We start from the raw sequence: 72,089 nt of genomic DNA, 5'->3' as shown, positions 1-72,089 counted from the left end.
GGACAGCGCCCACCGCTCCTCAAAAGCATCAAGGGAGTCGGTGGACGCCGCCCAGAGGAACTCCGCACAGATACGTGAACGGACTGAGGATGGGAAAACAGCCCCACAGTCACAGGAAACTCCATCGGCCAACCTCCTCTCTCTGGTTTTATAGATCGCCGTTTTAGCCAGGGTCAGGAGATTAACTAGGAGATCCCACGACTTTGTGAGGCCATGGATGGGGAGTGCATAAATAAAAAGGTCAGGGGAAAAATGCAACCAAAAACGTAATAAAAGATTTGCGAGGAGCCGGAACAGGGGCTGCAGCCTGGCACACTCCAAATATATGTGTGCCAGGGTTTCCCTCACTCCGCAAAAGGGACAAGTATCTGGGATGGGGTTGAACCGCGCCAAGTGCGTGCCCGTGCTCACAGCTCCATGAAGGAGCCACCAACTGATGTCCCTGATGGGCCTTGGAACCAAGGTGGAATATCGGCTGGGCCACGAGGGCTGCTCACCCTCCAAAGGTGGCAGAAGGTCTCGCCACTTTTTGTCGGGGCGGGACACTAGGGTGAGGGCGTGAAGGGTGTGGAGCGCGAGCATGTATAGATGTTTCCTTGGCGCGGTTTGGAAGCATACCGGCTGCAGTTCATGCAGCCAGCTCGCAGTAAATGGGTGAGGGGGTCGATTGGGTCTGCGGGGCAGGGGTCCAATTAAAAGGTCCGGCGGGCCTGGGGTAGAGGATGGGCGGGGCGTGCCCTCGAGCAGGACCCAATCAAGGTAAGTTCTAGCAGCGGGCGGCAAAGCGGCCTTCACCTCCTGAAGAACGCGCTGGGGGGTACGAGGTCTGAACAGCCCCATGCACCGAGCGAGTGTCAGGGGATCCAGCCAATCTCCCCAGTTGTAGTCCAGGAGGTCTCCGACTCTCATGACTTCTGCCAGGATCAAGCTCTGGGACACCGAGAGGGACTCCGCCACCTGCACACGGAGCTGGGAGTTGTGTAGCAGGGGCTCCGCAAGGAGATCTGCCCCCTCGGTGGCCGCCATGGACCTGGTCATTAAAAACCGTTTCCAAGTCCGGAGGAGGTCCAGGTAGAAGACCAGCAGCCCGGAGAGATCTCGCGGAAGACCTCCCGGACAGAGATAATAGAGCTGCCGGTCATATCGGAGCCCTCGGATGCAGCGCAGGATGGCGTGCGCCAGTATGCTCCATGCCGAACTGCCTGCACTATAAAGGTGCCTCTGTAGGGCCTGGAGGCGGAAGACGCAGACCTGAGTGTACAGACACTTCAGGCCCTGTCCTCCTTCCTTCAGGGGTAGATGAAGAGTGCATTCCTGACCAAAAGAACCCCAGAATCGATGTCCGGAGGTTGGTCAGGAAACCCGGGACTGGGACCAGGGTGTTGAACCGGTACCAGAGCTTGGACAGGACAGGTTGATTAAGCACCAGTGCTCTCCCATGAAGGGAGAGACATTGGAGTAGTCCTCTCCATTTCCGGAGCCGCTCTATCACCCCGCCCTCTAAATTTTCACAGTTCACCGGCAGAGAGGGATGCATGGCAGAAAGGTAAACGCCAAGGTAGAGCAGCAGACCCGCGCTCCACCGGATGGTCTGAAGCGCGGGTGGGAGGGAGCTCGCCTGCCACCCGTCTCCTACCGTCAAACCAGAGCTCTTGACCCAGTTGACCCGGGCAGAGGAGGCTGCCGAATAGATGGTCTGGCAAGCCTCCACCTGTGCCAAGTCGCCTGAGTCCTGGACCACGAGGAGCACGTCATCAGCATACGCCGACAGGACCAGCTGCAGCTCCGGCTCCCACAGCACCAACCCTGTCAACCTCCTGCGGAGGAGGCAGAGGAAAGGCTCAATCGCCGGAGTGTCTAGCTGGCCCGAGAGGGACCACTCTATGTGCAGGGACCCCTGCCGTACTCCTTGCCCGAAGCTGACCAGTTCGGTTAGGGTCCAGTTGAGCTTAACCAGGCACTCTGCGGAGGCGTACAGCACCTGGAGAAAAGCCACAAACTGGGGTCCGAAGCCAAATGCTCGCAGAGTGTTCAGGAGGTATCCGTGGTCCACCCTATCGAACGCTTTCTCCTGATCTAGGGACAGGAGGGCGAATGACAGACCGTCTATATGCCCGAGTTCCAAAAGGTCCCGAACCAGAAATAGGTTATCAAAGATACTGTGGTCCGGGACAGTGTAGGTCTGGTCTGGGTGGACCAGCACAGACCCTAGCCACAGCGAGACTGCTTTCGCTACGATTTTGTAGTCCGTGCTGAGGAGCGAGACGGGACGCCAATTTCGTAAATTGCGGAGGTCCCCCTTCTTCGGCAGTAAGGCGAGCACCCTGCTCTGCAGAGACTCAGCCCAGATGGTGACTAGGTCTAGGCCGAGGATGTCCCAAAACACGCGGTAGAACTCCACGGTCAGCCCGTCCATGCCTGGAGACTTATTAGTGGGCATACGATGGAGGGCTTCCGAGAACTCGGCCAGAGTGAGAGGCAACTCTAGCTGGTCTCGGTCGCTCACGCTGACCGTAGGGAGCTCCTCCCAGAGCACTCTGCAAGCGCCAGGGTCGGTCGGATCCAGGGAGAAAAGACTTGTGTAGAAGGCTTGGGCCCTCCCGCACATCTCCACCGGTGCTGTGAGGGGGGTGCCGTCTTCTGCCAGGAGGCAGGTGACGTGTTTCTTGGCCCCCCTCATTTTCTCCAGGGCGTAGAAGAAGCGGGAGCCGTGATCCATCTCCCGAAGGAGGCAGATGCGGGATCGAACAAAGGCACCCCGGGCCCGATAGTCCTCGAGGGCCCAGAGCTCCTCCCACTTCTCCCGGCATGCTCCGCAGAGGAGCGGGTCCTTGGGGCTGGTGGCTAGATGCCTTTCCAGCTCTAAGACCTCCTGTTCCAACTGCTCTATCACTGCATTTCTCCGTCGGCTGGTGCCCCGGGTGTAGTTGCTGCAGAAAAGCCTGGCGCGCACCTTCCCCAGGTCCCACCATCACCGCACCGAGGGAAAGGCATGCCGCTGCCCTCGCAAGGCCAGCCAGAATTCCCAGAAGGACATCACGAAGCCCTCATCCTCCAACAGGCTGTTGTTAAAATGCCAATAGGCCGGCCCCGGCCTCTCCGCACAGAGGGAGGCTGTCACGGTGGCTAGATGATGGTCAGAAAATGGGGCCAGCCGAATGCTGGAGGAGTGGGCTCATGAGAGATGGAAGTGTGATAAATAAATGCAGTCCAACTGGGAGTGGCTCGACCGATGGGCTTCCACGCGGACAAAGGTGAACGTGGAAGTGTCTTCCGGGTGGTGGTTGCGCCAGATGTCCACTAGGGAGTGGTGTTCGACTATCTCCCAGAGGGTGTCCGCAGCGGCTGGGCTCTGCTCGGTCCCCGAGCGGTCCTGTTCCTCGAGGGTGGTATTAAAGTTCCCTCCCAGGACCAGGCACTCATGAGAATCTAAGGTGCCGAGGAAGGTGGACACCCGGTGGTAGAATTGCAGCCGCTCCGGGCCCGATTTCGGGGCATAGATGTTAAAGAGGTTAACCACAACCCCCTCCATACGGACCCGGAGATGCAGCAGGTGACCCGGCATGGCCTCGGCAACCCTTAGCACCTCGGGCCATAGGTCGGGGGAGAACAGGGTCGCCACTCCAGCCTGTCAAACCATGGTATGGCTAAAGTAGACCCTGTCCCCCCACTCCAGCCGTCAACTGTCTTTGGCGGTCGGATCCGTATGGGTCTCCTGCAGGACAACCACAGAGTACCCTCCCTCCCGAAGGAAGGAGAGCACCTGGGACCTGCGGAGAGCCATCCTACAACCCCGGGTGTTCAGTGTTGCGATGGTGAGAGGTGACATGGGGAGGGTCGGGGGGGTCCTCACTGGCAGGGACGCTTGCATCTCCCAGCGGGCCGCGCAGCAGTCCGTGACCCATCCCGTAGGTGAGTAATTGTTCATGGAAGACACGGACCTGCCAGTAGGCCACGGCATCCTGCTTCCCTGTCCCTTTACCTTCCCCCATGAGGGCCCTTGTGGCCCAGAGGATTTGAGAAAAGTCCCCCCATCGCTGGAGAGCAAGTTGTACCTTGTTGTGGGAGCCACGGACATCCTCTAAAAACTTCCACAGCTCTCGGGGGGGGGGGTTTCCTGGTTGTTCCCCGGCAGGGCCGTTGGTGCAGCCCTGTGGTCCACTAAAACAGAAAAGCAGGGTGCGGACCCCCGACGGGGTGCCTGACAGGCTGGAACTTCTAGGCCCTCCTCAAGCTCTAGGGCGATAGGGGGCTGTGGAGGGAAAATAGCAGCTCCTAATGGATCAGGACAGGAGAACACGAAGGCTCCCTGGAGGTCATCAGTTGGGAAAGGGAAGGAGACAGCCCTGGGGGCGGCAATGACATTGCAGGAGGTAAACTGGATAGGGGCAGGGGTAGGGGCAGAGGCGAGGTTCTGGGTGGTGGCGCCTCCCAATCAGGCTCAAGGGTTAAGGGGGTGGGGAGGGAGCTCTCAGTGACACTGGGCGCACGCTCTGTGGTGGATTTAGCAGCCACAGCATCAGGAGGTGGATTTGTCATAAATATAAAGGGAAGGGTAAACCCCTTTGAAATCCCTCCTGGCCAGGGGAAAGCTCCTCTCACCTGTAAAAGGTTAAGAAGCTAAAGGTAACCTCGCTGGCACCTGACCAAAATGACCAATGAGGAGACAAGATACTTTCAAAAGCTGGGAGGAGGGAGAGAAACAAAGGGTTTGTGTGTCTGTCTGTAGTCGTCTTGGCCGGGGACAGAACAGGAATGGAGTCTTAGAACTTTTAGTAAGTAATCTAGCTAGGTATGTGTTAGATTATGATTTCTTTAAATGGCTGAGAAAAGAATTGTGCTGAATAGAATAACTATTTCTGTCTGTGTATCTTTTCTGTAACTTAAGGTTTTGCCTAGAGGGGTTCTCTATGTTTTTGAATCTAATTACCCTGTAAGATATATACCATCCTGATTTTACAGGGGGGATTTCTTTATTTCTATTTACTTCTATTTTTTATTAAAAGTCTTCTTGTAAAACACTGAATGCTTTTTCATTGTTCTCAGATCCAAGGGTTTGGGTTTGTGGTCACCTATGCAAATTGGTGAGGCTTTTTATCCAACATTTCCCAGGAAAGGGGGAGTGCAAGTGTTGGGAGGATTGTTCATTGTTCTTAAGATCCAAGGGTCTGGGTCTGTAGTCACCTAGACAAATTGGTGAGGCTTTTTACCAAACCTTGTCCAGGAAGTGGGGTGCAAGGTTTTGGGAAGTATTTTGGGGGGACAGACGTGTCCAAACAGCTCTTCCCCAGTAACCAGTAATTGTTTGGTGGTGGTAGCGGCCATTCCAAGGATAACGGGTGTAATATTTTGTACCTTGGGGAAGTTTTGACCTAAGCTGCTAAAGATAAGCTTAGGAGGTTTTTCATGCAGGTCCCCACATCTGTACCCTAGAGTTCAGAGTGGGGGAGGAACCTTGACATGGTGGCACAGTGGTGGGATTAACCTGAAATCATTTTGAGATCCAGTTGAGATTTTTTGAACTAGAAATACAGATTTTAAAAAGGAATTTTTAGGAAGTCCAGAAGGCAGCTTTGAAACTGAAAGCAGCTTGGTTTCTCTCTGCTTTGTGGCCAAGCAGAGACAAAAGGGGATTATCTTGTGAATTGCAGATTTTCTTTGCCTGGAGGCAGGGTACTTAACTCCTGCAGGGAAATTCACAGTCTTCCAACCCAGAGGTTTTTTTTTTTTTTTTCTTTTCTTCCTAAAAGTAAATAGGGGGTGTGTGCTCTACCCATTTGCCTGGAGACAAAAGTGGCAGGGTTTTTTTTTTAGGATTTTGATTTTTTTTTTTTTTTGTTTTACAAGGAGCACAGGTTTGAAAAGAAATTTTTTTCTTCTTTGGGCTGGGTAAGCAGGTTTCCAAGTAGTTGGAGGTTTTTTGCTTTAATTTGGGCCCAGAGCAGAGACAAGGGAATTGTCTTTTTCTGTAGGCTGACAATCACTATCAGAGAATAGGTATTCTATTCCAGCACAGCAAAATTTTACAGCCAAGTTTTGTTTGTTTATTTCTAAACCTCGGGTGTAAAGTTAGTTAAAAACAGAGAGGTTAGAATGGCCAAATCCTCAGCTCGACTACAGCTGGAATTAGCCAAATTTCAGGCTGAGGAAAAACAAAGGGAACATGAAAGACAGATAGAACTCATGCAGCTGAAGAAGGAACAAGAAAGGGAGGCAGAACAACACCAAGAGGCTGCCCACAAGAGGGAAATGGAGGCAAGGAAGCATGTGGAGGAGGAGAGGGAAAAAGAGAGGAAGCATGTGGAGGAGGAGAAGGAAAAAGAGAGGAAGCATGTGGAGGAGATGGAGAGGATAAAGGCCCAGCAGAATATACCAACAAACCCTAGCGATCCTTCTCCAGGTACCACTTCCCATCCCAGAAAGTTCCCCACCTACAAGGCAGGTGATGATACTGAGGCCTTCTTAGAAAACTTCGAAAGGGCCTGCCTTGGGTACAACATCTCTACTGACCAATACATGGTAGAGCTGAGGCCGCAGCTCAGTGGACCCTTAGCTGAGGTGGCAGCTGAAATGCCTAAAGAACACATGAACAAGTATGAACTGTTTAAATCCAAGGCGAGAGTCAGAATGGGGATAACACCCGAGCAGTCTCGTCGGAGGTTCAGAGCCCTAAGGTGGAAACCAGACATGTCATTTACCCGACATGCCTACCACATTGTAAAACATTGGGATGCCTGGATATCAGGAGCAAGTGTTGAATCTCCAGTAAATTTGCCCTTCCTAATGCAAATGGAACAATTCTTAGAGGGTGTTCCTGAGGAAATAGAAAGATACATCCTAGATGGGAAACCCAAAACTGTAATTGAGGCAGGAGAGATTGGAGCCAGATGGGTGGAGGTGGCAGAGAAGAAGAAAACTGGTCGCAGTTGGAGCGGAGACCAGAAGGGACCACCCCAGACCACACCCTATTACCGGGGGCCACCCAAAGCCCCACCTACCTCCCAAAGAACCCTCCAGACCCCTTATCGTCCCACCACCCCGTTCTCCAGCAACCCTCCTCGCCCCAGTGACCCGTCAGCTGGACGATGTTTTAAGTGTAACGAGCTGGGGCATGTAAAGGCCAACTGCCCCAAGAACCCCAACAGATTACAGTTCATTGCACCGGAATCACACCAGAGGTCCACAGGCCCAGATACCTCCCAGATACCCTTGGAACGGAGGGAAACTGTGAGTGTGGGTGGGAAGAAGGTCACCGCGTGGAGGGACACCGGAGCACAAGTGTCAGCTATCCATGCTTCCTTAGTGGACCCCAATTTAATCAACCCAGAGATCCAAGTGACGATTCAACCCTTCAAGTCCAACTCTTTCAATTTGCCTACAGCCAAGTTGCCTGTCCAGTACAAGGGCTGGTCAGGAATGTGGACTTTTGCAGTCTATGATGATTATCCCATCCCCATGCTGTTGGGGGAAGACTTGGCCAATCATGTGAAGCAGGCCAAGAGGGTGGGAATGGTCACCCGCAACCAGGCTAAACAAGCCGTGAGGCCTAGCTCTGTTCCGGAAACTTCTATCAGGACCCAGTCAGAGGTGATGGACCTGGACCCCAGGCCAATGTCTGCAACAGCAGTAGTGGATCCAGTCCCAGAGACCCAGACGGAACCAGTCCCAGAACCGGAACCAGCCGAACAACCAACACCAGACCCCGTGTCAGCACTGAATCCAGTACTTGCAACCTCAACACCAGAGGGCCCCACCGAACCTGAACTGGCAGCAGCCGATAACCCTACACAAGAGGCTCAGCCGGAGCCTGAATCCCAACATAGTGCACCAGCGGAGAGCGGTTCACAGTCAACAGAAACAGCTCCATCCCCTATATCGCTTCCAGAGGGACCAAGCCTAGGTCCACAATCCCATGAGGAACTGATGTCTCCAGCATCAAGGGAACAGTTCCAGACCGAACAGGAAGCAGATGAAAGCCTCCAGAGAGCTTGGACGGCGGCACGGAGCAACCCACCGCCTCTCAGCTCTTCTAATCGATCCAGGTTTGTTGTAGAAAGAGGACTTTTATACAAGGAAACTCTTTCTGGGGGACACCAGGAAGACTGGCATCCTCAGAGACAGTTGGTAGTTCCAACTAAATACCGGGCCAAGCTCTTGAGCTTAGCCCATGATCACCCTAGTGGCCATGCTGGGGTGAACAGGACCAAAGACCGTTTGGGGGGGTCATTCCACTGGGAGGGAATGGGCAAGGATGTTTCTACCTATGTCCAGTCTTGTGAGGTGTGCCAAAGAGTGGGAAAACCCCAAGACCAGGTCAAAGCTCCTCTCCAGCCACTCCCCATCATTAAAGTTCCATTTCAGCGAGTAGCTGTGGATATTCTGGGTCCTTTTCCGAAAAAGACACCCAGAGGAAAGCAGTACATACTGACTTTCATGGATTTTGCCACCCGATGGCCGGAAGCAGTAGCTCTAAGCAACACCAGGGCTAAAAGTGTGTGCCAGGCACTAGCAGACATTTTTGCCAGGGTAGGTTGGCCCTCCGACATCCTCACAGATGCAGGGACTAGTTTCCTGGCAGGAACTATGAAAAACCTTTGGGAAGCTCATGGGGTAAATCACTTGGTTGCCACTCCTTACCATCATCAAAGAAATGGCATGGTGGAGAAGTTTAATGGAACTTTGGGGGCCATGATACGTAAATTCGTAAATGAGCACTCCAATGATTGGGACCTAGTATTGCAGCAGTTGCTCTTTGCCTACAGAGCTGTACCACATCCCAGTTTAGGGTTTTCCCCATTTGAACTTGTATATGGCCGTGAGGTTAAGGGGCCATTGCAGTTGGTGAAGCAGCAATGGGAGGGATTTACACCTTCTCCAGGAACTAACATTCTGGACTTTGTAACCAACCTACAAAACACCCTCCGAACCTCTTTAGCCCTTGCTAGAGAAAACTTACAGGATGCTCAAAAAGAGCAAAAAGCCTGGTATGATAAACATGCCAGAGAGCGTTCCTTCAAAGTAGGAGACCAGGTCATGGTCTTAAAGGCACTCCAGGCCCATAAAATGGAAGCATCATGGGAAGGGCCATTCACGGTCCAGGAGCGCCTGTGAGCTGTTAATTATCTCATAGCATTCCCCACCTCCAACCGAAAGCCTAAGGTGTACCATATTAATTCTCTAAAGCCCTTTTATTCCAGAGAATTAAAGGTTTGTCAGTTTACAGCCCAGGGAGGAGACGACGCTGAGTGGCCTGAAGGTGTTTACTACGAAGGGAAATGTGCTGGTGGTGTGGAAGAGGTGAACCTCTCCATGACCCTTGGGCGTATGCAGCGACAGCAGATCCAGGAGCTGTGCACTAGCTACGCGCCAACGTTCTCAGCCACCCCAGGACTGACTGAACGGGCATACCACTCCATTGACACAGGTAATGCTCACCCAATTAGGGTCCAACCTTACCGGGTGTCTCCTCAAGCTAAAACTGCTATAGAACGGGAGATCCAGGATATGTTACAGATGGGTGTAATCCGCCCCTCTGAAAGTGCATGGGCATCTCCAGTGGTTCTAGTTCCCAAACCAGATGGGGAAATACGTTTTTGCGTGGACTACCGTAAGCTAAATGCTGTAACTCGCCCAGACAACTATCCCATGCCACGCACAGATGAACTATTAGAGAAACTGGGAAGGGCCCAGTTCATCTCTACCTTGGACTTAACCAAGGGGTACTGGCAGGTACCGCTAGATGAATCTGCCAAGGAAAGGTCAGCCTTCATCACACATCTCGGGCTGTATGAATTTAATGTACTCCCTTTCGGGCTGCGAAATGCACCCGCCACTTTCCAAAGACTTGTAGATGGTCTCCTAGCGGGATTAGGAGAATATGCAGTCGCCTACCTTGACGATGTGGCCATATTTTCGGATTCCTGGGCAGACCACCTGGAACATCTACAAAAAGTCCTTGAGCGCATAAGGGAGGCAGGACTAACTGTTAAGGCTAAGAAGTGTCAAATAGGCCTAAACAGAGTGACTTACCTTGGACACCAGGTGGGTCAAGGAACTATCAGCCCCCTACAGGCCAAAGTGGATGCTATCCAAAAGTGGCCTGTCCCAAAGTCAAAGAAACAGGTTCAATCCTTCTTAGGCTTGGCCGGTTATTACAGACGATTTGTACCGCACTACAGCCAAATCGCTGCCCCACTGACAGACCTAACCAAAAAGAAACAGCCAAATGCTGTTCAGTGGACCGGAAAGTGTCAGAAGGCCTTTAACAAGCTTAAAGCGACACTCATGTCTGACCCTGTACTAAGGGCCCCAGACTTTGACAAACCGTTCCTAGTAACCACAGATGCATCCGAGCGTGGTGTGGGAGCAGTTTTAATGCAGAAAGGACCTGATCAAGAATTCCACCCTGTAGTGTTTCTCAGCAAAAAACTGTCTGAGAGGGAAAGCAACTGGTCAGTCACTGAAAAAGAATGTTATGCCATTGTCTACGCTCTGGAAAAGCTACGCCCATATGTTTGGGGACGGCGTTTCCACCTGCAAACCGACCATGCTGCACTAAAGTGGCTTCACACCGTCAAGGAAACTAACAGAAAACTTCTTCGGTGGAGTTTAGCTCTCCAAGATTTTGATTTCGACATCCAACACATCTCAGGAGCTTCTAACAAAGTGGCTGATGCACTCTCCCGTGAAAGTTTCCCAGAATCAACTGGTTAAAATCGTCCTTGAGATGTGGAAAATATTGTTAGTCTTTATGTACTTGGTAGTATATTTAGAGATGCATGTGTCTTATTAACTCTGTTTTCCTAGAGCTCCAGGAAGAAATCCCAGCCAGTGTTTCACCCTAGCTGAGATTTGGGGGGCGTGTCATAAATATAAAGGGAAGGGTAAACCCCTTTGAAATCCCTCCTGGCCAGGGGAAAGCTCCTCTCACCTGTAAAAGGTTAAGAAGCTAAAGGTAACCTCGCTGGCACCTGACCAAAATGACCAATGAGGAGACAAGATACTTTCAAAAGCTGGGAGGAGGGAGAGAAACAAAGGGTTTGTGTGTCTGTCTGTAGTCGTCTTGGCCGGGGACAGAACAGGAATGGAGTCTTAGAACTTTTAGTAAGTAATCTAGCTAGGTATGTGTTAGATTATGATTTCTTTAAATGGCTGAGAAAAGAATTGTGCTGAATAGAATAACTATTTCTGTCTGTGTATCTTTTCTGTAACTTAAGGTTTTGCCTAGAGGGGTTCTCTATGTTTTTGAATCTAATTACCCTGTAAGATATATACCATCCTGATTTTACAGGGGGGATTTCTTTATTTCTATTTACTTCTATTTTTTATTAAAAGTCTTCTTGTAAAACACTGAATGCTTTTTCATTGTTCTCAGATCCAAGGGTTTGGGTTTGTGGTCACCTATGCAAATTGGTGAGGCTTTTTATCCAACATTTCCCAGGAAAGGGGGAGTGCAAGTGTTGGGAGGATTGTTCATTGTTCTTAAGATCCAAGGGTCTGGGTCTGTAGTCACCTAGACAAATTGGTGAGGCTTTTTACCAAACCTTGTCCAGGAAGTGGGGTGCAAGGTTTTGGGAAGTATTTTGGGGGGACAGACGTGTCCAAACAGCTCTTCCCCAGTAACCAGTAATTGTTTGGTGGTGGTAGCGGCCATTCCAAGGATAACGGGTGTAATATTTTGTACCTTGGGGAAGTTTTGACCTAAGCTGCTAAAGATAAGCTTAGGAGGTTTTTCATGCAGGTCCCCACATCTGTACCCTAGAGTTCAGAGTGGGGGAGGAACCTTGACAGGATTATCTTCTGTAGGGCCCCCGCCCGGGAAGGAAGTCAATTGCTCTGCACCAACGGGGGGTGCCCCTGGCGACTCGTGCCCCGGCCGCATGGTGCCAGCTGTCACCTGAGCAGGCTCGGTGGTCATCAGCGGGGTGCCATCAGCAGCTGGGTCGGTGGAGGAGTCCACCGGTGGGGGCTCCTCGGAGGTGGGAGCGGAAGCAGCAGTTAAGGGGAGGGAGCATGGGGAAAAGAAGGTCGCCCAGATCGAGATTTGCTGGCAAAAGGTCGTCCTCTCCCGGGCGACCGGGGTCAGATCTAAGGCCTCGATCTCCTTGAACATGGAGGAGAGGACACTTTCCGCCACCCCGGGGTTCTCCCCGCCGGCACCAGCCACGATGGTTGCCTCGGGGTTCACAGGGGCTTTGGGTAGCGTCAGGACAGAAGGGGCTTCCTCGAGGGTCTCAGAGGGGAGGGTCTCCCGTGGAGGGGAGACACTATCCTCCGGTGCTGCCACGTCTTTCCCGGCTGACACCCGTGGATGGGACGCACTCGTGGGCAAAGCAGAAGGTTCGGCATCGGTGCCCCCCTTCCTGGTCTTCTGGGGGGCCTCTGCCTCGGGTGGATGAGGCGGAGCTCGAGTCTTCCGCTTGCCTCGCTTCCCCTGGACTAGGGCCCAGCTCTCCATGGCATCATCTGGAGGCTGGTTAGCAGGGGTCGTGTCGGGGGTAAAGGCGATGTCTCAGGGACTTGCGGGGGGAATGGTGGGGCAGCATAAGGGAGGGCGGATTCTCCCTGGGGCAGGCTCTCTCCCATGCCTGGTGGTATCTCTGCCACACCCTCCTCCATAGGCCTTGCTAGATTGTCAGCAGCGAGGGCAGGGCTCTCCCGCTTGTCTGGGCATTGTAGGGGAGGTGCCCCTTGGGCCTGAGCGGGAGTAGTGGTGGTCCGAAGAGGAGGGGGGGCAGGTTCAGGTACCGGGTGGCCAGGGGTGTCGGCAGTGACGGGGCCGATGTCCTGCTGGGTCTTGAGGATCCCAGGTGCCCCTCCTTGCCGGGGTAAGGGGCAGTCCCCCTGGACATGCCCCGATGCCCAGCAGAGGTAGCACCGGGCTTCCCCCGTGGAAAAGTACACCCGGTAACGGGCTCCCTGGTGGGGGACTAGGAAGGACCCTTCGAGTGCCACTCCGTCACACGCCGCTGATGGCAGTAAAAGTTGCACTTGTCGGCGGAAGGAAAAAATGTGACAGAGGGTGGGGTCCTTGCAGCCCAACGGGAGAGGGCTGATAACAGAAACAGGTTTCTCCAGGGTGGAAAGGGCAGGTAGCAGGTCAGCATTGGGGAGAAAAGGAGGGACAGAGGTCAGGACCAGGTGGACGCCCAGGTCCTCTAGCGGCTCTATGGGGACAAACACCCCCCCACCCCCACCGCCAGGCCCCTCTCCACCGCTTCCTGGGCGGCAGCCTCCGATACTAAGACGAAAACGACCTTCCCGTACATTTTGGAGGCCGCCACAATGGCCAAGGGCCCCACCACCCTCGCCATCGCCCGCATGTAGGTCTCCACGTGGGGCGAGGCGGGCACCAGGAGGCATCGGACACCGTGCTTCCTTGTCATGGTGGGAAAGGGACCCCGGCCGCTATTGATGGTGGTGGAGGCGGTGCGCGGGACAGATGACGAGGTGGCAGGCGGGGGGGCTGCCACCGCCCTGGCGTATGTCCTGGGGGCTGAGGGAGGGACATCTGCAGAGCTGGTGGAGGGGGCAGTGGGGGAGGACACCGTGGTCGGTGGCGGGGCTGCAGTAGTGGGCGGCGGGGCTGCAGCGGGGGCAGGGCTGCAGCCCCTGCCATGGAGGGCCCGGTGGTTTTAGTGGGGCCCTTCCCCTTCTTCTTGCCCTGGCCTTTCCCGCCGGCTGGGGGGGCTTCCCTAGAGTCTGGGGAGGCGATAGGCATGGCAGTGGCAGAGGTCACCCCGGTGCCCTCCATTGCCGATGCCCCAGCGGGGGCAGTGGCAGGTGATTAACAGGAGTTGGGGTCAGGTAGAAAGGGACAAGCTGTGGGATGGACAATTCGGGGGGGGGCACATGAACCACCATGTCCAGAGAGACTTGTTTGGTTGGCTGGTGCTTCTGGCCCACGCGGTGGAATCAGGGTGAGCAGCTGAGTCCAGAGGCAGATGTTAGACAGCCAGCAAAGATGGTAGAGTGTGTGGGGGGGGTGAAGATCGTAGTGTGGGGGTTGGAAGGACACAGATGGATCAGGGGGCAGCTCCGTGCCACACCCCCTGTGTCCCTACAAACACAGTAAAGACACAGTCAAGGCCTCCCCCCCCACGAGAGCACAGTTCAAAAGTTACTCAGTCTTAGGCCCCCTCCATGGCGATTTGTAGATTCCCCGGGCAGTGTTCCTCCGGTGGACTGCTTTTTCTCTGTCTGTTCCGGGTTTTCTTTTTTGCATTCCAGAAATTCTGGAGCAAGTGATAAGAGTCCTCTCGACCGAAGATGGGTCCGCAGACAAACAGCAAGCGGCTGGGTCTGGGGGCTAGGTCCTTCCACTCCCCCCCGCTGGGGAAGCGGGCTGGCAGGCCCCCCCTCTGTCAGGGGGGACAGTTTCAGCTGGAGCGGCAGCAGCGTCCGATGGCAGGCGGGTGGGGGGCAGGGGCTAACAGCCGGCTGGCAGCTGGCCAGCACTCTAGTAATGGCAGAGAAAGAAAAAAAAAACAACAAAAAGAAAAGAAATGGGGGAGAGCGTCTGGCCCGGTCGGGGGGAAAGCCGAAAGCAGGGGCAAAAAGCAAGGAAAGCCCAGGCCAGAGGGCAGCAGCAGGAGAGCAGGCTAAGTAGGTCCCTTTTCCCTGGGTAAGGTAACAGGGAAGGTTTTTTTTTTTGGTTTTTTTAGTTTTTTTTTTAAACAGAAAAGAAATTTATTTGTAACACTTACAAGAATTACCAAAGGAAACAAAACAAACTATGCAACAAAACAACGCAAACAGAAGGTATAACACAGCAGCTTTCAGGAGGGAGAAGTGTTCAGGCTAGCCTGGGCACAGAGCGGGGGGGCTTCCTCGACACTCGTGGTCTTCCACCCTCCTGAGTTACCTGGTGGCCTAGAGCGGGGGGGCTTCCTCGACACTCATGGTCTTCCACCCCCTCGAGTTACCTAGTGCCGCGCCCAGTGTCACCGATTATCCCTCTCCTGAGAGTGCCTGGCAAGATGGGCATGGCTGCGGGGTGGGCGGTTTAGGGGTGGGGGGGGTAGACACCCATGTATTATAGGACCCCTTCTAGATGACAGTAATGATGGTATCCACAGCGGCAACGGCTGGGGCTGGTGTCTCTCGCTCTTCCCCTCAATCAAAGGGTCAGACGGAGGGAACCGGACGGGGTCACTGAGCAGAGAACCACGGACAGCGCCCACCGCTCCTCGAAGGCGTCAAGGGAGTCAGTGGACGCCGCCCAGAGGAACTCCGCCCGGATACGTGAATGTACTGAGGATCGGAAAAAGGCCCTACAATTGCAGGACGCTTCATGGGCCAACCTCCCCTCTCTGGTTTTATAAATGGCTGTTTTAGCCAAGGCTAGGAGGAGGTTAACCAGGAGGCCTCGCGGTTTTGTGGGGCCACAGATGGGGAGTGTATAGATAAAAAGGTGAGGGGAGAAATGAAGCCAAAAGCGCAATAGAATATTTGTGAGGAGCCAGAAAAGGGGCTGCAATCTGGCACACTCTCAATATACGTGCGCCAGGGTTTCCCTCACATTACAGAAAGGGCAAGTATCTGGGATGGGGGTAAACCATGTCAGAAACACGCCCGTGCTCACAGCTCCGTGAAGGAGCCGCCAACTGATGTCCCCGACGGGCCTCGGGACCAAGGTGGAATACAGGCTGGCTCACCGAGGTTGCTCACCCTCCAAGGGTGGCAGGAGGTCCCGCCACTTTGTATCGGGGTGGGACACCAGGGTGTGGGCGTGAAGGGTGTGAAGCGTGAGTGTGTATAAATAATTCCGTGGTACGATTTGAAAACTGACCGGCTACAATTCATGCAGCCGGCTTGCAGTGAAAGGGTGAGGGGTTTGTTGGGATCGGCAAGGTAGGGGCCCAATGGAAAGGTCCGGTGGGCCTGGGGTAGAGGGTGGGCAGGGTGCGCCCTCGTGCAAGACTCGGTTGACATAAGCCCGAGCAGCGGGGGTCAAGGCGGCCTTCACCTCCTGAAGTACGTGCCGGGGGATATGAGGGCTGGAGAGCCCCATGCACTGAGCAAACGTCAGGGGATCCAGCCAGTCTCTCCGGTTGTAGTCCAAGAGGTCTCCGACCCTTGTGACTTCCACCAGGACCAACCTCTGGTGCACCGAACGGGACTCCGCCACCTGCACACGGAGTTGGAGATTGTGTAGCAGGGGCTCCATGAGGAGATCTGCTCCCACGGTGGCCGCCACGGACCTGGTCGTTAGAAACAGTTTCCAGGTCCGGAGGAGGTCCTGGTAGAAGACCGGCAGCCCAGAGAGGTCTCACGGAAAACCTCTCGGACAAAGATAAAAGAGCTGCCGGTCATATCGGAGCCCTTGGAAGCGGCGCAGGAAGGCGTGCGCCAGTATGCTCCACGCCGAACTATTTGCACTATAAAAGAGCCTCTGCAGGGCCTGGAGGCGGAATGCGGACCTGAGTGTACAGACACTTCAGGCCTTGCCCTCCTTCCTTCAGGAGTAAATGAAGAACTTCAACAGGGGCCCAGTGCATTCCTGACCAAAAGAACTCTAGAATCAATCTCCGGAGGTGGGTCAGGAAACCCGGGGCCGGGGCCAGGGGGTTGAGCCGGTACCAGAGCGTGGACAGGACTAGTTGGTTAAGCACCAGTGCTCTCCCTCGGAGGGAGAGACATCGGAGTAGCCTCGTCCATTTCCGGATCCGCTCTATCACCCCGCCCTCTAAATTTTGCCAGTTCTCCGGCGAGGAAGGGTGCGTGGCGGAAAGGTAAAGGCCGAGATATAGCAGTGGACCCGCACTCCACCCGATGATCTGAAGCGCGGGTGGGAGGGAGCTTACCTGCCGCCAGTCCCCCACTGCCAAGCCAGAGCTCTTGACCCAGTTGACTCAGGTGGAGGAGGCTGCCGAATAGATGGCCTGGCATGCCTCCACTCGCGCCAAGTCGCCCAGGTCCTGGACCACGAGGAGTACGTCATTGGCGTACGCCGACAGGACCAGCCGCAGATCCGGCTCCTGCAGCACCCACCCTGCCATCCTCCTGCGGAGGAGACAGAGGAAAGGCTCGATTGCCAGAGCATACAGCTGGCCCGAGAGGGGGGACCCCTGCCACACTCCTCGCCCAAAGCTGACCGGTTCAGTCAGGGTCCAGTTGAGCCTAACCAAACACTCCGCGGAGGCATACAGCACCCGGAGAAAACTCACAAACTGAGGTCCGAATCCAAATGCCTGCAGAGTGCTCAGGAGGTACCCATGGTCTACTCTATCGAACGCCTTCTCCTGATCAAGAGACAGGAGGGCGAACGACAGACCATCTCTCCACCGGAGTTCCAAAAGGTCTCGGACTAGAAATAGGTTGTCAAAAATGCTGCGACCCGGGACAGTATAGGTCTGGTCTGGGTGGATCACGTCCGCCATCACGGACCCTAGTCGCAGCGAGATTGCTTTTGCTACGATTTTGTAATCCGTGCTAAGGAGTGAGATGGGACGCCAGTTTCGTAAATCGCAGTTTCGTACATCTCCTCCGGATCCGTGAGGGGGGTGCCGTCTTCCGCAAGAAGGCAGGTGACGTGTTTCTTGGCCCCCCTCGTTTTCTCCAGGACATAGAAGAAGCGGGAGCCGCGATCCATCTCCCGAAGGAGGCGGGTGTGGGACTGAAAGAAGTCACCTCGGGCCTGGTGGTCCTCAAGGGCCCGGAGCGCCTCCCGCTTCTCCCGGCACGCTCCGCAGAGGGACGGGTCCTCGGGGCTGGCGGCCAGACGCCTCTCCATCTCTAAGACCTCCTGTTCCAACTGCTCTATCGCTGCATTTCGCCGTCGGCTGGTGCCCCGGGTGTAGTCACGGCAGAAGAGCTTGGCGCGCACCTTCCCTAGATCCCACCTTCGCCGCACCGAGGGAAAGGCACGCCGCTGCTCTCGCCAGGCCAGCCAAAACTCCCGGAAGGACATCACAAAGCTCTCATCCTCCAACAGGCTGTTATTGAAGTGCCAATAGGCCGGCCCCGGTCTCTCTGCACTGAGGGAGACCGTTACGGTGACTAAATGATGATCGGAGAATGGGGCCGGCCGAATGGCGTAGGAGTGGGCCTGTGAAAGATGGCAACGGGATAAGTAAATACGGTCCAACCGAGAGTGGTGTGACCGATGGGCCTCCACCCGGACAAAGGTGAACGTGGAAGTGTCATCTGGGTGATGGTCACGCCAGACGTCCACTAGGGAGTGATGTTCAACTATCCCTCGGAGAATATTTGCAGCGGCCGGGCTCGGCTCGGCCCCTGAGCGGTCTCGTTCCTCGAGGATGGTGTTAAAGTCCCCTCCCAGGACCAGGCACTCGTGCGAATCTAGGGTGCCGAGAAAGTCGGACACCCACTGATAGAATTGTGGCCTCCTTGAGCTCATTTGCAGGGCATAGATGTTAACAAGATTGACCACGAGCCCCTCCATACGGACTCGAAGGTGCAGCAGGTGGCCCGGCATGGCCTCAGTGACCCCTAGCACCTCGGGCCGTAGGTTGGGGGAGAACAGGGTCGTCATTCCAGCTTGCCAAGTCGTGAAGTGGCTAAAGTATACACTGTCCCCCCACTCCAGCCGCCACCTGTCCTCGGCGGCCGGGTCCGTATGGGTCTCCTGCAGGAAAGCTACAGAGTACCCCCCTTCCCGAAGGTAAGAGAGCACCTGGGACCTGCGGAGAGCCATCCTACAGCCCCTGGTATTCAGGGTCGCAATAATAAGAGGCATCATGTGGAGGGCTGGGGGTTTCTTGTTGGCGGGGGTGTTCAGGGCCCCCGGCGCGTTGCGCAGCAACCCGTGACCCATCCCGTGGATGAATAGATCATGTCGGAAGCCGCGGGCTCGCTCGTAGGCTGCAGCACCGCGCCTTCCTTGCCCCCTGCCCTCCTGTATAAGGGCCCTTATGGCCTGGAGGATTTGGTCAAAGTCCCCCCATAGCTGAAGAGCCAGCTGTACCCTATTGCGGGCACCACGGGTGTGTTCTAGGAACTTCCGTAGTGCATGCCGCAGCTCATGGGGGGGTGGGGTTACAATTTCCGGGGTGTTCCTTGGTGAGACTCTTAATACAGCCTCGTGGTCCACTAAGGCGGGTAGACAGGGTGCAGATCACTGACGGGGCGTCTGACAGGCTGGGGTTATTAAGTTCATTTCACGCCTTGGGGTGGAAGGGGATGGCAGGGAAAAAATTGCAACTCCTAATGGGTCGCGACTAGAAAGTGCAAAGACTGCTCCCTGGGGGGAATCTACGAAAGGCGGGAAGGAAATAAACCCAGGGGCGGCATTAGCATTGAGGGAGGAGGGGACTTGGGCAGGGACAGGGGTGGCAGCAGGGGCAGGGGTAAGGCTCTGGGGTTCAGGAGGCAAGCAGCTAAAGGAAAGTGCCTCCTGAGCAGAGTCAAGGGTTAAGGGCTAAGGGAGGGGGCTCCCAATAATGCTAGGCACTGGCTCCATGGTGGTCTTAGCGGCCATGGCATCAGGTGGTGGACCACCTTCTGCAGGATGCTTGCCCGGGAAGGCAATTAGGGGGAAGGAGCATGGGGAAAGGGGGGCTGGGGTAAGGTTGCCCAGCTCAAGGCCAGCCGGCAGTAGATCATCCTCTCCCTGGGTGACCGGGGTCAAATCTAGGGCCTCAATCTCCGCATACACGGGGGAGAGGCCAGCTCCTGCTACCCCGAGGCCCTCTCCTCTAGGGCCCGCCTCAACGGTCGCCTCGGGGTCTGCGGGGGGTTCGGGTGGTATCCAGGCAGAAGGGGCGTCCTCAGGAGACCGAGAATGTTACAGAGATAGGCTGACAGCAAAACGGCTGGGTCTGCGGGCTTCCACTCTCCCCTCCGGATAGCGGGTCGGCAATCTTCCCCCCCTCCTCCGGGGGTTTCAGCTGAGGCAAATAGCTGCGCCCGGGAGCAGGCGTGGCGGGGGGGGGGTGCTGGCGGCAAGTTGGCAGCCGACCAGCACTCAACGGCAGAAGAAAAAAACGGCAAAAAAACAAACCAAAACAAAAAAGCGTCTGGCCCAGTCGGGGGGGGGGGGGGGGGGAGGACTAAGGCAGGCTCAAAAAGTAAGAAAAATCCAGGCCAGGGGGCTTTAGGAAAGAATAGAAAGCAGATAGCTGAGGAGCAAACGAGGGACGTCCTGGAGGAACCTTCTGGAGACAATGAAGACAGGCTGATTAGAACACCTGCAGCCAATCAAGAAGCTGCTAGAATCAATTAAGGCAGGCTAATCAGGGCACCTGGGTTTTAAAAAGGAGCTCACTTCAGTTTGTGGTGTGCGTGTAAGGAGCTGGGAGCAAGAGGCACTAGGCGCTGAGAGTGAGAACACGGACTGTTGGAGGACTGAGGTGTACAAGCATTATCAGACACCAGGAGGAAGGTCCTATGGTGAGGATAAAGAAGGTGTTGGGAGGAGGCGATGGGGAAGTAGCCAAGGGAGTTGCAGCTGTCGCACAGCTGTTTCAGGAGGCACTCTAGACAGCTGCATTCCACAGGGCCCTGGGCTGGAACCCGGAGTAGAGGGCGGGCCCGGGTTCCCCCCAAACCTCCCAACTCCTGGTCAGACACAGGAGGAGTCAACCTGGACTGTGGGTTCAGAAAAATGGCCACGCTCAGGGCTGCCGTGAAGCTCCAAGGTGAGCAAATCCGCCGATAAGCACAAGACCCACCAAGGTAGAGCAGGAACTTTGTCACAATATATATAACATCATATCTTTCCTCCTGGACAATTATGCATATATGTAGTCTACATATCCATGTGTTCCTATTATTTGTTACCCTGGTTTTCCCCTCCTTTTACCTGTCCACTGTGTGCACTCACATGTTAGGCACTGGTCCTGCTATGTGTAGCATGCAGATAGAGTGTTTTGCCCATACAGATCCTCTGACTCCACCTACATGCTACCCACACTGCAGAATCAGGGCCTCAAATTGTGAGCTCTTTGGGGAAAGGACTGTGGTTCCACTCATCCAGCTGGTCAAAGGTAGACAGGGAAAACTGAGGGAAAATTCAGAAGTGAGACAGACACTGCCTCATATCCAAAATCTGTGGTAATTTCTGAGCTGAAGAAGAGCTCTGTGTAGCTTGAAACCTTGTTTTTTTCATCAGCAGGAATTGGTCCTTTAAAAGATACTACTTCTCCCAGCTTACATAGCCATTAGAAGAAAGGTTGAGAACACAAATATCTGAGCACATTTTGCAAAAGAAGTCAATCTTAATTTGAGCTGCTTAGCAGATGAGGTTTGCCCAGTAAACTGTCTTTTCTTCTTATCTCATGCAATTAAGCAGACTCAGGAGGGACCCTACAGAACTGGCCACCTTCCACTAAACTGCAGAATTATGGCACTACTCTTCTCCACTTTGGAGTCAATCTTCTCTCTCTTTTTTTTTCTTGACAAACAGCTGAACAAAAGGCTGCACCATGTGCTAACTATCTCCCACAGCTTACTTGCAGCTTGCTCTAGCATTAGATTTCTGAAATCTGGAGGCAGATGTCAAGCTGCTTCACTCCCTTGCTGGCCCTCTTTTACCAATGGAAACCACTTTTTCTGTTGTGACGGTCCCCTTCAGAAAGGAACACTAACTACTTGAGGCACTTGGCTGATTACTTAGCTCCAGTACTGGAAATTTTGATGGGTATGAAATATGTCCATCTTTATCAGCCATCTCATAGCAGGATTTCTGGTAGACAAGGTGTACAAGGTTTTCTGCAAGTGGCTTAGATGTGATGGTCTGAGCCAGTGGAAACGTCTACGGCTTTTATATCATCCATCCATATTTTCTTCATATCACATCCATCATCATGGTATATCAGCACCTAGTACCACTGATGAGGGAAATGCTCCTAGGAAGGAAGTGGACAGCTAAAGGAGCTCAAAGTTTTGCAGTGTCCTCTGTCCAGGTGCAGTGTAGTCTTTCTGCTTTAGCCTAATGCTGGAAGATAGCATCTGAGTAGAGGCAAGCCCAGTGATCCTGAAGCAGTCTCAGATCCCAACACTTTTCTAACATCTTATACACCTACCTTGTATAGAAAGTCCCCGAAAGCAAGTTCCTCCTGTCTGTCCTGAAAAAGGCCCTCAGACAGGCAGAGTTCCCTGCTTTAACCATAGTGCAGTGGGGAGGAAGGAGACTTCCTTTCAGGCAGATGTTCAGGTGTCAGATCATGTTAAAACTCAAATTCAGGGAAAGAGAAGTCACGTTTCTCTGTCTCGTGCCTAGCATTATCATAAAAGTGTCATTGATTATCCACTTAACAAATAATAGGCATTATTTCCTGATGCCTGAGTCCTGAAACCCCTTATTACTCATGGCAGTACTCTCACTGATTCAAGGGAACTATTAGTGTGAGTAAGGACTACTCTGATGAGAGATGGGTTTATAGGATTGGCCCCATATTTTGCATTCCATTGATTCTGTGTTAGTCCTTTGTTTCCATGGCAACCTTGCTCTTGTTCAGTATTTTGATGCTAAGACAATGCAAGGGGACCCAATCATACCTTTGTGTATGCATGTATTGTGGGAAGAAGATAAAATCCTTGACTTCTTTCAGTTTCTTGTAAAGCATTTTAATTTAGTTAGTAACGTGGTCTTTTGAATTGTTTCATATTTTTTTCTGCTAGTGTTCAGCAAACCTCTTAGTAACACCTAACTATGGAGGTGGCTGAATCTTTCTATTAATTCTAAAACCTCCATTTCTTATTAAGCCACAAGAGATAGCTCTCACTTTGTTTCCAACAGAAGGTAATTTAGACTTTTTTCTTTTTTGTATTTAGAATGTCGCCCGCCATCCCGGATAGGCAGGCTTTCTTAATTGCTTTGTTGCAAAAACAATGTATGAGTTTTTTAATGAGTTTAATTTTCTTTTAAGTTTTCTTATAAAATGTGGCAGCATTTTGAAACAAAATAAATTAACTATGTAGTTGAGTAAGTGCTCCGTTCTGCCATCAGTAAACTAAAGACACTGCCTCTGCAAGACTTACTGTATAGAAAATATGTATACAAAAAGGGAGCCTGAGTTGGCGTGAAGAAAAGGAGAAATAAGGAAAGAGATTATTACCTGTATTCTAAAAAACATCCTCCTACCACCATATTGAGAGCTGAACCCCAACCTAGATATTCCCAGCCAAAATATTAGGGCTTGAACCACGGGTAAAGAAAGCTGAGATTATGTTGTAATCACAATGTGCTTTTTACCACTCTCTTTAAAGAAACCATAATGTTTGGTACTGGATTTGAATTTTTTTTTTTAAAGACAAGAATCTTTCAGAAATGTACAGCAGTGTCTGTATTTCCTTTTTTCTTTAGTTTTCCTGAACCAGCGCATTGGCAATCAGTAAGAATAATTCAGGTAATGACTGTAAGAAAACAAAGATATGCTGTACAATATACAGAGCAAGTTTGGACACTTAGATAAAGCATACAAAATCAGTATGTCAGAATCAAAAATAGTTAATGAAGATGATTTGCCATTGGAGGCAATGGACATAAATAGCAGCTTTGCTAGATAAGTAAATATTTCTGGTCTACAGCTTGAAATATCATGACTCATTCATGTTATTCATTTTCATCTGCATTGTGTTCTTGTCATAATATCTTCAATTAATATGGTGCCATGCACCAAGAGCTCTACTGTGTTTTTATTTCTTTCTATAATCACATCACCAGTCATTAAAATGTGGATATGCCTGGTAGAAAAAATGGCCACCTCTGAAGAGAACACAGTAACAGGGCAGGAAGTGAAGAGGCAGATCATATCCAAATGAAACTATAGGAGAAACTTCAGGAAGACCGAATGACCCAAACTGGAATTTCGCAAGGACACTGGAGTAATAGTCCTGCTCTTGTCAAAAAAGTCATGAAAATTTTGATGGCTACAAGTGGTTGGAAACCTTTTTTACATCTCATTAGAAGCTGGCACATCCAACAGCACAGCATTTACCAGTGGGCACTCTGAATCAGAAAGAAGTGTATGCCATCACTTCTAAGGGAATCCACTTCCTGCAACAGCCTATGCTTTCCTTGGAGATCTCTCATTCAGGTACTACCCACTTTGAACCTGCTTAACTCGTGAGATATGAGAAGTTCACAGATGAAGATGGTACATTATGACTGACATTTAACTCTGACAGGTTTCAGAGTAGCAGCCGTGTTAGCCTGTATCCGCAAAAAAAGAACAGTAGTACTTGTGGCACCTTAGAGACTAACAAATTTAGAAATTAAAGCTGATGCTCTAATAAATTTATTAGTCTCTAAGGTGCCACAAGTACTCCTGTTCTATTTAACTCTGACTTGCTTCACATTTTGCTATATTTTTGGCATGGTGTTCTCTGTACAAGATATTACATAGAGCTGTATTATAAATATTGTTTCAATTGAAATATAGGGTGCCTGGATCTGAGAAGAAATGTGGGCAAACTGGAAGGATTATTTGAGAAAGGAATCACCACAGGAAAAGTAGAATGAATATTCTGAACTAACTGTAGAAGTCAAGATAAAAGGATAATAGGTACTGTCCCATAAACTAAAGCACTTTGAGGAAGAAAAAAATCACGGCGGAGTGTAGTCACTCCGTACTGGCACTCTACTTTCAATGCAGTGGAACATTCAAATGGTTCAATAACTGAGACAGACTGGTCTAATGTTCACTTGAGCTGATTCCTCTTGAGCCGGCTTCTGAACAGAGGTGACAATCCACAGTTCCTCAACACACAGGTATTAGGACCAGTGAAATTTGATATTGTTCCTAAAAAATAACCCCTCTAGGAAGTGACACTTCTAGGAATAATATGACAGTGACAGCTAATTAGTGTTTTATGATACTGTAACAATGTCATTCCTGAAAGTATCACTGTCCAAAATGATGAATTAACATGGTTGCTCTTATGGAGAGAATCCAAACAATGACAGCTCGGTAGTCAAGCAGGTATCAGGACCTGTGGTTATTGCATTTGGAATTACCTGACATTTTCAAACAATCTAGTTCATTTTTTTCATTGACAATAAACAAAGTTTGAAAAACTATGGAATTCATCTTCCTGCTCAGGAAGGCTATTGGGTAGTGTCAGTTTTTGCACGAATGAAATGGAGCTTCAGAAATGCTGCTCATTTCATTCCCTAAGAGTCATCTTCCAAACGAGATATTATTATTATTACTATTATTTTGAAACCTTGCATGTGTGTGTGCTTGGCACTTTAGAGACATGCCCGATGACAAGATCTCAGCCCCAAAAGCTGACACACTCAGCACACAATCCTGCAAACTCTTCCTATTGGGCATTGTGATGACTACCATGTGTAGTCAATGGGACTTTGATTCCTTTCTCACATGTAGCCTTGTGGTTTGCCTGGATTCCTTGTCAGCCCCGATCTCCCATATCACTCCTATTGTAACAATAGTTATATTACTTCTGTGAGCCATCAGTAGGGACTCTGCCCAATACAAAGGGCTTGTCTACACAGAGAAGTTACACTGGCTTGACTAAAGATATGATATTCTGCTGATTTAGCTAAACTCATACAACTTTGGGTGTGAAAATGCTTATATCAGTATAAAACCAGTTTCTATAAGTTTAGCTTGCACTAGATAGACTGATACAAACTTGCTTCAAATTGATATAACAGATTCCCCACAAAAAATTGCACTGGTTTAATAAATTAGTTTAACTTCACACCTTTAATGGAACTGGTGCAATATTTTGTATACTAAGTATTTACAAGATAAGACCCTATATAACCAAAGTAGATAAAGACAGGATGGAGGAGGCATACAACATAAAAGCAAAGTGACTGGACTGACATACTTGACATATATCTTGTCGGAGAAAATCCCTCCACTATTGCTCCATTTCCTATATTCCCTTTCTAGGTAAAATAGCAGAGAAAGTGATGATAACCATATGCTATGGGTATGTCTACACTACGAAATTAGGTCGAATTTATAGAAGTCGGGTTTTTTGAAATCGGTTTTATATATTCGAGTGTGTGTGTCCCCACAGAAAATGCTCTAAGTGCATTAAGTGCATTAACTCGGCGGAGCGCTTCCACAGTACCGAGGCAAGCGTTGACTTCCGGAGCGTTGCACTGTGGGTAGCTATCCCACAGTTCCCGCAGTCTCCGCTGCCCATTGGAATTCTGGGTTGATATCCCAATGCCTGATGGGGCTAAAACATTGTCGCGGGTGGTTCTGGGTACATATCGTCAGGACCCCGTTCCCACCCTCCCTCCCCCCGTGAAAGCAAGGGCAGACAATCATTTCGCGCCTTTTTTGTCTGCTGCCAGCCAAAGATATAAAGGATAGATGGAGTGGGTCAGAACAAGAAATAGACCAGATTTGTTTTGTACTCATTTTCCTCCTCCCCTGTCTAGATCACACTGCAGTCAGTCACAGAGAAGGCGCAGCGAGGTTAATCTAGCCATGTATCAATCAGAGGCCAGGCTAACCTCCTTGTTCCAATAACAACGATAACTTTGGTGCACCATTTCTTATTGGAACCCTCCGTCCTGCAGCCCTGCAGTCCTGCCTGAAATACTCCTTGATGTACAGGCACACCCTTTGTTGATTTTAGCTCCCTGAAGCCAACCCTGTAAGCCGTGTCGTCAGTCGCCCCTCCCTCCGTCAGAGCAACGGCAGACAATCGTTCCGCGCCTTTTTTCTGTGCGGACGCCATACCAAGGCAAGCATGGAGGCCGCTGAGCTCATTTTGGCAATTAGGAGCACATCAACCACCACACGCATTATCCAGCAGTATATGCAGCACCAGAACATGGCAACGCGATACCGGGCGAGGAGGCGACGTCAGCGCGGTCCCGTGAGTGATCAGGACATGGACACAGATTTCTCTGAAAGCATGGGCCCTGCCAATGCATGCATCATGGTGCTAATGGGGCAGGTTCATGCTGTGGAACGCCGATTCTGGGCTCGGGAAACAAGCACAGACTGGTGGGACCGCATAGTGTTGCAGGTCTGGGACGATTCCCAGTGGCTGCGAAACTTTCGCATGCGTAAGGGCACTTTCATGGAACTTTGTGACTTGCTTTTCCCTGCCCTGAAGCGCATGAATACCAGGATGAGAGCAGCCCTCACAGTTGAGAAGCGAGTGGCGATAGCCCTGTGGAAGCTTGCAACGCCAGACAGCTACCGGTCAGTTGGGAATCAATTTGGAGTGGGCAAATCTACTGTGGGGGCTGCTGTGATGCAAGTAGCTCACGCAATCAAAGATCTGCTGATATCAAGGGTAGTGACCCTGGGAAATGTGCAGGTCATAGTGGATGGCTTTGCTGCAATGGGATTCCCTAACTGTGGTGGGGCTATAGACAGAACCCATATCCCTATCTTGGCACCAGAGCACCAAGCCGGCGAGTACATAAACCGCAAGGGGTACTTTTCGATAGTGCTGCAAGCTCTGGTGGATCACAAGGGTCGTTTCACCAACATCAACGTGGGATGGCCGGGAAAGGTGCATGACGCTCGCATCTTCAGGAACTCTGGTCTGTTTCAAAAGCTGCAGGAAGGGACTTTCTTCCCAGACCAGAAAATAACTGTTGGGGATGTTGAAATGCCTATATGTATCCTTGGGGACCCAGCCTACCACTTAATGCCATGGCTCATGAAGCCGTACACAGGCAGCCTGGACAGTGGTCAGGAGCTGTTCAACTACAGGCTGAGCAAGTGCAGAATGGTGGTAGAATGTGCATTTGGACGTTTAAAGGCGCGCTGGTGCAGTTTACTGACTCGCTTAGACCTCAGCGAAACCAATATTCCCACTGTTATTACTGCTTGCTGTGTGCTCCACAATATCTGTGAGAGTAAGGGGGAGACGTTTATGGCGGGGTGGGAGGTTGAGGCAAATCGCCTAGCTGCTGGTTACGCGCAGCCAGACACCAGGGCGGTTAGAAGAGCACAGGAGGGCGCGGTACGCATCAGAGAAGCTTTGAAAACCAGTTTCATGACTGGCCAGGCTACAGTGTGAAAGTTCTGTTTGTTTCTCCTTGATGAAACCCCCCGCCCCTTGGTTCACTCTACTTCCCTGTAAGCTAACCACCCTCCCCTCCTCCCTTTAATCACCGCTTGCAGAGGCAATAAAGTCATTGCTGCTTCACAGTCATGCATTCGTTATTCATTCATCACACAAATAGGGAGATGACTACCAAGGTATCCCAGGAGGGGTGGTGGAGGAGGGAAGGAAAATGCCACACAGCACTTTAAGCACAGCACTTCAAAAGTTTACAACTTTAAAATTTATTGAATGACAGCCTTCTTTTTTTTGGGCAATCCTCTGTTGTGGAGTGGCTGGTTGGCCGGAGGCCCCCCCACCGCGTTCTTGGGCGTCTGGGTGTGGAGGCTATGGAACTTGGGGAGGAGGGCGGTTGGTTACAGAGGGGCAGCAGTGGCAGTCTGTGCTCCAGCTGCCTTTGCTGCAGCTCTACCATACACTGGAGCATTCTGGTTTGGTACTGCAGCAGCCTCAGCATTGAATCCTGCCTCCTCTCATCACGCTGCCGCCACATTTGAGCTTCAGCCCTGTCTTCAGCCCGCCACTTACTCTCTTCAGCCCGCCACTTACTCTCTTCAGCCCTCCACCTCTCCTCCCGGTCATTTTGTGCTTTCCTGCACTCTGACATTATTTGCCTCCACGCATTCGTCTGTGCTCTGTCAGTGTGGGAGGACAGCATGAGCTCGGAGAACATTTCATCGCGAGTGCGTTTTTTTTTCTTTCTAAGCTTCACTAGCCTCTGGGAAGGAGAAGATCCTGTGATCATTGAAACACATGCAGCTGGTGGAGAAAAAAAAAGGGACAGCGGTATTTAAAAAGACACATTTTATAAAACAGTCGCTACACTCTTTCAGGGTAAACCTTGCTGTTAACATTACATACATAGCACATGTGCTTTCGTTACAAGGTCGCATTTTGCCTCCTCCCACCGCGTGGCTACCCCCTCAACCTTCCCCCCTCCCTGTGGCTAACAGCGGGGAACATTTCTGTTCAGCCACAGGCAAACAGCCCAGCAGGAATGGGCTATACTGAGTGTCCCTGAAGAAAAGCACCCTATTTCAACCAGGTGACCATGAATTATATCTCACTCTCCTGAGGATAACACAGAGAGAGAAAGAACGGATTTTGGTTGAATGCCAGCAAACATACACTGCAATGCTTTGTTCTACAGTGATTCCCGAGTATGTGTTACTGGCCTGGAGTGATAAAGTGTCCTACCATGAAGGACGAAATAAGGCTGCCCTCCCCAGAAACCTTTTGCAAAGGCTTTAGGACTACATCTAGGAGAACCGCAAATGCCAGGGCAAAGTAATCCTTTCACATGCTTGCTTTTAAACCATGTATAGCATTTTAAAAGGTACACTCACCAGAGGTCCCTTCTCCGCCTGCTGGGTCCAGGAGGCAGCCTTGGGTGGGTTCGGGGGGTACTGGCTCCAGGTCTAGGGTGAGAAACAGTTCCTGGCTGTCGGGAAAACCGGTTTCTCCGCTTGCTTGCTGTGAGCTATCTACAACCTCCTCCTCATCATCATCTTCTTCGTCCCCAAAACCTGCTTCCGTATTGCCTCCATCTCCATTGAAGGAGTCAAACAACACGGCTGGGGTAGTGGTGGCTGAACCCCCTAAAATGGCATGCAGCTCATCATAGAAGCGGCATGTTTGGGGCTCTGACCCAGAGCGGCTGTTCGCCTCTCTGGTTTTCTGGTAGGCTTGCCTCAGCTCCTTCAGTTTCACGCGGCACTGCTTTGGGTCCCTGTTATGGCCTCTGTCCTTCATGCCCTGGGAGATTTTCACAAAGGTTTTGGCATTTCGAAAACTGGAACGGAGTTCTGATAGCACGGATTCCTCTCCCCAAACAGCGATCAGATCCCGTACCTCCCGTTCGGTCCATGCTGGAGCTCTTTTGCGATTCTGGGACTCCATCATGGTCACCTGTGCTGATGAGCTCTGCATGGTCACCTGCAGCTTGCCACGCTGGCCAAACAGGAAATGAGATTCAAAAGTTCGCGGTTCTTTTCCTGTCTACCTGGCCAGTGCATCTGAGTTGAGAGTGCTGTCCAGAGCGGTCAGAATGGAGCACTCTGGGATATCTCCCGGAGGCCAATACCATCGAATTGTGTCCACAGTACCCCAAATTCGAGCTGGGAACGTCGATTTAAGCGCTAATCCACTTGTCAGGGGTGGAGTAAGGAAATCGATTTTAAGAGCCCTTTAAGTCGAAATAAAGGGCTTCACTGTGTGGACGGGTGCAGGTTTAAATCGATTTAACGTTGCTAAATTCGACCTAAAGTCCTAGTGTAGACCAGGGCTATATCTGCTGACGTCTTAGACTGTTTGCCACAAGGCTTTAGTCTTGGACAAATCTCAACGACAGTTCTAGTAACACTAATGGATGGATGACCTCATCATAAGTGCATAGAGTCCAACTCTCCCAGCCTATACCCAACTTCTATTTCAGACAAAAAACAACCTAGCAGAGTTTTCTTAATTTCAAGTTTAAGAACATGATCAAAATGATGATTCCACACACCCTTGTCTTATACCAAACTTTGACTTGAACCATTGCTTAATTTCCCACCAATTTTTACAGCACTGCAGAGAGTTCTTCAAAAGGTGTCAAGTGTCAAGTGGAATGATTTTAGAACAAAGAAGAAGTTAGTAGGACCAGAAGGATGTGAAATAAGGGTATAGGATTGGTATATAAAGATTATGATGGTGGGGGGGGGGGCACTGCAGAAGAAACATCTGACAGGATGCCAAAGAAAATAATGCAGACACAACCAAGGTCAGCCCGACCTTGCAACCAACCATTGACTTGATGGTGGGAAATTGTACACAGGGACATGACCAGGCTGGCTTCCTGGAGGAACATGTCACAGACAGGAATGAATGGTGACACTGTACTACTCCCCATGTCTGAAAAGATGCTCTGAGTGGAAATAATTAAGTAGAGTTTTCTAGAACGGGGGAAAAGCAAACACTTAATCCTCTTTTGAGTCAAAAGGGTCTGCCAGCACAGAGCCAGTTTCAGGACAGTGCCTTAGATACTACAGTAATTGAGAGTATAGAAAAATCTAAAATAGTCCGCTAGATAAGGATATTAATAGTTCCATTAACATATTTTAAACAAGCTCGCATTCTTTTGCTTTGTGAAAATTAATTGTGTGAAACAGCAGCAGTACAATTGGGTGGCCTGTGAATGAAGATTTTGGGTCACCCGTGTGTACCACAAAGTTGGGGAATTGAGATTCCACCTCAGCTCTACAGAAGGAAAAAGGAGCAAAAGTAAAATGCATCCCAAATAAATCAGGGAGTATGATAAATTTAATATTTTTCAATTTGCACAACTTATATTGCCCCAGATCATTTATTTGTTACTTTACAGTGAAAAGGTGAGCCATTACGCTTATCAACAGTCTCTTCTCTCAGCAACAAGACATACTAGTGTATAATACTGATGTTTCCTTTGAAGATGATGCTGCATCACTGTCTAGAAGAGTTAAACCTGTTTTCATTGCCTCCTTTGTGGGCTAATAATGTTTTTTTATTGAAATGTGTTTGGTTTCTTTCTTGTTTTCTTGTTTCAAATAAGTCCAACCTGTCAGAAAAATAAGAGTCTGTGTTGCTTTTTTTCTGAAAGTGCAACACTTTTTCCTCTTCTTGCAAGATTTCAACTCTTTTGGCTTTGGAAAAGAAATCATTGTGGGAAAAGTACTTTCTTGAAATGATGACAGAAGCAAAATTTTATTTCTTTGTAGAAAACAGGGACATTTGAAGACAGATTTAACTACTTTGTTCTTTGTTCAAGGAATTTTGAATTCTCAGGTTCTTAGACCATTAATCCATCCCTATTTTTATTTTTTGAAGATGAGGTATTGTACTTGCAAGTTCTGTTAGAAAATACCTTTTCATCCCATAGTATGTTCCAGCTTTGTGATAATTTGCATGATAACTTGACAGTTTATGGCTTTTCCTCATTAATATTTATTTAATTCCAATATAAATAAACTCCCAAAATTATGGCTCAGAATGGTATTGTAAAGCAAACTCTACTTGGAGTGGATTCATATTCATCACAAATGATATGTAATGGGACAAATTTAACTGCACTAGTATAAATCTGGATTAACTATTTATTTCCACTCTGAGCTTTCCAGTGTACAGAGAAACAATGCACCCTGTTCCCCCGTGCAGAGAGGTGAGGGCAATGACCCATCCTCCTGTCTGCTCTTCTATGCCAAATGAAGGGCATCATATGCCCCAGGGGACATACCTGTAGGGCTCAGCCCCTGTGCTCAGCATGGACTATGCAAAGTGAAAGGCTCCTTATGCTTCCCCTGCACCTGATACATGGTGGGTGGGTGTGTATTTTCTAGCCAAGAAAATCTGAATACATTTGGAGAGTAATGTTTGATGAGAAACTGTAATGCTTGACAAATCCCAAACCCTTTGGTTTCCTTTCATTATAAATATTAAAAAATTAGAACCGTCAGCCAACATTTGTCCTTTATAAATCATTAAAATGACAGTTACCCTCAAGGGTCAGGTTTGTGCCTCTCTCCCCTGTGTAGTCATGCAGTGAAGGGGGAGGGAGTGAGGAGACTCCCCCTCTTTGTGTGGCTCACATAAAGGGAATCCAAAATTGCAATCCTTGTGCTCAGAGAAAACTGGAGTTATTATCAAGTTGTTGTCTACTCTGGGAGTAACACTTCATAAACTGCATTGTGCCGTAATGAGCAGAGTCATGGTTATGTCCACCATGCACAACCATGCTGGGGACTGTATGCTGCACTCTCTACAGGATTTAGTAACTTGCACAAGACAGCTGGGATCTCTGGAGAGCAGAATGCCTCTTAATGAGCCCCCCTTGAGCACTGCTACCCCTTTACCACATGCTGTATCTCAAAGGCACACTCTAACCCTAAACAATTAGTGAATTTTCTCTCCCAATATTTGTCCATTAATTGAGCAGGGATACAAATCAGAGTTATGGGATGATATTTGCTGGGAGCATTCCTCTTTGAATATCTTACTTTTCCTCCAAACCTCGGGTACCAACCCTGATTTCTACAGCTGATGAAAACAATGGTGAATTATTTGTGAGTATTTTTGGGAAAAATTTAATTTAATTTTTTCAACCAGCTTTAGTTAATAGGGTTTGCACCTAAAAGACACTTTAGGAGCAAGGAGTGAGGAGCAGGAGCCCTGCCTCTGTCGGGGGCCAGATGCATTATCTCTGCACAAGGAGCAGCTGTTGCTATATTAGGTTTACCCAAGTTCACCAGGAAATGGGCTGGGAGTAGAGCTCTACACATAACTGCTTTTATTTTATCGTTCTTTGACAATTCTGAAAAACAACAAGCAACATTAATTTCGTGTCAGCTTGAAACTAGAATATTGAGACCTTTTTAGCAAACCAAAAAGTAAAAAAAAAAATAGTTTTGTGTTGAATGAAATGGTTTGTTTTTATTTCCATTTTTAAGGTCTTTCTAAAAAATAAAATCGAAGGACATTTCTCAATGAAAAGTTGTTTCAAAGTATCAAAACATTTAATTTAAAAAATATTGATATAGAACATTTTGATGTTTTTAATTGTTTCAGTGTGAACAATTCGGCAAACACAACACCAATTTGCATAACATTTTGGTGTTGCCAAATCTGAATTTTTTCGCTGAGAAAAAGCTTCTGCCAAAATTTTTGGCCCAGCTGTAGTTCAGAGTGATATACTCACTCCTGGCACACCTTGAAGTCAATGTGGCTACTCACATGCTTCAAGTTAAGCATCTACTTAAGTGCTTTGTTGGATCAGGGACTGAATGTTCAGTCAGCACCCTGAGGAATCAAGCCCATATTACCTAGTATAATTACCTCTGAAGTCAAGTGCATTTGGCAAAGGATTTGATCAATATATTTGTTTCAGCGGTTCTAAATTTAAGAAAACTATACACATTCAGGAGGGCAGAATCGTAGTGATGGGCATTGGGGTTGCAAAGGATTCATCTGTAATACTGAACTTATATTACATCCTGGGTACATGAATTAATCTTTTCTGGAGGTAATTTTTTTTAACGCAGGAGGCATTGTGATATCTTACTCACCACAGTATATTTCACTAAATAATTTGAGTTAAATTGAAAATATTTCTGAAGCTCCAAAGAAATGTACTGCTGTTGCCATTGTATCTTGCACAGCTCTGTCTGCCTGGAAGGTGACAATCCTCTGCCATCAACTTTGAAGGGCTGGGTTGCAGACATGAGTGAAAATTGCTTCTTTTGTGAAATTTACCCATACATTGAATGGAAGTGTGGGATGATTTCAAACAACTTCAAACACTTACTAGAATGAAATTATCTTTCTACTTATCTTTTCGCTTTCATTTCCGCTTATGTCTCATGTTCTCTTTCATAGAATCTCTCTCTCTCTCTTCTATATTGTATATGTTTTCAGATGGCAGCCATATATTCTTGCAGTGACTATTTGCCACTACACTCCTTATCATCTTTCCTATTTTAATTATTATTAGGATATCATATTTACACATTCAGCATAGGAATTTTGTTTCCCCCCCCAGAATTGGAAACATTTTTATATATATTTCAAGTGGAGGACAAGATACATGAAATGCTGTGTATATTGCTATCTAATGACATCTATCTATTTTCTATTTTTTTTTTTTTGCATATGTATTCCTTTTTCATGAAAAGGTTTAGGAGATATATTTTACAATTTGGGGAATTTTAATATATTTTATTGTGCATGATAACATATTCTAATAGTTGCTACTCTTGCCTGCCTGTGTTACAAAAGTGTCAAATATTTGCTATAGTTAAAATGAACATGCAAGTTCCCATATGAAGTTTATCTAAAGTTATCCAAATCAAATTAGGATGGAAATCTGAACCGAAAGAGTCTCTCTTGCAATATGTTCATATTTCAGCTGAGTAAGAAATAGTCTCTTCTCTCATGAGATTTCTTCTTCCTGTCTCAGTTTACCTCAGGAAGTAATTGAAATTTGAAACAAACCATAACATTAAATGTAAACAGGGGTTGGTTCAGTTATCTGCTTAATAAAGGTTCTTATCATACAGTGGGCACAGCACTTGATTTAAGAGAACACCAGGTGTTACAACTCAAATTGTCAACTTTCTCCTTTTATAAAATAGTTTATCATCCCTAAGGGAATAAATCCCCTAGAAAAAAAGTAGACACAGCATTGTCGGGGGGGGGGGGGGGGGGAGGAGGAAGAAGGGGGAAGAGGGAAGAAACTTCACAGGTTTTCCTGCCCAGCCAATATTCTTACATGTTTTGTGTTATGGCCCAAAGTGTATTAACACCGGACTATGACACATGAGGAAGTGTGAATTTGAGGACCATTCAATGTTGTGAATTTTCCCAGTTTATCAGTTACACAAACATCTCTGCTAACTTTGTGCTGTGAAAATTCAGGGTTCAATAGCCTTAAAATTTCTCAGCTCTAAAAAAGTGTGGAGTAGTCTAACTGATTGCATATTGAGCTTCAGATACACACTGGTTCCAGACTCCTCAGTTTTGTGTGTGTGTGCGTGCGTGTGTGTGTAAGAGAGAGAGGTAGTCTTGTGCTTCCTTATATTTTAATTGTTTTTCCATTAATATGAAAGTTGGTTTAATTCAATGATTCTGATACTGTAGGTTCTAAAGATGGCACTTGTACTATTATAGAGCAAACAGAAGCCAAATGTAGAATGAGAGAACAGATTAAAAAAACCTTATATGAGAGCACTAAGATGTAGGGCCAGATCCTCAGATAGTGTAAACTACCCTCACTCCATTGGCCAATATACACCAGTAGAAGATCTGGCTTTCCCCACTTTCAAGTACTCAAAAGCTGCAAACATATACTAACAAATATGGTTGCATGGAATATAGTGACATCTCCATGATCATAATATAATCCTCCTATGGATCACTGATTGTATTTATAAAACATGATAAGCCACATTGCCTAGGAGTAAAATGGCATATACCCATTTATCAGGATTTGATTACAAAATATACCTTATTCTGGTAAAGAGATTCAAGCAGGTGAATTGATCTAGGCCACAAGAGGTAGGAAAGGTAATCTAAGGATCTGAGGCATCACAGCAATAGTGATGAGGTACACTCAAATGAAAGTGGTAAAAAGTGAAGGAGATCATTGGCACTGGAAGGCAGGGTTTCAGACATGACACAGTAAGGCACCAGGAGACATTTATTAAAGAGTAGTGGCCAAATTCCTTGCACTGTAACTCCATTCACTTCAGAGTTGCATAAGAATTTAGTCGCAAGTATCAGGGTGAAAATGAGAAGACAGGATTTCCTTTTTGATGTGTAATTCCTGGAAAGAACAAGTTGTGTCTGGTTTAAAGAGAACGGGACTTTGTCCTTATCCATAACTATTTTACATTTGGGGACAATGTATACCTTCAAATCAGCAGCACTGCTATGGGTACCCGCATGGCCCCACAGTATGCCGACATTTTTATGGCTGACTTAGAACAACACTTCCTCAGCTCTCATCCCCTAACACCCCTACTCTACTTGCGCTATATTGATGACATCTTCATCATCTGGACCAATGGAAAAGAAACCCTTGAGGAATTCCACCATGATTTCAACAATTTCCATCCCACCATCAACCTCAGCCTGGTCCAGTCCACACAAGAGATCCACTTCCTGGACACTACAGTGCTAATAAACGATGGTCACATAAACACCACCCTATACCGGAAAGCTACTGACCGCTATTCCTACCTACATGCCTCCAGCTTTCACCCTGACTACACCACACGATCCATTGTCTACAGCCAAGCTCTGCGATACAACCGCATTTGCTCCAACCCCTCAGACAGAGACAAACACCTACAAGATCTCTATCAAGCATTCTTACAACTACAATACCCACCTGCGGAAGTGAAGAAACAGATTGATAGAGCCAGAAGAGTTCCCAGAAGTCACCTACTACAGAACAGGCCTAACAAAGAAAATAACAGAACGCCACTAGCCGTCACCTTCAGCCCCCAACTAAAACCCCTCCAACACATTATCAAGGATCTACAACCTATCCTGAAGGACAACCCAACACTCTCACAAATCTTGGGAGACAGGCCAGTCCTTGCCTACAGACAGCCCTCCAACCTGAAGCGAATACTCACCAGCAACCACATACCACACAACAGAACCACTAACCCAGAAACCTATCCTTGCAACAAAGCCTGTTGCCAACTGTGCCCACATATCTATTCGGGGACACCATCACAGGGCCTAATAACATCAGCCACACTATCAGAGGCTCGTTCACCTGCACATCTACCAATGTGATATATGCCATCATGTGCCAGCAATGCCCCTCTGCCATGTTGATTGGGCAAACTGGACAGTCTCTACGTAAAAAAATAAATGGACACAAATCAGATGTCAAGAATTATAACATTCATAAAGCAGTTGGAGAACACTTCAATCTCTCTGGTCACTCGATTTCTGATCTCAAAGTGACTATCCTTCAACAAAAAAACTTCAAAAACAGACTCCAATGAGAGACTGCTGAATTGGAATTAATTTGCAAATTGGATACAATTAACTTAGGCTTGAATAGAGACTGGGAATGGTTGATTCATTATAAAAAGTAACCTATTTCCCCTTGTTTATTCCTTCCCCCCCCACCGCCCACTGTTCCTCAGACGTTCTTGTTAAACCCTGGATTTGTGCTGCAAATGGCCCACCTTGATTATCATACACATTGTAAGGAGAGTGATCACTTTAGATAAGCTATTACCAACAGGAGGGTGGGGTGGGAGGAGAGAAAACCTTTTGTAGTGATAAACACCCATTTTTTTCATGGTCTGTGTGGATAAAAACATCTTCTGTATTTTCCACATTATGCATCTGATGAAGTGAGCTGTAGCTCACGAAAGCTTATGCTCAAATAAACTGGTTAGTCTCTAAGGTGCCACAAGTACTTCTTTTCTTTTTACTTAAGTAAATGTTACTGTTGACCATCTTCTTTAGTTTGCTCTTTTCAACAAATACGGTATTTTGCGGGAACACTGGAGTCTATTCAAGGTGATGTCTCTAATTGGAGATTTAAGTAAAATCAGGAAATTTCCACTGGGAGTATATGGGTGAGTGGAGAATAAGGAAAGAAAGGAATATGTAAAGACAGACATGAAAAATTGAGGTATAAATAGGAAAAGAAAAGACAGACAAAAACAATGATAGGAAGGAGAAAGAGTCAAGGTACAAGGGAGGAAAAACTGAGCATGAGCAACGGATAATGATACGACAACAACAAGGTAGGAGAGAAATCAAAGTAACAAATAATAGCAGCAGATATGTACCCTTTTCCCCTTACCTCACTGAGACCTCTGAATTGCGAACTCTGCCTACTCCTCCTCCCCATTCACCTCCAGGGAAGGTGAACTTCAAAGCCTACATGAGCCATTTAGGTGGAGTTTTTCAAAAGTGCCTTAGGAAATTACACACCCAAATCTTACTGATATTCAGTGAGAGCCAGGTTCCAACTTAAGCCTCTTTAAAAGCCCAGCCTTAAAGGATAACAAGTAAACAAAGTAAGTTCTTTTTCTCTTAAAAAGAAACATCAAGAAAATTAAATGCAAAAAAAGATGTAAATGTTTGACGTAAGTAAGAATTAATGTTACAAAAAGTACTAACAGGAGCAAGACACCCGCTCCCCCTCCACTGCAGCCAGTAGCGGTGGCTGCCCCAGCAGGTTCCTGTCCATGGGGGGTGGCCATCAGCTTCAATGCATGGATAAAGTCAATGAGAGGGGCAGAAAGGGTGGAGCTGTGGGGTGGGGTGGAGACAAGGAGGCATCTCTTCAGTAAGGAAGGTGCAATCATAGAATATCAGTGTTGGAAGGGACCTCAGGAGGTCATCTAGTCCAACCCCCTGCTCAATCCCCCATTCCCCAATTTTTGCCCCAGATCCCTAAATGGCCTCCTCAGGGATTGAACTCACAACCCTGGGTTTAGCAGGCCAATGCTCAAACCACTGAGCTATCCCTCCCCCTGCACTGAGCTATCCCTCCTCCTGCTCAGTCCCTGCTTCCAGATGCAGAGCCACTCTGGCTCTGCAATGCTGTGGCTGCTGCCACCTGGAAACCACTCAACACCTTTCCCCTCCCATCACAAGCAAACAGATGAAGACAGTGATTTAGCCTGCAGCAGGCTTCCCCTAGAATAGTACAGCAGGATATGCCCAGCCACCTCACAGCTCCTGCAGTGTCACAGGGAAGGAGGAGGGAGATGGCAGGGAGTATAGGAGTCAGGTTTCATTTTCTGGTTCATCGGTATAAACTTCCAAGAAAGTCCATCTCCATGGAAGACTTTGGGACATTACTGATAAAGCCTGCCTGAATTATTACAAATATGGTCACACAAACAACCTTTACAAAACCTGTAGTTATAACAGTCTGCTAATTTAGGGCCAGATCATACCGTTGGATCCATGCAGGCACCTGCAGCTCACACACTGTCCTGGAGAGGGGGAAAGAACTGGTCAGCAGGGCTCAGCGTCTTTAGGAGGGAGGGGCTATATCTGCACCTCCCCAGTTATCATTCCTGGGAGAAGCAGTGAACAGGTGTCTGTAGGACCCTGGGACATGCCTTGCCTCTCATTGCCAGGTCAATAAGTTGTTGCTAAATGAAACACTTCTCAATCTGCTAACACACTGTAACCCACCTAGCACAGAGTCTTTCCTCCTGTCTAGCTCAGTATGCCTCTCTCCTCTAGTGACTGCTCCATGTGAGTGGAGAAGAACCTACTAAAACAACTAGCTGGAAGAATCACCTCATTAGCTCAAGCCATAGCAGCTCATGCTTTTAGTTTTGACAATCCCAGGTTCAAACCGTAATGACCATCCACATAAGAGAGGGTGGTCTTTGTAACATGGCTGTAATAAATATATGTAAATTGTTATGAAGATATAGGAAGTAATCATAACAAATGCTCTCAAAATAGACTATTTTTTACATTTTATCCTTCCAAAAGTCCAAGAGCTTCCAAGCCCCGCCCCCGAAAGTGGTGCTCCTCTCCCTCTGAAATCTGATATAAAGCCCCTGAAAAAGGCTCAAAGTGTTCAGAGTAATAGTAACTCATCACATTTCACAAACTGTACTGCTTATATTTAAGAATATATTTGACAATGACTAGTAATTAGAACTGGTCAGAACATTTTCAATACAATTTTTTCATCAAAATATGCCATTTTGTTGCATTTGAAACATGTTTTGGAAATGTATTTATATCCACGAAACTTTTATAGGAATGTTTCTGAAATCTAATGTGGACTCTCTGAGTCTCCCTTCCAGACGGAGGGGGGGGAGGGGGAGACCCATATAAAAATTTGACTTTTTAGATTTGAAAATGGATATTTTGACACAATTCAATATTGCAAAAATATCTGAAAGGTTTTCTTTTTGTTCCTACATGAAACAAACACATTTTGAAATTTCAAAATTGGTCACGAAAGGTTGTTCTCTGGCTACCTCTACTAGTAATCAAAAATATTACTTATGTGCAATGTAGATGAATAAATGTTAAGAGAACCTGAGTCATAACACTGCATGATTTCTTTTGTTTCAGCTTATTAAATTTAACATTAGACCTATGTAGTTTTTGTACTCATTAGTAGCATGGACATCATTTTTATGTATCTCATAGCTATTACCTGAATAATTGGGAGTCCAAAGATCAGGAGAAGATTCTCCCCTCACATGGCATCACATCCTAGTCTCTGGGTTTACAGAGAGAAGAGACTTCATGCCAGACATGAATTATTTTCTTGTACAATTTCAAATTCAGGAGATTTTAGTCTTACAAACCTTGACCTCCCTTTGAGTCATTGTATCAAATAAGTTTCCGGAAGGAGTTTTTGGTTTCTCCTTTATCTAATGCTCGAATAGTGCAGCTGAACAAAGTCTGCACATTATCTCTAGGAGGACATATGTTCAGGAACATTGAACACATCCTGTTGCATTTGCTTTAAGAAAGGCATTTGGTACCATATGCAGGGGGGTTATTTGTTTAGTTAGGATAGGCCTATTTCAGGATTCTTGTTTCATGACTTGTAATGGTTTTTGTCTGGTAGGCTCTTTCTTCCTCACAAGGCCAATATTCTCACTGGGTTTATGATAGAAGTTAAACCTGAAAAACCCACCCAAAATAATTTTGCTTTTGTGGGCACCAAAAATTCAAACTGTTCAAAGAACAAGAGCCAATGGAGTTGTTGAAATGTCTGGCAATGTTCAAAAGAACATCTCTCCATTGTGAGCTTATTCTGAATGAGAGGGGCCTTATAGTCTGAATGTACAGCAATTTCAGAAAGGAAGAGAGAGACTAAAGCACTAAAAAATCCCTTTGAACTGTTGGTGGTTTTCTTTAAAGCAGAGAGAAACTGAGGCTTTTAGGCCCAAAATTTTTACTGTCTGATTTCCTTCCCTGAAATTATGAACAAGGCAGAAAGGAACAGAGAGGTGGAAGAGAGCGCATAAATAGAGCAATTCCTAAAACAAGTCTCAAAGCACAAGGAACTGACTGAGAATGTTATATTGGGATCTACTCATGTGTTTAAACCATATCAGGAAGGTTACATGTGCACTTTAGTCTTTTCCTCTAGTACAATTTTCTATCGACTTTTAAGCTGGAGAAGATGATACAAATATGAGTGACTCCCTGGTCATTTTTATTTTATAAATGTGTGAGAATTCAGCACTTTTGACAGATGCCAGAGTGATGGACCTGGGAAAGGATGTCCCCTTTAACTACAGAATAGGCATAGCAGAGGCCCAAACTCAGTGCCTGTTCTCCCATCCTGCCTCAGTAAATGGTCTCATCTCTGACAGAGAGGAAATACCATTAGAGTTGAGAAGATAGGTCAGGTCTTGACTTCCCTGTCAGGAGGACAATGCCAACGAGAATGACAAAAATGCAACGCAGGGTGATAACTTAAGACATGTGGATACTTTTTACAACAGGAGATGGACTAAGACCACCAAACACATTTCATACAGATCACCAAACAGTATCAGCTGGTGACATTTAGTCACTACCAGCCACATCTGGATTTAAAATGCAACATAAAGTTGAAATGCCCCTATGCATTATCAGAAAGCATGTGCTGAGCCATCCAGTCCTCGTGCTTTTATCTGGTGGGTGAAACCAGGATTTGGATTCAGCTGATATGCAGCAGTGTGGCATACCAGCACCTCTTTCATGGTGCTTTCTTGTCTTCCAAAATCTAAACATGGATTTAAAAATAATTGTAAGTCTTTTGCTGTTAGGGTGGCTGAGATAGCTTTGAAAATGTGAGCTGAATGTAACTGATGTATCTGCCTGCCTTTGAAGAACCTGAATCAATAGCTCTGAGAGGTGTGAACTGCCCTATTAATACAAGTGGGTGGTAACTCAATGCCAATGAGAATACTTTAAATGTCAACATTAATTATTAACTCACTAGTCAAAGCATGTAATGAAGGAGAGGGAGGATTACACTAGGGAGATCTGCACAATATATTATGAGTGACAGCTCATTTTGGCACCGAGTGCGCTTGGGAGAATGCCATTTGTTTTTTTCCACCCACAGTAAACAAGGCTTCAAGCCCAACATGCGTAGCAGGCCCAAAGGAGCATCTGAGCTCACTAAAGGGGGAACCATGTTCAATTACCCCACCAGGCATACAAGCCTCACTGAAGGGAAGCTAAGGCAGAGAAGCACAGCAAAGACTGTAGAATCATAGAAGATTAGGGTTAGGGTTGGAAGAGACCTCAGGAGGTCATCTAGTCCAACCCCCTGCTCAAAGCAGGACCAACCCCAACTAAATCATCCCAGCCAGGGCTTTGTCAAGCCAGGCCTTAAAAACTTCTAAGGATGGAGATTCCACCACCTCCCTAGGTAACCCATTACAATACTTTATCACCCTCCTAGTGAACTAGTTTTTCTAGTATCCAAACTGGACATCCCCCACTGCAACTTGAGACCATTGCTCCTTATTCTGTCATCTGCCACCACTGAGAATAGCCTAGCTGCATCCTCTTTGGAACCCTTCTTCAGATAATTGAAGGCTGCCATCAAATCCCTCCTCACTCTTCTCTTCTGCAGACTAAATAAGACCAGTTCCCTCAGCCTCTCCTTATAAATCATGTGCCCCAGCCTCTTAATAATTTCCATTGCCCTCCACTGGACTCTCTCTAATTTGTCCACATCCTTTCTGTAGCGGGGGGCCCAAAACTGGACGCAATACTCCAGATGTGGCCTCACCAGTGTTGAATGGAGGGGAATAATCACTTCCCTCGATCTGCTGGCAGTGCTCCTACTAATGCAGCCCAATATGCTGTTAGCCTTCTTGTCAACAAAGGTACACTGTTGACTCTTATCTTCTTGTCCACTGTAATCCCCAGGTCCTTTTCTGCAGAACTGCTGCTTAGCCAGTCGGTCTCCAACCTGAAGCAGTGCATGGGATTCTTCTCGCCTCAGTGCAGGACTCTGCATTTGTCTTTGTTGAACCTCATCATATTTCTTTTAGCCCAATCCTCCAATTTGTCTGCATCACGCTGGACCCTATCCCTAACCTCCAGCATATCTACCTCACCCCCCCCATCTTAGTGTCATCCACAAATTTGTGAGGATGCAATCCATCCCATCATCCAGATAATTAATGAAGATGTTGAACAAAACCAGCGCCAGGACAGACCCCTGGGGAACTCCGCTTGATACCAGCTGCCAACTAGACATCAAGGTGTTGATCACTACCTGTTGAGCCCGATGATCTAGCCAGCTTTCTATCTACCTTATCGTCCATTCATCCAATCCATACCTTTCTAACTTGCTGGCAAGAATACTGTGGGAATACTATCCAAATATACTATCAAAAGCTTTGCTAAAGTCAAGATCTATCATGTTCATTGCTTTCCCCATATCTCGTCATAGAAATCAATCAGGTTGGTCAGGCATGACTTGTCCTTGGTGAATCCATGTTGACTGTTCCTGATCACCTTCCTCTCCTCCAAGTGCTTCAAAACTGATTCCTTGAGGACCTGCTCCATGATTGGTCCAGGGATTGAGGTGAGGGGTATTAAGACCCCACCAAGCGGGCACCAAGTCCAAGGAGCCCGGAGTCAGATTCCAAAGCCAAACCCTGGTCATTCATCCAAGGATCGGATTAGCTCTTTTGCCCACAGCATCACATTGGGAGGTCATGTTCAGCTGATTATCCACCACATCCACCAAATCTTTCTGAGAGTCACTGCTTCCCAGGATGTACCTTTACATTTAGATGTATTAAAACAATAGTGTGTGCTTGCACCCGGTTTACCATGCTACCCAGATCACTCTGAATCACTGACTTGACCTCTTCACTATTTACCACTCCACACTTTTTTGTGCAGACATTATGAGGGATGATTTTATGTTGTCTTCCAGTTGTCATGGATAAAAATGTTAAGTAACGTAGGACCAAGAGCTGATCCCTGCAGGACTCCACTGGAAACACACCTGTTTGATGACGATTCTCCATTTACAATTACACTGAGACCTGTCAGTTAACCAATTTTTAATCCATTTGATGTGTGCCATGTTAGTTTTATATCATTCTATAATTATGCATGATTATGTTTTGCACATAGACACAGTGTACAGCAAGCAGGCTTGGAAGAGTACCATCACATTTTTTTTCCCATCTGACCCCTGGGGAAAACATTGCTATATGTTCAGACTCACTTATTTTTGGAACATTTTAGGCTAGATACAGGGGGGAGGCATCAGTCAGCATAGTTCCATCGGCTTTAGTGGAGCCACGCTAATTTACACCAGCTGAGAATCTTTATTTTTTGCAGCCATTTTAGTTTTGAAAAGCAAAAGCAGGCACCTGAATGTATGTGGCTGCTTCCTCCAGCTGACAGTGTCTCTCAATACACATTTGCAAGTGTCCTCCAAATGCCAGATCAGCAACACAGCAATAGGGAACCCAACGTTTGGAGCAAAATCGACATTTTGATGTCATCCCAGAAAAGTAATAGTCAGTTTTAATTTCCTTTAAATTAAGAAACGGGAAAATAAAATCTGGATGCCCTTCACTATCCAATTTGTGTGTGATGAGTGAAAATGAAGCCTGAAGCCTTCTGAAGTGTTAGCCATCCAGCAGTACTTATAAGCAGATGTCTCATTTATTTTATCACGCATTACATGAGTAAATAATAAAGGAGAAACACTAAAAGCCCTCTGACAGTAAGAGACCAATTACTGATTGAAACAGTATAGGACAATTTTTTTAAAAAAAGATGCCTCTGAAAGTCCAGCTCCGAAACATATGAGTTTATCCGTTTTCATTGTCAAAGACCCACTTTTCAACCCTCAATTAGCCGGGTCCCCAGAGACCTGATGCAAAGGCTAATTACATGATTATTTGTTGTGAAGTTTTGCCATTTTTCATCAACTTGCAAATACATTTTCCCACTCTACAGCCAGGTCTATAGATGGTGCAATAATACTAATCAGATAAATGATTTGCAAGATTTAAAAAACCCTCAATTGGCAAATAATTGATTTATGACTATTCCATTGTACTCTACCTGTGGCAAGGTATCTCTCAGTTACACCTGGGCAAATTCAAATGAAGTTATGCCCACCAGAAATCATCAACTGATGATGATGAGAGAGGGCCAGTGGAGATTGCTGATATATAGATTTTAAAACATTGGAAATAACTGAGAACCACCACATGATGCAGACAGCTAAGCTACGTAAGTCTATGTGCTTATTACTGTAACTCTCTGTCATGCTGTCTGGAGTGGCTCATAACCGTGAATGCCAACTTCAGGGCAGACTCTCAAGAAGCAGGGCAGAGACCCCAAATTCGTTGTGTGTTCTATAATTAGATTTCACCAATCCAGTAACAAGCGTAAACTCCTAAAGCACTATAGCAGTATTACCATGGAGTCACAGGCAGTCTCCTTGGGCGTTCCACTCTGGCTTGCCACCCACACAAGCTGGACTTAGTGATAGCTGGTTGCTATACACCAAAGATCACAAAATATTCAGCTTGCTCCCAGTCCAAAAAACCAGTCACTTGCCCAATTTGTACTTTATATTTCCCACCAAAGACAATGTTTGTAGCCAATCCTATAATAAACCATCTAAGGATTTATTAACTCAAAAGAAATGAGAGGGTTATTGTAAGGTTAACACATTCAAACATATATGCACAAATGAGTTACAGTCTATGGTTTCAAAAGGTGACAGTTGTTATAATCTGTCAGTTTTGGATGTCTTTTAGCGCTAACCCAGATTGACCCTGGGTTTCTGATCTCTACTTCTGTTTTGTAGCTCCAGCCTGTGTCAGCTATTTTTCTTTCTTTCTTCCAGAATTGAAGCTGATGGGACAAGCCCTTTTGCACATAGCCTCTTCATGGGTGTGAGGGAGCAATTAATTAAGTCTTTGTATTGTGATGTCCCACAATGGCCCATTTAGTTTTGACAGGCCTTCTTGATGGGCAGGAGATGATCCCTCCTGACAGGGGTCACAGTTTCAGAGCAGACATTTTTTTACAGTTACAAAGCAAAAACTTAAATATTACCTTACAGTATATGATAAAGATATTATAAGTGAGATTAATGCATGCAGAAAAGGAATTTATGGGGTGGGGATGACGGTAGGTCACCTGCGGGCAGGGCAGTACACCTCGGGAGTTACAGCGCAGAAAGCTCTTTACGGTGCAGAAACTTATCAGTGTAGACAGGGTCTTAGAAGCATTTCATAAGATCTAAACACATTGTTATAAGTGCAATACCCAACGTAACCACACTAACACACAGGGGAAACAGACTGGTTTCCAGTAATGAATTTGGCAGTGTTCGGCTGAGGCCTAAAGCCTTGGCAAGAGCTGGCTCTTGGTCTGCCAGCGTCATACCCTCATTCTCCTTCCTCTCCACTCCTCTTGCTTGTTAACACTCACTTTCTGTATTTTGTCTTATATTAAGGTTATTATATCTGGCAAATGGATGTGCCTGAGCACACTCTGCACCCACACAACAGGGGTCCAGGTGAGCCCAGTAGGCTGCCCATGTGCTACACATTGAAGAAATAGGGTCCTAGATTGTATGTTCTACAATGCAGGAATGGGTGTGCACCCCACCTGGCACAATGGAACTCCAATCCTGATTGTGATCTTTTAGCTCCACAGCAATACAAATAATAAATAACAATTAACAATGAAGTTACAATAGCATAACTGAGCAAAGAAACTGGCCTCAGAACTTTAACTAAACTAACCATCTTTTACAACTTGGATAGCATCACAACAGACAGTTATCCAAGTAACTCACTTAAAGCATATTTATCAAAATGGTCATAGTTTCAATGAATGATACTGACACACCAACCAACCTGTGCATGACCCAAAACAACTTGACAAGAGGCATTCCAATTGTATGAGGACAATTCAATTGTATGTGAGTTTCAAAGAGATGAACTAGACCAGCAATCATTAACCCATTCATTTGTAGTAATAGAAATCAAGGGTAGATGCTAAATGTGTTTGTCTGTATCCTGTACCTGTATCCTGTTAGAAGTTTACCAATGTAACCAAATTAGCTTTTAGATGCTAAATCCTTTTCATGTCTTAATTGTCTTACATTATGTATGAGACTGTGTTCAGTTAACGTTAAGATCAAAGATATGAGATACTGCAGGAAACTAATAATATTATCTCCATTGTCTTCAGCTTATCTATCTCTATTATAATGAAGGACTGGCTAATTGCCTTATGCAAATGAGCTTAACTAGATTACCTGTTTCAGTGTAGCAGCCGTGTTAGTCTGTATCCGCAAAAAGAAAAGGAGGACTTGTGGCACCTTAGAGACTCACAAATTTATTTGAGCATAAGCTTTCGTGAGCTACAGCTCACTTCATCAGATGCATTCAGTGGTTCCACAAGTACTCCTTTTCTTTTTGTAGATTACCTGTATGCATAGTGACAGGTTTCAGAGTAGCACAAGTCCTCCTTTTCTGTATGCATAGGAAATTGAATGTTAACTTCAAAATGGCGGGTCAGTGTGTGCTCAACAAAGAAGAATCCTTAGTCACATGCTGTGCTAAAAACACTTAACAGCTATAAAAGTGAAACCTCGGGTCCGATCCTGCATCTCTAAGCTGCTGAATTTTAAACAGGGAACTTTTAAACCATGGAACTGAGATCTTTCAATTAGTTATTTGGAATACCTGGAATATGCATGGAAAGACTAACAGACTTTACACCTGAACTGCATTTGGAGTCTAACCTTTTGGGACAATTCCAGAAAGACTACTGCAAGCCAGTGAACTCATCCATCACTGCTACAAACCTGATATAAGGGCCTCGCAAGCATTTGTAATGTATATAATCTTTTAACCATTCAATAACTCTCTTATTTTCTTTTATTAAAAAATCTTTAGTTAGTTTACTAAGGATTGGCTGACAGTGTTGTCAAGGTTCCTTCCCCACTCTGAACACTAGGGTACAGATGTGGGGACCTGCATGAAAAACCTCCTAAGCTTATCTTTACCGGCTTAGGTCAAAACTTCCCCAAGGTACAAAATATTCCACCCTTTGTCCTTGGATTGGCCGCTACCACCACCAAACAAATACTGGTTACTGGGGAAGAGCTGTTTGGAAATGTCTTTCCCCCCAAAATACTTCCCAAAACCTTGCACCCCACTTCCTGGACAAGGTTTGGTAAAAAGCCTCACCAATTTGCCTAGGTGACTACAGACCCAGACCCTTGGATCTTAAGAACAATGAACAATCCTCCCAACACTTGCACCCCCCCTTTCCTGGGAAATGTTGGATAAAAAGCCTCACCAATTTGCATAGGTGACCACAGACCCAAACCCTTGGATCTGAGAACAATGAAAAAGCATTCAGTTTTCTTACAAGAAGACTTTTAATAGAAATAGAAGTAAATAGAAGTAAAGAAATCACCTCTGTAAAATCAGGATGGTAGATACCTTACAGGGTAATTAGATTCAAAACATAGAGAATCCCTCTAGGCAAAAACTTAAGTTACAAAAGAGATACACAGACAGAAATAGTTATTCTATTCAGCACAATTCTTTTTCTCAGCCATTTAAACAAATCATAATCTAACACGTACCTAGCTAGATTACTTACTAAAAGTTCTAAGATTCTATTCCTGGCAGAAACAGCATATAGCCTGACAGAGACCCTTTGTTTCTCTCCCTCCTCCCAGCTTTTGAAAGTATCTTGTCTCCTCATTGGTCATTTTGGTCAGGTGCCAGCGAGGTTACCTTTAGCTTCTTAACCTTTTACAGGTGAGAGGAGCTTTCCCCTGGCATGGAGGGATTTCAAAGGGGTTTACCCTTCCCTTTATATTTATGACAAGAGTGATATTTGGGTAAGAGCTGAGACACATATTGACCCTGGGGTAAGTGTCTGATGCTTTGGGATAAGTAGAACTTCACATACAGTGTATGAGATTTTCAGTAACCCCTCACTATATCAGATCTGTTTGTCTGGATGAGAGCCAAGGACTGGAATGCCTTAAGGGGACTGTGTTTGACTTCTTGTTCACCAGTGTGGTACTACAGAAGCTCTTTTGTTACTGGCTTGGTGAATCTAATTATGGACTAAACCACTAATTTTGGGGATTGTCTGCCCTATTTCTTGCAGTCTGTCCTGAATGTGGCATTCTTGGTATGGTCCATCCCAAGCACAGATCACAGATGCAAATTAATAATCAATCCAACCAGTTTGTTGAACTGACCAAACCGATAAAGTTAGTTGAGAGATAACTATAGTACAGGTAAGGGGGGGTTGCAGTGGAGATGGGGAAAAAAAAACATTCTGAACAGGAAGCACTGAGGTTGCAAATCACAAGTTGGCAAATAAGACAACACATTTGCCTATGTTAATCAGCTATACACCCAAATGCCACATGATCATGCTGGGAACAGACATCGGAACAGTAGAGCATGGAGAAGCAAGGGCTTTCCAATGTGGAAGACCTTGGTGGAAAGAACAGTTGGGCATGTGGGTGCTTCAGTTTATTGTAGGAGGTAGTGACAGCAGGGAAGGAAGAGAACTGGACCAAGAAGCACTTTAGAGGATGTGGTGTGTATGTGTGTTGGTGGGGGGAGTGAATCTCAACAATGTAAATATTCGCTGTTGCTGTTTTTCCTAAGCTATTTCTGTGTACAGATTCTGTGACAAGATTGTAATGAAGTATTTTCTGGAGAAGGTTACTCAGGATGTATTAATGGAGAGGTGGAGTGTCAAAGCGAGAGGCCACGTAGGGAATGGAAGTAGCTCTGAAAGTATTAATTAATTAATTAATTAATTAAGAGGCGTTGGCTCCAGACGAGCAAGCAGGAAAACAGAGGAAATGGGTCCAAAAGGATGTAACATGTCTGAGCAGCCCAAGACGACATTTAAAATAAACCACCCCCTGACTGCATGGGTGTTATTGCTAATTTGTTTCATATATATTCCTATTCCTGGTCCTTCAGTAGTTTCATACATATTAAAGATTTACTGTACTTTCATATCCAATACCTTAGTGATGGGTGGAGGCAGGGAAGGGAAGCCCTATCTGCAAATGGAAAAGAGAACCTGCGGAAGCAACACCACCAGAGGAAAGGCACAGATAATTGTTGCTCTCTGAGGTACTAGCCAAGAAGACTCATAAAATCAATCTCCCAGTTGCCCAGTCTATTCATATGGAATACCTCATTTGTGAACAGATGGTTCTAAGTTTGGCTGATTCCGCTGGACATTTAAAAAGAATCATGACAGAATTTCAGAATTTGTTGCCATATTTCGTTTCTTTTTTCTTTTTTTTTTACCCTAAAAGGACACTTGCAACTGTTGGTGAGCATTCGGGACATTAAGCAAACAGAAGGACATCACATTGGCGCTTAAGACATTATATATCTCCAGATATATTAAAATATATAAATAAATTGAAAAAACATATATGTCTATATATCTGACTATAACCATGGAACTAACATGATGTTCATCGTTCATGATTGTTTATTTATTCAGGGTGAAGACTGTCTTTTTAGGTATTTGTACTTTGCCTGCCACAACAAGGCCCCAGTACCAATTGGGTCCTTCGAAGAGTATATTATAATAAGAACTAATATTAATATAAACTTTGATGTAAATCAGTGAACAAACTGTATGCCTGAAAACTCAGTATGTTTTTCCATTCTGATGTACACTCCATCATAGCATAAACCAAAAGCTGCAATGGACTGCTAAGCCTGCACAGAGCCCCACTGAAGTCAATACTGCCCATGCACTATCAATTACAGAATAAGGGCCAGAATCAGTAGCAGAAAATATACAGCTTTCTACACGATTTTCTAAATAAAATTTCACAGGCCGCAGGTGTTCTGGGTGGTTGGAGCAATAATTCAAAATACAGGCCCCCTTTTCCAGCTATTTCCCCGCTTTTTCGAATTAAGCAATAGTACAGTAATGAAGAGCAAGCTTTACAAATATGGTCACTACCTAATCAGTACACTAAATTTTACTAGTTACAACTACCAATTCCTTATTGTGAACGTTATCTGTTTTGTGTTAAGTAACACAGTTTTTATTGTGTTAAGTAACAGTTTGTATGTGCTCTGTGCTGTACAAAATTCCATCTGTGAAAACAACAACTGAAAATATTAGTCCAAGAACAAGAAAGTTGTTTTTTGTTGCTGTAGTTTGCATTTCAACTGAATTTAGCAGTGCTTTGACAGACTAGGACACGGAGCCCTCTATCTACAGAGCAAATACCACACAGGGAGCTTCTCCACATTGCCACACTGCTGTTCTGAAAGCCCCAGCTCTCAGGCTGAGAATGATTCAGTCTCCGTATCAACTTAAACCTTGGCCTCTATGCTAAGACTTCCCACAGTGCAGCATATTGCTACAGTATTTTTTGTAATGTGAACCCTCATCCACTCATATTACAGAACAAAAAGCAAATTAAGTTTCTGTAATTTTCTATACCCCCATGCTGCTATTTGTGTTTAAATAACAGCCTACTCTCTCTCTACCCAGCTTCTCTTTATACTTAATCCTGCAGGGAAGTCATTTTAGTGTTACGTTAGTGATGCTATAGTTAATTTTGATTTGGCGCTTCCATTCTCAATTCCTGTTTAAAACAGCCTATAAAAACTGCTTTTGGGACTGAAAATTTCTTATATTTGGTCTCAGCCAAGATTTGTGTGTGTGTGTATAATTTTGAAAACTTTTTAAAAAAAGTTAATAGATTTTTGATAGACCATTTGGATGGAGGTGGGGCATTTCCATTGCCAGATTCTGCAGATGATTTTTTAAAATTCTTGGATACCTCACCTCAAAAGTAGTTGTCTTTTAAACCTTCAAACTTGGCACAAGGATGACTGGCAAGAGAAAAACTTTTGGAAATTAGAAAGTTTTCCCACAAGCTCCTGTACTAATATATTTTGAGAATTTCAAGGACAGTAAAATCTCAGCCGATACAAATGTACACTTCTGCAAGATGGACACCAAATGGCAGATCCTTCCCAGGCACTATCATACAACTGAACTATTCTCAGAGTAAAATAGAAATGCTCATACTTGGGTTGGGTAGTGAGTGGTTTCACAGATATCAGGTGAGGTAAAAACAAACCAACTTTTGGAAGCTATATTATAGAAACCATTGTGCAAAGGTCCAGCTAGAATTCAGAAAATGACCATGAAATTACAAGAGTACTTTTTAAAATGTGATCTGTATACTCAGAATAAAGCTTCTTACAGCAGACTCTTTTCAGTGTTATCTATACACTTAAAGCCAGGAGTAAAACAAAAGTTTGGAGTTTGAAGTTACTACAACTCAAGTATAACCCATTTCTGAAACAAAATGTGACAAGCAAGCTCAAATGAGAAACACAAAAAACCAAACCTTACAACAATTTAAGACAGCAACTATAGATGGATGATAAACAGAAAAACTCAAGACATCTCCACACACAAAAGCTGAGTGGGACTATCAAAATGATTTTTGGCATATTATTAGATTCCATACAAGGGACATTGTGTCATAAGAATCAGCATGAGGTCAGAAATACTAAATATAGTCCACAAGGTCCATTTGAGTATTAATACTTTTAATATCAGAGCCTGTTGTGACTTGTTTAGGTCAAGTGCAAATGCTGCCATTGAAGACAGGTTCAAGTGTGAAATTTGCAATAAAATAGGAAGGAGAATGTAAAGGAACCACTGAAACCATGTCTGCTAATTGTCCTTAATCCAACACTGGTGAGATCTATTTGGATTAAATGTTAAAGAAAAGCTTGTATGAATGGACTACCACTAAAATGTCTTGGAAAGTGAGGTGTTGCTCAACACATTGAGTAGCTATTTGATAACACACTGTAAATTGCAGTTAGCTTATGTTATATTAATTCCAGGCAAATGAAGAACAGATTATGGCCCACAGTACAAGAGTAGCTCATTTCACCATTTGCTGGATATTTCAACTCAGCCACAGTCCAAGCCTTCAATTCTACACAAAGTCCTCATTGCTTCAGCCTCTACATACCTCGTTCAATGTCAGAGGATCTTAAGTCAGCACCTGAGATCCACTAGTGAGATCCAGTGGGGCTGAGCTGACTGTGAAAGGTGCTCTGCAGGAGGGCTGCTACCTTCACAATATAGTGGCATCCCGAGTTTTGTCAACAACAAAAATAAGTTTACTCACAGGACTGCAAGTTGAGAACTTGCTGCTTTATTTAATTGCATCACAACAGAGTGAGGAAAACTCCCATTACCAAAAGAAGAAGTAAGAGAGAGGTGGAGCATAGTAGCAACCCATAATACTCTGAATAACCCAGTTAACCCCTTGATGATCACTTTACCTCAGTTTTAGTAGAGCAGGCTGGCTGGGGGGTTGTGCACAGCTAAGGTGAGTGTGTACTGAAAGAGAGCAGATATTCCCTCTTTCCTGCAGACTAAGTGAATTCCTTTAGGGGAGAGGGCCAGGCTGATGCAGGGAGATGTAACTTACACATTCTGGCACTAGCTTGGGTGAATCTCACCATTTAAATCCTGGCTAAAACCTTTCATTTTTAGCCTTTTGTTCTCTCCATCTTATTTTGTGGTGCTCTGACTGAAGGGTGGTGTATAAAAACAGCAAGATTGTATTGCATTTTATAGTTTCAGGGAGGAAATATGAACATCTTGTGGGTACCAGCAATACAGAGGACGATACTTTCTCTAAAGTTGCTCCGGCTGAGTATACATTTCCTACACAATAACACCATGAAAAAATGACCAGCCACGCAAGAGCTGTCTCAGACAGCAGACTCTGTTAGAGCCATTTGTAAAGTAACATGTTGGACAGATTGCATTCACAGCAATGAAAAGAAAACAGTGAGAATGTGCTGGGTGCTAGTGAATAAATAAATGAAACTTTACTGATTAATTAAACTGCTGTATTAAGTCTAGATAACACACAGTCAGTGCAGTCCTTCTTACAGAGCAGTCCATGGATCACCTTTTACTCACTCTGACATTTGCAATGGAAGCAACCAACTCTTTGTTTTCTCAGTCATGCATTATTTACTATCTAACAAAGCTGGAAGCTAAATTATGTAGAAGTATTTTTATCATACACTTTTCAGATCATGAGTTATTATCTTCCTAGCATTTCTATTCCTTAACAACTTATGAGGGTCCAGTACCATCAGACACTCTTCTGTCAGAAGTCTTTTGGGCTAGTTTATGTCTATATTAAGTGTCTGTGCATGTGTGCAGAAAAATATACCGTGTATTATAATAGTGTCTGCCGCTATCTTATAGTTAAGAATCTGCTGGCAATTCCATTATAATCCTGTAGTTTGAAAGGTTTATAGCTTGGCTTTTATAATTTGCCAGGATGAGTCTTGACAGAATTCTCAGCCTGGAATTGATTTTTTACCCCCTCCACACAGATAAATGATATATGATATATGCATAGTAACATGGCACCTGTGCAAAGTATTCTTATTATGCAAAAATGAACAGGTGCATAATACAATATGCTGACACGAAACATCGTAATGGCTTCTTGGAGCTGGTATGATATATTGTGCAAATGCTTAGTATTCTTATTACTCATCAACAAATAGACCTTGGCAAATGAAATTGTGTGTCAGTCAGTAGTAAGAGTATGGAGCATTAGTGTTATTGACATAAAGTATGTGTACTACCATGACTGAGGTGGTGTTGACAGCTGGGAGTTTTTCTGTAAAGACAAAACATGTTAATATTTAAAAGGAAGAAAAGCGGGGCTTGGGTGGAATATCTAATCACTCTATTTTATTTCCAGTTTCTTCATATGTCTATGTTTACTCTATTTTGAATGTCAGTTCTATTGTGAATTCATGGGGATCTAAAGGAGAAACTGCATATTTACTCTCAATGGGATGAAAATACTTGAATATCTTTCTCTCGTATCATGGGTCCCAGTTCTGTTATCAGATATGCAAGCTCATCTCATCATATTGCTCATAAAGTCACTTTAGAAATGACTTTAATACTTGGGCAAACTATATTGTAGTTAATAATACTGGCAGTGTAAAAGCATAAAGTATCTTAAATGCTGTAGATTATTTAAATGCATTACTTTATGAGAGGGGTTTTGAGAAGCTAAACTGCCATATACTTGCTGGAGTTTTTGTAAGATCCCATACTTTTTAGTTTTATTTTGTTTTGTTTTTACAAAATTTGAAAAAGGAATATAATATTTAGAAAGAGAGAGTACCTTTAAACAAAAACTATTTGCTTTGCCTGTATTTTTTCTTCTTTTTCTATTACTAATTTTTAATTCTTGCTACTTGTGGAATGGTATTTGAAACAAAGCTCCCTTCAACACACAACACAGTTCTGTAGCTTCTTCATCCTGCTGGGTAGACTGTTATTTAGGTACAGCCCTGCAGTTTACAGCATGCCTCCCAGGCCATTTGGGTGTGCCTGGGGAGAGCACACTGTGTTCTTATTAAGTCATGGAGAGCTAGCATTTATCACGTGCATTATATTTATTTAAACAGTACATAACAGTGCAGAGAGCATGCTGGTAGATTTAGCCAGCCACAACATATTCTGCCTCCTGCAGTTGCAGAACTCACTTTCCAAAATGGAGGGTGATGTTTGGTCTCTTCAGCCAGACCCATCCTTATATAACAATGACAGATACTCCATATATACATTGCTACATCCCTTCCTGACATACACCATACTTCTCCATGGCTCTGCCTATTCTTCACCCCTTTATGTCCCCTTTGGGCTGCCATATTCCTTGCTTTGACTTCCCAAAGACACAGCAAAGTATTGCTTCCCTCACTCCACGCTCCTATCCGCAACTTCAGATTAGCTGGGTCTCCATCCATTCTCCCTCCTCTTCAGTTAAAGGACAGGGATCTCCCTCCATGAGAGTGGTCTTTCACTGGTCCCCTCTCCTCACCTGTGCATTATCATTAGGAAGAGATAGAGTCATTGTTAATACCTCTCTGAGGCCTTTCCCGCGGGCAGGATATCTGTTTGCTCCACATGATCTGTGGTCTGTGCCCTGAGTTCACAGATGATGTCATAAATATAAAGGGAAGGGTAACTACCTTTCTGTATACAGTGCTATAAAATCCCTCCTGGCCAGAGGCAAAACCCTTTCACCTGTAAAGGGTTAAGAAGCTAAGATAACCTCACTGGCACCTGATCCAAAATGACCAATGAGGGGACAAGATACTTTCAAATCAGGACTGGGAGGAACAAAGGGTTTGTCTGTCTGTGTGATGCTTTTGCCGGGAACAGATCAGGAATGCAGCCTTACAACTCCTGTTAAGTTAGTAAGTAATCTAGCTAGAAATGCATTAGATTTCCTTTTGTTTAAAGGCTGGTAAAATAAGCTGCGCTGGATGGAATGTATATTCCTGTTTTTGTGTCTTTTTGTAACTTAAGGTTTTGCCTAGAGGGATTCTCTATGTTTTGAATCTGATTACCCTGTAAGATATTTACCATCCTGATTTTACAGAGGTGATTCTTTTACCTTTTCTTTAATTAAAATTCTTTTAAGAACCTGATTGATTTTTCATTGTTCTTAAGATCCAAGGATTTGGGTCTGTGTTCACCTGTACCCATTGGTGTGGATTCTTATCAAGCCTTCCCCAGAAAAGGGGGTGTAGGGCTTGGGGGGATATTTTTGGGGGAAGATGTCTCCAAGTGGGCTCTTTCCCTGTTCTTTGTTTAAACGCTTGGTGGTGGCAGCATACGGTTCAAGAACAAGGCAAAGTTTGGACCTTGGGGAAGTTTTTAATCTAAGCTGGTAAGAATAAGCTTAGGGGTCTTTCATGCAGGTCCCCACATCTGTACCCCAGAGTTCAGAGTGGGGAAGGAACCCTGACAGATGACTACCCAGTACCTACACTCAAGGCAAAAGGAGCAGTGGGCTGAGCAGTTTGTGAGGCCTCTAGACACATTCTCTGAATGAACTGCTGCTGCTGCACCCAGGATTCCACGTTCCTAAAGTCAGAGGCTTGGATAATGGTGCTCCAGGGATTCAGCTTTAATCTGCCAACAAATTGAAAGTTTCTCTAAAATAAATTGTGATTAACTGTTAGACTAGTTCTTGTCTGTGTAAACTTCCTCTCAGCCAGCTATTGACACCAGCTAGGCATGGATGCAAATTAAGGACCATGAGAATCGTGAGATAACTCTCCCCAAGTGAAACACAACAGGAGAAAGATGACTGTACATGGGAGCCAACTATTGAAGAGAAGCACAGAATCAGCTGCTCTCTGGGCTTGGCCAGTACTATACATCGGCAGGGAATTTAGCAGAGCAGGGGTTACAGGCACATTGCATTGTTGTGACCCATTTCTGGGCAGACTTTCCATCATCACAGAACTTGAGCTAGGTTTCCGTGGGCAGAAACCAACCTTAACGTGGTAGTGAATCAATTTCAATCTTTGTTTTTAGTCCCCAGAGCCTCTTTTCTGTGTCTAGGTTAACAAAGTATTGAATAATTTATCGTCTGTTTATTTTCAAAATACTTGTCTTTGTGTATTTTGTATGATTTGTACCGCTGGTGTTCTTACATATAATTTTCTAAGGCCTTGTTATATGTTTATATGTACAGCTACAGTACAACTACTGAGAAACCCATTAAAAATAAAATTGCCCAAAAAACTCTCCTCTGAAGCAGCAGTGACCTGTAAAATTGCAAAATGGGATGATGGAAGCAGCACCAATAATTTTATCAGACCATCTGCAGTGGGACGAGGGAAATCAGCAGAATAAATCTAGAAAACAAAAACAGTGAATCACAGTTGGTGGAGGAAGCACAAATCAGTGTCTTTTTCTCACTGCCTCTTCTATAGTGAACGGTTCAAGACCTATCCTGGAAAAATGAGAAATCAATGCAACCATCATAGAAAGAAAACTATCTATGGAAAGATAATGCAGTCAGACTGTGGAAGGTGCTAGTGCAAGGACTCAATGGACAAAAGCATATGGAGTTATTAAGCATATCTAATTATGACTATCCACCTAGTAAACAAAGTTCTCTAGGCCCTCAAAAGGTTGTCACTGCAACTGCTAATCTTATTCAACAATTTCCTCACATTCTTCCTGTTATGCACTAGGGGGTTCAAATGACTTATGGTCATTGGAACACCAGTTGTGTCTAAAATGAGGATTTCCTGAAAAATCAGCCACAGTTGATTTAGCACCAATGTCACATCTGCTGCATCAAAGATGGGAGTACTAAGGAAAAAACAACTTCAGGTGTTTTTAGCACCATGCCATCTAGAGTTACTCAGAGGAGGTCTGTGTGAGTTGGTGGTAGACATGCAAATGGTCAGTCCGTATAGTGTTGCTGTAGGTCCTGACTAATGGTGGAAGGAGTCCCTCAAATTCTCTGTACAGGCAAGACAAAGCCACCACAATTAACAAGCCATTTTGAAGCTATTCTTCAAACCCCAAGGTATGTTTATACAATGCTGGGTCACACTCAGTAACAAAATCTCAAAACAGGCTGAGTATAAAATAGTCACAAAGCAAGTGACATGTGGACACATACTTGTCTACAAGAATGTCACAACTTACTGGGTACCCTTCCAAAAAACATCGGCATTAGCCACTAGCAATGACGTTCAGAATCAAACTATATTTTGCATCTCTGGCATTCACAAAGATCTCAGAGCAGTCAACATGCTATCAGAGCCACTGAAACCAATCAGTGTGTGCCTTACCTCCCAAGGTCCCTCTCTAGTTTTATTATTATTAATAACAGAGCCATGGTTGCAAGAGCATAGCCAATTCACACATGCTCTCTGTTATAGATTGCCTGAACATGCTGTAGCATAATTTTTTTCTGAAGACTCATGACAGAATTAAGAGATTTTCTGACAGAAGCTCTGGGAATCTGCACTCATTTGAGTCACTCAATAATTAAAATCTTTGGGAACTGTAGGAGGAAATTTATTTAACTCACGCCAAAATTAAAATAAGGGTCAGCCTGATCAAACTGGACTTCTTACAGGCTGAAAAAGCTGAGCAGCAAAAATCCATCCCTAAATCGCCAAAGACACATGAATTATGCTATTCTGACTCTGGAGATTAAGATATTTTGCATCATGTGGCGAATGCAATGAGCAAAATTATTTGTGTGTAGGTTAGCACACCATCTCCTACTTACTCTCCATTACACTCAAACTCTACTATGCTTAGACTCAAAGTTACTTAAGGTCTACCCACTCTATCAATGTCTAAATTTGCATAATTTAAGTTGTGAGGGGGCAGAAAGAAGATATAAATTTAAGGCCAGGTCAGTTTACTTTAAATTGCATTTTCTTGGCTCTTCTGAGTTTAAGTTACAATACATTAGACATCAGGAATGAAGTATAAGGAATTCTCTTTTAGTTTAAGGGGTGCCAAGTCTACACACTCTCTGAATTTGACCCTGTGAGCATCTCCTGCTTATTTATCTTCCTAAGCATTGCTGAATGAATTATTTCTTAATTTTTATTGCTGTAAAATGATACAAAGCGTCATAAATAAAACAAAGAAAACCGTGTCATGGTGTTTTATCTGTCAAACTTTGAGATACAAAGGATCTAACAATGGGCTAAATTCCACCCTGATATACACCACATGCATACCCATTCTCCATACCTCAGGAACTTCATTTTCTCACAAACAGTTTTGAAAATCACACAGCTTGCTCCTAACCCCATTGAAGTCAATGACTTCTGTGGAAGCAGAGTTCAGCCAATGCTGTGCATTTTTGAAAATCCACCCAGAATAAATTATTTTGTGATGCCCTATTTTTATGCCTTTGTTTGAAATTTGACTTTAATTAAGCTTGTGTAAGCTTCCAAGCAGGGACAGCATGAATGATTTCCAAGCAGGGAGAGCATGAAGCTCTCCTGACTCCAGTTGTCAGCATCAAAAGAGAGAAATCATTGCATTGTGAAGAGAAAAAGCACATCTGGGATCTGTCTCATGGTCATACCATTGAACCATCAAAATGGTGAACATTTCTGGACTCTGGTTGTGGGCCAGGCAAATTAGTTACAGCCTGATCCAAAGCCCCATTTGAAGTAACTGTCTTTCCATTCACTTTAATAGGCTTTGGATCTAGCCCTTACACATGAGTAGCTAATCCATGACTCATCATATACATTCTGATGACGTAAAATATTTTGGACTATATGCCAATCAATTGGAATGAGTACAATGAAAGACAAATAATCACCCATTCATTATTTATTGCATGAAAGTGTATGACAGACACAGTTACAAGACTTTCAAATTCTATGATAAAATATTTAGAATTGAAATTGGTGTGCAGATACAGTCCATTCTTTATACCACATCTTGTGAATTTCCCTAGACATGTAACATTTTTGGAACTGGTTTACAGTGACAAGGAGCCCTGGAATGTAAAAGTATCAAGCATTCCTCACATTAAAAATTAACCCATAGACAGTAACTGAACAACTGGATAATGTTCCCACTTGGCAATGGTGTCCCATAAAAATGCCTACAGCTTTAGATGAGAAGAATACAGTTGTGAGTGGAATGGCTGGAATGACAATGCTGCCTAAGTGTTTTTCAGCCTGTCTGACAGAAGTACTATATCAAACTCTCCGCAGTCCAAATCTCCTATGGGAAAAGAAACATCATCAGGTGGTAGTCATTCATAAACAGACCACTGATCAAAGATTTAATTCTCCACAAGGTAGAAACATAGTGAGTGATTTCATTGCAAGTGGGATGACTAATGGGAACCAGGGGAAAAGAGGCTTCATGAAGCAATCCTTCTACCATAATATATTATTTCATTGGAATAGTCTTCTACCTATCTCCATCTCAGAATAAAGGCTGTTCTTACGCTCCCAATGCCATCTGGAAAGGAGGCTTTATGCATGAAGGGAGCCTCTGCTATCTATGCTATCAATGCTTTTTTGCCTCTGTCTTCACTAACAAGGTCAGCTCCCAGACTGCTGCACTGGGCATCACAACATGGGAAGTAGATGGCCAGCCCTCTGTGGAGAAAGAGGTGGTTAGGGACTATTTAGAAAAGCTGGACGTGCACAAGTCCATGGGGCCGGACGAGTTGCATCCAAGAGTGCTAAAGGAATTGGAGGCTGTGATTGCAGAGCCATTGGCCATTATCTTTGAAAACTCGTGGCGAACAGGGGAAGTCCCAGATGACTGGAAAAAGGCTAATGTAGTGCCAATCTTTAAAAAAGGGAAGAAGGAGGATCCTGGGAACTACAGGCCAGTCAGCCTCACCTCAGTCCCCGGAAAAATCGTGGAGCAGGTCCTCAAAGAATCAATCCTGAAGCACTTACATGAGAGGAAAGTGATCAGGAACAGTCAGCATGGATTCACCAAGGGAAGGTCATGCCTGACTAATCTAATCGCCTTCTATGATGAGATTACTGGTTCTGTGGATGAAGGGAAAGCAGTGGATGTATTGTTTCTTGACTTTAGCAAAGCTTTTGACATGGTCTCCCACAGTATTCTTGTCAGCAAGTTAAAGAAGTATGGGCTGGATGAATGCACTATAAGGTGGGTAGAAAGTTGGCTAGATTGTCAGGCTCAACGGGTAGTGATCAATGGCTCCATGTCTAGTTGGCAGCCGGTGTGAAGTGGAGTGCCCCAGGGGTCGGTCCTGGGGCCGGTTTTGTTCAATATCTTCATAAATGATCTGGAGGATGGTGTGGATTGCACTCAGCAAATTTGCAGATGATACTAAACTAGGAGGAGTGGTAGATACGCTGGAGGGCAGGGATAGGATACAGAGGGACCTAGACAAGTTGGAGGATTGGGCCAAAAGAAATCTGATGAGGTTCAATAAGGATAAGTGCAGGGTCCTGCACTTAGGACGGAAGAACCCAATGCACCGCTACAGACTAGGGACTGAATGGCTAGGCAGCAGTTCTGCGGAAAAGGACCTACGGGTGACAGTGGACAAGAAGCTGGATATGAGTCAGCAGTGTGCCCTTGTTGCCAAGAAGCCAATGGCATTTTGGGATGTATAAGTAGGGGCATAGCAAGCAGATCGAGGGACGTGATCATCCCCCTCTATTCAACATTGGTGAGGCCTCATCTGGAGTACTGTGTCCAGTTTTGGGCCCCACACTACAAGAAGGATGTGGAGAAATTGGAGAGAGTCCAGCGAAGGGCAACAAAAATGATTAGGGGTCTGGAACACATGACTTATGAGGAGAGGCTGAGGGAACTGGGATTGTTTAGTCTGCAGAAGAGAAGAATGAGGGGGGATTTGATAGCTGCTTTCAACTACCTGAGAGGTGGTTCCAGAGAGGATGGTTCTAGACTATTCTCAGTGGTAGAAGAGGACAGGACAAGGAGTAATGGTCTCAAGTTGCAGTGGGGGAGGTTTAGGTTGGATATTAGAAAAAACTTTTTCACTAGGAGGGTGGTGAAACACTCGAATGCGTTACCTAGGGAGGTGATAGAATCTCCTTCCTTAGAAGTTTTTAAGGTCAGGCTTGACAAAGCCCTGGCTGGGATGATTTAATTGGGGATTGGTCCTGCTTTGAGCAGGGGTTTGGACTTCTGAGGTCCCTTCCAACCCTGATATTCTATGATTCTATGATCTCATTAACAGCGAAATTATTGACACTGCACTGTCAAGACTGACTGTTATCAATCCAGGATTGAAAACACTGGAGGCTTCATTGAGTCCTTTGACCTCACCTACTATTATCCCCCAAACCCCAACATGATTAAACAAATGAAAGTTTTCTTCTTACACTGGCCTTTTCCTCAAATCCTTTTCTTCAAGTTTTTGCCCGATCTTTCTCTTTTGTTGGCCCTTTGATAAGACATCACTAGCAACAGATAAATGCTACCCCAGGGGGAACTGGAGTCAAAGTTTCAGAAGAATCAAGGCTGCAGACAACCATTTATAAATATTGTATTAGAACATTTTATGAAGTGGTTCCACTGATTGCTGAGGATGTTACTAGTGCCATCTTTCGTAAGCAATGCTGAATCAGCCACTGAACGAGCATCTGTGACTTTGTGGTAGACAGTCCCCATTTTAACTTAGTCTAATGACTAAAAATGGTGATTGTGAAATTCAGTGTGGTCTCCTGTCACCTTAGAGAACAGTAGCTCATGACTGACAAATTTAACACTTATGCAAAGTCTACATTCTACAGAGTTTATTATTTTCCTATTTAGAGTGGTTTTTATGTGCTGTCTTCACATGAAAGGACCATTTGTCTTTTTACACGTCCAGATTTTCCAGTGGATATATATATATATATATATGTATTGTGGGGTTGTAGGCAAGGGGATTTCCTGATCAGGGTGAATCTTTGCAGCTTCTTCCATTGGTTTGTCTTTTCTAATCCGAAGCTGAGATTCAATTTTGGGCCTATTTGGGCCCAATTTTGTTTCTTTCATCTGCTATTCCCTGTGACAGTGCCCCCATAAGGCTTTATGGAAATATGCTTATGAATATATATATGACATAACTGGAAAATGTTTTATGCTTCTTATGCCATGTAACATATCTATGTAAAGGTTGTGATCTACTGAATCTATTAATACTATTTGTATGTATGTATCTTTTTGTGTTCAAAGTTATGAATATTGGGTGTGTACTGGCTTGATTTTTCAGTAGCCTTTGTAAGCACTTGGTCAGCTTCTTGAGAAAGGAATGTGCAAGTCAAATGCCCAATCAAGACGCACATAACGGACAATGGATCTTGAAGACGCCAATCCACATCTGAGCTTTCCCAAGATTGTGGCTTGGCTGGTAAGAAACTCAGTCATACATGGACATATTACTTGTCCATGACTCCAAAACTCCATTTTATAGCTGGTTTCTACGCAGGGGGAAGGGGGGATTCCACCCACAGGAGAAAGTTTATTTAAACCCCTGGGAGACCCCTCCATTTTGTCTTCAGCTGGCTAAGGAGCTAGCCTCTCCACCCCCAAGGATACCTGAAAGAAACTGGAACAAAGGACAGTAACTACAGGGGGTGTGAGTGCTTGCTGGACCCAGACCAGAAGAAGACTAGTCTGTAAAAGAGGCTTATTGGAACATCTCTGAGGGTGAGATTTTATCGGTATTCAGCTTCTTACTGTATTAGCATAGATTTGAGGGTTTTATTTTGTTTTGCGTGGTAATTCACTTTGCTCTGTCTGTTACTACTTGGAATCACTTAAATCCTACTTTCTGTATTTAATAAAATCACTTTATACTTATTAATTAACCCAGAGTATGGGGAAGGGGGGAAAACAGCTGCACATATCTCTCTGTCAGTGTTATAGAGGGTGAACAATTCATGAGTTTATCCTGTATAAGCTTTATACAGGGTAAAACGGATTTCTTAGAGTTTGGACCCCATTGGGAGTTGAGTGTTAAAGACAGGAACACTTCCTAATTTGCTTTCAGTTAAGTTGGCAGCTTTGGAGCACGTGGTTCAGACCCTGGGTCTGTGTTGGAGCAGACTGGCATGTCTGGCTCCACAAGACAGGGTGCTGGAGTCCCAAGCTGGCAGGGAAAGCAGGGGCAGAAGTAGTCTTGGCACATCATTTGGCAGTCCCAAGGGGGTTTCTGTGACCCAACCCGTCACATTTCCCACTCTAGAAATCTTTGATGACTGCAACAGTACTCACCAGCCTCTTGTGTAATAAACCTTCTGGCTTGGGCTTGCGAGATCTGGGCCACACACAGCCTGTCTTGGAAATACACAGATTTCCTCTGTTTAAGTGGCATAATGAAACTGCACTCCTCACATACCAAATGGTGAGCAAGATTCCATTTGAAAAGGCAGTGATTTGCTTGCACACCACAATTATCTATTGGCAAGACCATTAGGGATTTACTGACACAGAGATCATTTGAAGCTAGCCTTAAAGTAACACGTTCACTGATGAGGCATTTCTTAGCGTTTCTAGGCTATATATAATCACAGCAAATGTAAATACATCAGACTTCATCCTGGTGTCCTGATGTACAACTGCTACAACAAATAAGTACTAACATATAATGGGATGTTATCTTCACTAACTTCACACCTGCTGCCCTTCCCATTGATTTCAGTGGAAGCGGGCTTGGGTACTTCATTTCTTCCTGCTGAATTCTGAGCAAGTCTCACCATTTTCTTTTATCCTGAGTTGAGAAGCTTTTCAGAGAATTGTTAGAAAGTGTATTTAAATCAGGGATCGGCAACCTTTGGCACGTGGCCCATCAAGGAAATTCCCTGGTGGGCTGGGACAGTTTGTTTACCTGCAACATCCGTAGGTTCGGCCGATCACAGCTCCCACTGGCCATGGTTTACTGTTCCAGGCCAATGGGGGCTGCGGGAAGCGATGCAGGCCGAGGGATGTGCTGGTCGCCACTTCCCGCAGCCCCCATTGGCCTGGAATGGTGAGCCACAGCCAGTGGGAGATGCAATCAGCCGCATCTGCAGACGTTGCAGGTAAACAAACCATCCTGGCCCACCAGTGGATTTCCCTGACAGGCCGAATGCCAAAAGTTGCTGATCCCTGATTTAAATTGTTTCTACAGAAAAGCCCTAACTGACAATCAGTGATTGATTCCTTATTGTAGAGCTATCCTGCATTCCTAATTCAGGCAAAACTCCCAGTGACATATTCAGATTCTGGATCTGTATTCTGAAATTGTGCTGCAGGTCACAATAGTATCAAACATCAAACACCTGGGGCTAGATTCAGATCTGTTACGTCACTAAAAATCTGCAGTAAATCAATTTATTTTAGTGGCGTTACTGATATAACTGGGATCAGAGTGGCCAATAATCTAATTCCATTTATCAGTATGTGTTTATAAATATAGATATCGATATCAATATTTATCTGTTTTTGCTGAAACTTTTTGAAAGTATTCAACCTGAGGCAGATACCAAGCATTGAAAATTTCAGCTCCAGCAGCTAAAGCTTGGCAAAATTATAAGCAATTGAAAAGGGAGGTTATAATGGGAAGTATTAGGCACTCTTCATTATGGGCATTGCTACATGCTCTACCTATGTAATAAATAGGTTTTGGAAGAGAACTAGTGTTTTGAGGTATTTTTGGCCTTGCTCTATGGGAAATGGAGAGCGTCGTCAGCAGGTTTGAACAGGTAAAGTTAACAAGGAATGACATTTGGTGTCATCATTAGTACTAATTTGCTGTGGAACTAGCATAGTAAGATCTTAAGGTGGAATTTAATGTATTGCCATTTGCTTGGATGTGAAATCTACATATAGACACATGCAGTCTACTGAAATATTAGTCTAGATTGTTTTATTTTGATTCAGGATCTAAATAATTAATTGTTTAAAAAATTAATGTGGGTGCTTGGTCTATTTTTTTTCATATGACTAGATGCTTTTCCTTACAAAAATCAGCAAATATTATTTAGTTTAAGGGAAGTGGGGTGCAGTGAGATCTTCACCAGTGTTAAAAGAAACATTATCTTGAAGTCATTGCCTCAGGAAACAACACTATCTTAGTTTTCCATGTCTTAGTAGTAGAATAAAAAATTACTCTTATTTGTATGCATTGCCAAGGCATAAACTCTAATACTGAAATCTAGCTACAGATTTGATATGGACCATTAAGACAAAAACATATCTTACATACACACATCAAATACCCACAAATGGATCTGACTTGTTTAAATCAATTTTAAAATTATGCTTATTTTTGGAATATGAGTAGAATATTTATCAGAATGAAGAAGAAAAATTGTAAGGGATAGCATATTGTGTGACGTCTTTAGTATTCCAGGGTGAGTAAGCAACAAACAGCTAATATGCTGTGTGCCCTTTAAATCCGAAAGGTCACCTGCCAACTCATTCCCATTTTTCCTTCAATGGGTTATGAGATACAGATCAATTAGAGTATTCCTGGGATAAGCAGAAATAGTCATGACATCTATAATAAATAGTGCATTTTGCAGCTGAGAATGGGTATAGTTATTGTACTTGGTCTTTCAGACTGTAACAAACTTTCACAACTGTACTCTCAAATTATATATATTCTAGACAGTATGAAAAGAATATGTAGTCCTAATTAGTATAATCCTAAAGCAAACAGTACCCACATTGATATAATACACCAGAGTACTAATTCTTTGTATTTCTATTGTGCCATCCACCTGAATTTTGCAAAGTGTTTTGAAGCATTAATGAATTTAGCCTCAAATCATGCCTTTGACATAGGCACAGTAGCTATTTCTATTCCTGTTTTTCAGACAGAGGAAATGAGCCCCAGAAAGTGTACATGACTTAACTTCACCCAAGATCATGCAAGTCTGTTGTAGAGTCAGGGCTAGAACCCTGACCACCTAATCCTAAATCCTGGGCTTTAGTCACAAGGATAGCCTACCTTCCAAATTTTTGCAGGAACATTTGTAGCAAAACATTTGTTTCCAGTTCCACTGCAGACAGCCAACTGGCAGAAAGCTAATCATTGGCAATACAAATCTAAAATGACAACTGGTTCATATTTGTCTTTCAGAGGCACCATGGGCCTGATCCAAATCCTACTGAAATCAATGACAGCTTTTCCATTGACTTAAATGAGTTTTGGATCAGGCCTATGTCAGGCATAGTGTATGCATTTATCTTTGTCTGTCAGATCATTTTCTTTATCTTTGTACAGAGAGATGAGAGGCTCATCAGTAGTTTGTTTTTTATAGACAGTTTAAAGTTATGGCAGTTGTCTTTCCTGGGAAAATGTTCTAATTGTACCTATAATAATCTTGATTGTCAGTTTGCTTTTTCACCAAGATGAGATTTTAGGAGGCATTTGAGAAAGAGGGGATATATACACACATTTGAACTATGGCTATTGAGATTTTCTTTTACTTCAGTTAAACTTTTTTCCTCTCACTCTTCTTATTTGGCTCATCCTCGTAGGCCTTCATCCTCTCAATAGAAGGAAATCAGATAAATTGCCTTAGACAATGCTGACTTCATAGTAAATCCTGTAGAAATGTTGACTGTATTAAACACGTTTTAAATGTTCCTTAGACTCATTTAGAACTGACTAGCAATATCACATGGAGCAAAGAAATAGACAATTTGTAATTGCTGATTTTAGCCATTCAGCACACAAAATGGAAGGAAAATAAGTATTGCAGGAAGCAGAAGAGTCTAAATTATTGGATTTTTTTCTCACTGTACAGCAGGCTTATGTGACAACTAAGACATAAAGCTGTGGATAATTATGTAATTACCGGTGAGGAGCTATCAAACACTACTTACTTGAGTCTACAGCTTATTGGGAAGTAAAACAAATCTTATCAACTACTTCTGATCTAAGGCATATTCAGAGCTTGTGTAAGTGGATGAAACTCCAGTCAGACAGCAACAGATACTGTACTACATATGTATTACCTGAGATGATGTGTGTGTACTACCTTATATGCCAATCACTGTAAAATGACTCATCTGTTGTTATTTCAAAGTGTGAAAATTCATAGAAATTTTTAGTGGCTACTTTATCCTTTATTTCTTAGCTTATATCATCCTCTGTAATACTAAGACTACAAACCTGACTTTGTGAAGTGATGAGCATCTCCTGGTAAGACCTGAATGCCCTCCGTTCATGCTGACTTCATTGGGATTTGAGAGCACTCAAGTAATTTTTATTGTCAGTCCCCAGATGAGCATGAAATATCTTAGACATACTATCCAGACTAAACACAATGGAAAAAATATACAAATAAAGACAAAGTCTCTAGATGCATAAGCTGTGAAAAATCATCTTTATTCATGAGGTATTAAAATAATAGAAATACGTATTGTTAGTATAATAAAAACATCAGTGTCATCAACCTCACAAATACTGAATTAAACGTTCACCCACAACATGTATGTATCCATGTTATTGTTCCACATCCTTATACCTATCAGTGTTCAGTTACAGCACTAATGTACCAGACATCTGATGTGAAACAACGTTCATCAGTCAGAGGCAAATAAATTGTAAGCACCTCCATAAGTATGGCCCACCACATCTTTCTTATGCAACGTGCAGAGGAGCAGATGAAATGCTTAAAATGTGAAGATATGACTTTCATGAAGTATGTGTGTTTCATGATTATATTCACAGAGGGACTGACTCTGTTCTGCAAGATAAGTGCCAGAATTCAAATATAAGGATGGGATCTATAGGTCTGATTTGTCTCTGCTACTGTTGGTCAGTGAGAATTTTGCCAGTGACTTCAACAGAAGCAGAGTTAAGCCATTGTTGAGTGCTTTTGAAAAATCCCACCTTAAATGTGTACACAATTTTCCAAAGAGGAATTCATTCACCCATATATTTCTGATCAGCACATTTTACCCAGGCCTTTCAGTGAAAATCCAGAGGAAATATAGATAATATTGGCGTGCAACACAGTAACCATTAATTAAAATGAGTCGTAAATATTTTTATTGCAAAACATCTTAAAACACAAGTTTATTTATGGTAAAGTCTATAAGTAACTAGACAAAATAAGTCAGCATTATTCTTTAACTCTGGGTGCAATTACAATATACCACCTGTAAAAGGAAATGTAACATTCATATAAACGCTAAATGAATTCTGATATCAGTACTATCAGAGTGATTACCAAATACATTTATAATTATGAGATCCTTAAGTATCACCAGATATAAGAGATCAAACATACATCATTATCAGGGAATATGAGATGAAATTACAGACTATATCAACACACCATGCTGCAATGATAAAGATCATGTTACCACTGAATTTTTCATATCTTCCAAAGGTCAAAATCACTTTACCATAAAATTTTCAATGTCACAAAGTTTATAAATTGTAAATGTGTTTTTGTTCTAGTCTAGTCATGCACACAAATTATTGGAACACTTAAATTACTATAACATCAAATAGCAAAATCAGGATGTGATAGTTGTGATCTTGACATTAGTCTGAATATTTCTGAAAAATCTAATCCATTGGAGATGGTAATAATTACTGTAAAATTGCTTCTGAAACTAATTTGTTCATGCACTGATAAATGAAAGAGAATTACATTTCCCATTTCTTTTTTGTACAAAGGAGAGAAATGACACCAGCCTCTTTTAAATATTTGGGTTTTACTTAGGTTTTGATCCTTCTTTGAAATTTGCTAATCAAGGACCTTGTTAAAGAAACAGACTTCATGCTCGAAATGTTATGGAGCTTTAGTCAAGACATTAATTTTAAACAGAGGCTCAGAGTAGTCCTACTTTTCTTTGCCTATTACAGTGATGTAGTCTACAGATATGTCTGCAAACACACCTAAACATATAAAATCCACAGTGTTGTTACAACGACATTTTTTAGCTCTCAGATGCTGGATAAGAGGTCACTGGCTTGGAACGATTAGCTGTTGAGACGATTGACTGCACCATACCTGATCAGCCTCTTGTCAATGAACAGTGTTGACACATGCTGTTTTCTAAGAATAACCACAGGCTTTCTATGTCCTATTAGTGCCTGCTCTGGCTTTGGTGATCTGATGCTTTCATACTCAGCAGCAGACTCTTAAGATAGTTTACCTCTCAAGAGGGTCCCTCAAGATACCAATGAAGAAAGGATTCCAGCTTTTCTATTCCCCATTGTCCTTTGCTGCTTGGATAGCTCTGGACTTACAATTTTTTGTTTTTGTTTTGTGAATACACTGTTTTTTGCTTAGTACTGTCAAAATTATCTTTATTCAGGTTCAAACTGACAGATCAAAGACAAACCTCACAATTTATCATACAGCCAACAGAAAATGTGAATAGTTCTTCACTTGTCATCTTTTAGCACCAGCCAACTACAAGGGAGTTTGGACTTTTGGAGCCTGGCTATATTTATTCAATTTTATTTTGGGTGTGAACACTCCTGTACATGTCACCTCAGATGAAGGGTGTTGCTGTAATAAGATACTGAAACTGACTTCATGGGCTAACTATATCTCAGATCACTAGGAGAGGTTCACAGAGAGCTGATCTCTGCAAAAAACGTGAGTTCAGTATTTCAAAATAGATTATTTGCCTTTGGTTTCATAGTTCCCTACCCCTTGCTGTTTCTGCAAGGCTGATATTCAGTGAGGTAGAGATTCAGCTGTAAACACCTCATTCAACTGAGCACTATTACTCTCCCCTTTCATGGGGTTTTCCAAATAAAGTGAAGATCTAGTTCTTATTAATACACCTGGATGATCATTGTCACTTGTGGGGAGCATTGCCTAGTGGTCAGGGGATTTAGCCCTTCAACATGTGGGGAGTGGGGAGAGGTTGGTCCCTTCAACACGCGGGGTATGTGGGGAGGTTGGTAGGGGAGCCTGGGCCCTGTCATTCTGGTCCAGAACCCCGTGAGGGTGACCAAAGAGTCTGACAGACAGGGGCATCTTAAGGCTGCCCTCCCTTAACCACTTCCTACCTCCCCGCTGGTGCCCTAAGTTTGCAGTCTGTAACAGAAAAGGGTGAAGGGGGTCAGCCTACCACTTGGTGCCTCTTCACAGCCAGATGTGTCATGGTAACTCTCTCCCCCTTGGGGTGGCAGCTGCCTCCTCTTCTGCTTTGGCCCTCTGGCCAGTCAGTTCTAAGTCTCTCCAGTTTCTAGGGTAATCCAT

Source organism: Lepidochelys kempii, chromosome 8 (genome assembly GCF_965140285.1).
Source record: "Lepidochelys kempii isolate rLepKem1 chromosome 8, rLepKem1.hap1, whole genome shotgun sequence".
NCBI classification, from domain to species: domain Eukaryota; kingdom Metazoa; phylum Chordata; order Testudines; family Cheloniidae; genus Lepidochelys; species Lepidochelys kempii.
The sequence above is the reverse complement of the archived record's forward strand: the minus strand, read 5'-3'. Positions refer to the sequence as shown.